Consider the following 72089-nt stretch of genomic DNA (forward strand, 5'->3'; position numbering starts at 1 on the left):
TTACCTGTGATCTCTGACTTTTATTAGTTTTTATTTGAAAACTTCTTACTTTTTTGGGTTTTATTCGTACCTTTTCCCTTTTCCCTTGGAAATAATAAAAGCGCGGTGGCGACTCTTGTTAACTGATCTCTAGCTTGTCAATAGCTTGATGATCATGAATTTCCCGCTACAGGTATGAATCCTTTCTTGGAATCATGCATACTAAAGCGTCTCAGCACTTTGTCTATGTATGTACTCTGACTTAGGCCAAGCAGTTTTTGTGATCTATCTCTATAGATTCTGATTCCTAATATATAGGCTGCTTCACCTAGGTCCTTCATAGAAAAGCATTTCCTCATATGTCATCTACATATAATACCAAGAAAACGATCATGCTCCCACTAACCTTCTTGTAGACACAAGGCTCATCTTCGTTCTTGATGAATCCATATTGTTTTACTGTTTCATCAAAACGAAGATTCTAGCTTCTGGAAGCTTGCTTCAATCGATAGATTGATCTTTATAACTTACATATCTTTTGGGCTTTTTTTGGTATGTCAAATCCTTCAGGTTGTGTCATGTACACATCCTTAAGAAGATTCCCATTAAGGAAAGCAGTTTTGACATCCATCTGCCATATTTCATAATCATGATATGCAACGATAGCAAGTAAAATCCGAACAGATTTAAGCATTGCAACTGGTGAAAAGGTTTCATCATAGCCAATCCCATGAATTTATTTATATCCTTTTGCAACCAGTCTTGCCTTATAAGTATGTACCATACCATCCATGTCAGTCTTCTTTTTGAAGACCCACTTGCATCCTATAGGGTTAACTCCTACAGGAGGCTCTACTAAGGTCCAAACTTGGTTTGTGTACATGGAATCCATTTCAGATTTCATGGCTTCTAGCCACTTCTCAGACTCGGGACCAGTTATGGCATCTTGGTAGGTCATAAGCTCATCTTGATCCATGAGTAATACATCACCTTGATCAATTATTAGATATCCATATCTCTCAGGTAGGTGACATATCCTGCTTGACCTACGTTGGTCTTGTTCTACTTGAGCAGGTTGCTCTTCCACAACTACTTGTGTTTCCTGCTCTAATTCCTCCATAGGTGTATCAATGCTTTGTGATTCTTGAATTTCTTCAAGCTCTACTTTCCTCCCACTGATTCCTTTGGAAATAAAATACCTTTTTAGGAAAACTCCAGTTCGAGCGGCAAACACTTTGCCCTCAGAAGGATTGTAGAAGTAATACCCTTTTGTTTCTTTAGGATACCCCAAAAATAAGCATTTGTCAGATTTGGGCTCAAGCTTAGTTGAAATTTGTCGTTTCACATAAACTTCGCAACCCTAAATCTTCATTTAAGACATATGTGGTTTCTTACCACTCCATATCTCATATGGTGTCTTCTCAACCTTTTTGGATGGAACACGGTTAAGTGTGTAAGCTGCTGTCAATAATGCATGTCCCCAAAAGGAGTTTGGAATATCGGCGTGACTCATCATGGATTGGACCATGTCTAACAGGGCTCGTTTTCTTCTCTCAGATACACCATTCCATTGGGGTGTTCTAGGAGGAGTAAGTTGGGATAGGATCCCACACTCTTTTAGATGGTCATCAAACTCTAGGCTTAAATACTCACCACCTCGATCTGATCGAAGAGTTTTAACATTCTTACCTAGTTGGTTTTGTACTTCATTCTTGAATTCCTTGAACTTTTCAAAGGACTCCGATTTGTGTTTCATTAAATACACATAACCATATCTACTGAAATCATCAGTAAATGTGATGAAGTACTGAAAACCTCCTCTGGCTGGTATGTTCAGTGGTCCACATACATCAGTATGTATGAGGGCCAAAAGATCATTAGCTCTTTCACCTTTTCCTGTGAATGGAGACTTTGTCATCTTTCCAATTAAACAAGATCTGCATGTCTCATATGATTCATAATCAAAAGAGTCCAAGAGTCCATCTTTATGGAGTTTGGAAATGCGTTTCTCATTTATGTGGCCTAATCGACAATGCTAAAGGTAAGTTGGATTTAACTCATTAGGTTTCATCCTTTTAGTATTAATGTTATAAATAGGCATTTCAAGATCAAGGACATATAGTCCATTGTTCATTTGTGCAGTAGCATATAATATATTATTCAAATAAGTTGAGCAACAATTGTTCTTTATTATAAATGAAAAACCAAACTTGTCCAAACAAGAAACGAAAATAATATTCCTGCTAATTGCAGGTATATAATAAAAGTTCTCTAACTGAATTATTAAACCACTAGGTAATCGTCTCTCACATGCATCAACATACATTCACATGCATCAACATACATAATGAAACTGTTATGGCCCCTAGCGCAATTGTTCTCCCAAGCCAATGAGAGGACCTAAGCTAACCTAATAACAATCTAAGCTTCTCCAAGCAAGATCTTCAAGGTTGTCCTCCTTTGATATTTAATTCTTCTCTTTCTTCATAACCTTGCATTACATAAAAGAAACTCGTTTTACATACGAGGGAGTCAGATGAGAAAAGAAGTTACATTAAGAGATTAAAAGAGAGGCACGACACGCATGTCGTATTTTAAAATCCCAAAACAAAATAAAGGAAAACTAAGTCCATAACCGATCACCACAAGATAATAATAATAAACACATTATTATTATTAATTTTAATTCTTTTAATTAATTAAAACCAAATTAAGTTTCGGCGACCGATCACACTACGCAGAGTTAGCCGGGGGTCCGCTGCCCGGTCACAAAACAGAAAAATAAAGAATACAGACTTTGTGAATGTGACGACCGTTACAAAGCATGTCACGCGGCCAAAATCATCACTTTGAAATAGTCAACAGACGTGATCCAACAAGCCCTCAATTTATAACTCTTGGACAACACAACCCTTGTGTCGTCACTAACCCCAATGCACCAATTTTAGACCGTCAAACACACCTCGATTGTTGATTCAGTATGATTGATCAACAGGTCATTGCTTCACCATACTAATATCGGATCAAGAAGCAAACGACCATTGATCACTCAAAGGAAAACAACCATTAAGTGTTTGAATGAACGAAACAGAAACAATATATCATATATACCGTATTTTGCATTAGGATTACTTATATCATATATATAACTTGATCGATCTCAATTGCGTAACCTATGGACGATGGATGTATCGCTGCTTCACCATACTAATATCGGATTTCGAAGCATAATCAACATCAATCATTCAAATCGTACACACATTATCATGAATTTACCGCTACAAAAATTAAGTGGCGACTCTGCTGGGGACTAGTCTCCAGTGGGTTTAGCCTACTTTTTGTGTGTATATATATGTATATATGTGATGTTTGTATATATGTATGTGTGATATAATCTGCTTGTTGTGCTTGGTGATCTCTGAGTGGTGAGATAAGTTCTAACCCGAACTTGAGTGCAATTAAGATAGGAGGATGGTATAGTCATGTTCGACTTGTGTGGAGTAGTCCTTAACAAGTTGGCATGAGATCCATCTGTTCAGTGGAGACTCCTTTGAACTTGGAAATGTCACACAAGTATTTGTGGTTAGGCAATACTATTTCTAATTGGGCCTGAGAAGCTGAGGACCTTAGAACATTTAACCCACCATGGCCTATTTAGGACGTAGTGCGAAATCTGTTCAAGTGTAGACTTGACAATAGTTGTTACGCGATACTACACTCAGACGAGTTTCTCTTCAGAATATTATGGGTCGATGAGTCAGTCATCTTAACCTCTAATATCCGATAGATGGAATTAAGACTCTGGGAACTTTTTAGAACATGATATACAGGTTTTTATCCTTAGTTCACTCCTTTGGGATGGTTCTTACCAAGACTCCATGCTCGTGACTTGCAACAAACCCTTGATTCTTGGGTGATCCAACTAAGTCTTGTCAATATCAATGGAACTTGGGTGTTGATAAGGTGTAAACCATAATCCACCAAAATGGATGATTGATCTTGACAATGACTTGATTCATCCCTTGACCTTTGTTTGCCTTGCGTATGATCCCTTATTTGTGATTCATGCATTCATGCATTCATGCGCCTCATAACATTCATCATACGAAATTTTTAAGGAACTAAGGTATCATTTGCAAATATTTCCAGACCATGGATTGTGGACGAAGGAACACTAAGAAGTACAATTTCAGATGTCCCGACTTGAAAGAGTTAAGGAAGCTAGCATCTTTTGTATTAGATCCCTTGGACTTCAAACAACGTCATGGGAAGCTTCTGTCCGTCTTGTCTGCTGATGTGGTTGAAGGAGTCTTGAGTGTATTGGTGCAGTTCTATGATCCTCTCTACCATTGTTTCACTTTCCTAGATTTTCAGCTTGTGCCTACCTTGGAGGAGTATTCTCATCTTTTGGGGATACCTATTTCTAGTAGAGTGCCTTTTAGTGGATTGGAGGAAATTCCCCGGTCTAGTATTATTGTTGAAGCTCTTCATTTGAAGAAGTCTGAGATAGAGGCTCATTGGGTGAAGAAAGGAGGGTTATTTGGATTGCCATCTGTTTTCCTCATCAAGGAAGCTACTACTTTTGCTCAAGCTGGTAGTGTGGATGATTTTGAAGCTATCTTTGTGTTGCTCATCTATGTATTATCTTTGTTCCCTAACATTGACGGTTTTGTTGATGTTAACGCCATTATACTTTTCTTGATTGGGAATCTTGTGCCTACTTTGTTGGGTGATATGTATTTCTCTTTGCATCTAAGGAATTCTAAAAGTGGTGGAACGATTGTCTGTTGCATTCCTCTTCTGTACAAGTGGTTAATTCGCACTTGCCTCAGACGCCTGCTTTTGTGGAGAACAAACAATGTCTAAGGTGGTCTCAGAGACTTATGTCTCTCACTAATGATGATATAGTTTGGTATGACCCATCTTTGAGCAGTTTGGAGATTATTGATAGTTGTGGTGAATTCTCTAATGTGCCTCTCATTGGTACACAAGGAGGAATTAACTACAACCCTGCTTTGGCTTATCGTCAACTTGGGTTCCCCTTGAGAGACGAACCTAATAACATGTTGTTAGAAGGTCTTTTCTATCAAGAGGGTAAAGATCCCCAACATTTGAAGCAGAAGATTGTGCATGCTTGGCATAATGTGCATAGGAAAGGAAGATCCGAGCTTGGTCCGCGCAATTGTGTAGCTTTGGAAGCTTACACTGTTTGGGTGAAGAAGAGAGCTATGGACTTGAAGATGCCTTATCCCTGTGAAAAACCTATGTCTATGGTTGTGGTTGAGCGATTAACTCTCCCTAACCAAGATGTAGAGGAGTTGGAAGACGCGCTCGCCAAGATGAAGCAAGAGAAGGATATGTGGGAAGAGCGTTTCCATGCTTTGAGCAAGAAGCATGAAGAGTTGCAATTGGAGTCTAAGGACAAAGATGCACTGATTGAGCTACTTGAAGATCGAGTGACGAAGAGATAGAGAGAGCCAGAGGTTTCATCTTCTAGCATGCATCAGCCTTCCGTTGCTTGGAAGAAGATTATTGACCAGCTTGTCCTCGAGAAGACCCAAATGAAGGCTTCTTTTGAGACCGAGATTCGTCGCATTCGAAGGAATACGCGCCGTCAGCCAGATCTTCCGACATTGTTGTTAGGGATCCTTAGGATGACTAGTCTCCTTTTCTTTTATATTTTTTTCATTTGGTTTATGAAATTATACTCAGTGTAATCCTTCCAATTTATATAAATAAAAAGAGATTTTAGGTCATATCAAATGATATAGTAAGTTCCTCGAAAAAATAAAAATAATCAAGCATTACATTTCATGCATCATTTGCATAAGCAAGTTTTTGCCAGGTGTCTGATTGGTGTTTCTTCTGTGCTTTAGCCAAGCTGACTCACCGGTACAATACCAGAGCCAATCATCTGAAAATTATGGAACATCTAGAGCAAGAGAACAGAGAGCTGAAGGATGAAATCTCCCGACTGACTGCCGTGATGGAGTCAGTTCTTGCTGCTCAAAGCCAAGCTTCTCCAACGCCTGCAACTCCTCCCGCGAGGACTATTACTTTAGAAGTGGTTATTGTAAGACCCCAATTTTGAACCTAAGATCCCTCATGCAATTCCATCATAAGCATTAGCATTGGGATCATACCTTGGCATCCTCCTTACCCCTTTTCATTGAGTTTGTTTTGGGAGAGATCACCAAGCATCATGTGATTATATTACACTTGTATTTTATCATTTCACTAACCAAAATACCAAAAATATGTCTTTGTATGCATCTAATTCTTTTGCAGGTAGGGGCATGATCTCCTTGATTCATTGATCACATCTAGGGTTTGAGACCCTCATGAACAAAGAGCACAATCAAGAATTGATTCAAGATTGGTTATAAGCATCATATATGAGTCCCGATTGTTTCTACATGTTATATTGGTCAAGTTTGCTTCAAGAGTTTGAGGGTGATTTGCCTTGGAAACCCTAGTTTGACTGGGTATCTTGAGTAACTTCTCCAACAAGCTATCTCACCAATTGATCAAATTTCTCAAGGGACACTTCAAATATCATCATCTTATGCATATATTATCTACCATGAGCCAAGAAAGTCAAGATAATTGGAATTTAGCAAGTTGGTTGATGGTGGTTGACTAGATGAATTCATCTGATCAAAACTAGGTCTCCCTAGACCCTATCTCCTACAATTTTCACCATATGAAAATTATTCCAAGATAAAACTTACTCTAAATGACATAATAAACAACTTTCATGTTGAGACCTAGATCTATTTTTGCTTGGAAAATCATTTTCTATGTTGGAACATTATAGGTAATTTGGCTAAACCCTAACTTGAAAGTCAACTTCCCAAGGCCATAACTTGCTCAATTTTTATGATATGAAATATTTCCAAGTTGAACAATCAAATTAAATGTGTCTAATTCGACTTTTATGTTTGGAGTGAGAGCTAATTCAACTTTTTTGAACATGTGATATGAGGCTACATTATAGGTCACTTTTGACCTATATCATTGATCAAGTGATTTTGCGAAACTTCAAAAATGCATAAATCTATCATTTCAAATCCAAATGACATTAAATTGGTGACCATTTTAAAGGTATTTGAGATAGATACAACTTTGATGAAGTCAATTTTCTCATTTGAAGCTCCCATAAAAAGTTAAACAAGGTGGAATGTTGAGACATATGGCTTGACACTTAGAAAAATTTTGATATGTCAAAATTTTCCAAACTTCCACCTCAAATATCTCCAAGTTCCAAGCTCCAAATGAAAAAGTGTTCAACATAAAACTTGTTCCTCTTGATCTTACCTTTCCAAAGAGCTAGTATCATGTGTCATGGATCAAACTTCAAACAACAATGGACACTTGCCTTGCAATCCAATCCATCTCCAATGCATCTGAAATTCATTTTAGACTTTCAAACAATCATTTCATGGGCTTATGTGTGCCCATGCACCATGCTTTCATTATTTTCCAATTTTGGAAAGTAAAAGGGAATATGCAAATATCATCCAATTCCCCTATAAATACAGTTGCTTATGCTCAGAATTAACACACACCTTGCGCCAACTTTGAATCCCCACAGAAAACCCTTCATATTTAGAGGATAAACCTGAAAAATTCGGTTGAATTTGAGCTTGAATCTCCACTGTTTTGGAATTCAATTCTCCGGGAGTCCATTGATTCTAAGCCTTTCCATTCTTCTTCTACAATCAATTGAAGTGAAGCAAAGCATGATTCAGATCAAGATCTAGCAAGCTCAGACCTCCATTGAAGGTAATTTGCAGAATTTTTCAACTCTTTGATTCTCCTTGTTCCTTACTCAATTCTCTTGATTATTGTGTTGGCTAAAGTCCTACCAATATAGGCAAGGTGTTTGAGGTCAAATCGAAGCAACTCAGATCATGAACCTCATTTTTCAATTCCACATATCTCTCAATGTAGATGGAATTGGAAGGAATGGAGGTGATATTCATGCTCAGTGATGTTTTCTCTTTAAAATCATGTCCCTGTTTGAAATTTTGGTGATGGTTCATGATGACCAGTCCGGCGAAGGTCGCCGGAGAAGACAACCAAAGCTCTGGCTCCGGTGATGAGGTGTCTTAGGTCTAAGCCATGGGATCCAACCTTCATGCTATATGTCGCATTACGCGAAAAACCGGCGGAAAAAGAGCAACAGAGCCGCCACCGTGCGTTATTTATCCCAAAAGAGGGAAAGGAAACGCTCAGAGTAAACCTGGGAAAGAACATGGTCTCGCGACCAAAGATGATGGGTTCGGGAGTCGGTTATGCGAAGGGAAGGTATTAGCACCCCTACGCATCCGTAGTACTCTACGGGATCCACGCACAATAGGAAGGATAAATTGGTTGCTAAACACTGCTCAGACACATACACACAGACAGACAGCAAATGCTAAGGAGTCACAGACTCGAGCCTAGCAAAGGTCAGACAACACACACAAAAGAAAGAAAAAGGGGCGCCCGGAGAGATCAGCTCATCTCCTGCCTACGTACCTCATCTGGTATGAGGATCAGGGCGACGTAGTTCCCTTACAGAGGGATAAAGGACTAGCCTAACCAGATAACAGAGGGAGACACAACTCTAGGGAGACTACGACTCGAGCCTAGATGTTGTCATGCAAAATCAACCCTAAGTTAAGGTTTCTAGCTAAATGGCACAAGGGCCAACCTATCCTAAGCATGGCTCACACAGGAAGCAAGCCACACACACACTTAACTTGCACAGGAAGCAAGCCAAGCAAAACCTACTTGCACAGGAAGCAAGTCTAAACTAATCCTAACTTGCACAGGAAGCAAGTCCAACAATCCTAACTTGCACAGGAAGCAAGTCAAACAATCCTAACTTGCACAGGAAGCAAGTCAAACAATCCTACCTTGCACAGGAAGCAAGTCAAACAATCCTACAAGCACAGATAGCACACACTATACACAAGCAAGTGGCTCAAACAAGGGTTAGGTTTTAGTCGAGGGGTCATATCAACCTCAACAAACAACCTCTGGAATGGGGTGAGTGTTGCTCTTAACCTTGCCATTGAGGGGCTAAGGTGAAGCAGATGAAAGGAGATGAGGGGTGTGCCTCATTGCTTCTATCCCTGACCTGGGAGAGCATTTGACGAGAATGTGTGGGTTCAGAAAGTGGGAACCCTTCTACACATTTAAAACTGACTCAACTGTACAATTGTACAAGATCTTGGGTTTGTATCTGCAATGCATCAACACAGTAGTGTGAGCAAAGCAGATGACACACTGAATAGTGGGGGATAGATTGTATATCCCTACCTTCCACCAATTGCCTCTTCACTCAGGAGGACTTTGACTCTATGCAAGGACAAAATTAAACATCCACAAACATTGCCTCTTAAGGAGGGCTTCAGACAGTTGCCTGGCCAAGTAACAGGCCAGGTCTTCCAGACTACATGAAGTAAAAGAGACATACCTTAATGCAAATTGCTTATACAAGCAAAGCAAAGCAAAAGTTCACAAGGAACTAAAAGCAACTAAAGCACCTGAAACAGTCAAGCAGATGTTAGTATGCAACTTCAAACAAGACAAACAGAAGCAGACACCAACAGTCAATTAGAGGCACATGGATGTGCAAGGCACAAGGCTTAAGACATGTGAGCCAAGCTACCTACAAGACAAACAAGTTAGACAATGATTTTTAAGCAAGCTCAATCAAAAGAATTGGTCTCAATGGCCATTTGATGGTCAACCTGAAAACACAAGTTCATAGGTGAGTAACAGGACCTCTAGGACAAGCCTAGGGTCAAAAATGAATGAGAAAGTCAAAACAGCAAGGGGTAAGTATCCAAAATCATGTTCAAACAATTAGGAAACAAAACCAATTGGGCTCACATCCATATCAATCACCATCATCATTTCATGAACCATTTAGGTCAAAGTATGGCAAACAGAAGCTCATAGAAGTCAACAGCAAGACTTGCATCAAAAGCAAACTAAAACATTTCCAAAAATTACCAAATAAATCATGGTCACTCCTAACACATAGCATGGTAAGCATGTAAAATTTCATCCCATTTGGACAAGTGGAAGGCAGTCAATGAAAATCAGAAAGTCAAAGCAATTTTGAACATGCTCAAAGAAGTCAACCAAACATGCATCAACTTATAAAAATCATAAATCAGAGATGGTGTATGATAAATGAATGGGACTAAGACCATGGTAAAGATGAGGATGTCTAGTTATCTCATGTAAAATTTCAGGTCCATCTAATAAAGTATGAGAATTTCACAAATGAAATGGGAACATGTGTCACACAAGGTCAACATTTGACTAGGCAGGGGAGAAAATCTCAAACAATTAGGAAATGCCACAAATAATTCCAAGAAAATTCACATGTAAACTAGACATACAAGAGTAGGGTCATGCAAAATATTGGATCAATTGGAGGTCAAGAAGCATGGTAATGAAAATCATGAAGTTGGACATCAATGGTGTGACACAAATTGTCACACCCTAATTCAAAAAATCATAACTCTCAAACCACAAATGATAAATTCACAAACTCTACACAAAAATCACCATGAATGTGTCTAGTTTGAGCACAAAAAATTTGGGAGCCATTGGATACATTCTCATCATTTCACAATTGATTTGGCAAAGTGTACAAAAATTGGTCACATGTCACAAGCCCTAGCACCATTTAAAAACCACTCATCCAAAAATTCTGGAAAAATAATGATAAAAAAGTAGAGATCATGATGAACACAACACAAAAATCCCATTCAAATTGGATCAAAATTGGGCAAGTTATGAATTTTGGAAGATTGGATATAAAATGTGAAATTAAAATGGAATAAATGAAGCAAGAATGGCATTTTGGTAATTCTTTGGCCCACTAATCAAAACACGGCCGTTTTGGCCCAGGATTTGAAATGTTTTAATTGGTTGTTGAGGAAAGGGGCCCTGCATGCACGAAAATGGGGCAGAAAAAAATCTGGAAATGCATTTTGAAAACTAGGGTTTCAACACTTTCATCCCCAATTTGAGTTTCACGATTTTTCTCCAGAAATTAAAATTGGATGCACACAAATGTTCATCTAATCATGGCAAACAAGAATCCATCAACCATTTTCATTAAAACACAAGCACATTCATGAATCGAGCATAAACATAAATCCACATCAAACTTGTTTTCATCACAACTTCATGAATACACATCCATTTTCAAAAATAAAGATATCATGATGCTCAGCATAAAAGGACCTATCCAAAGCATGTGGTAATTTGAAGAATAGTGGAAGTTGAATTCTTACCAATTTGGAAGAGCAGTTGTGTTTCTGATGTTGTTTGGTTGTGTTGAAGTGAAACAGCTGCCCTAGAGCCCTCCTGATGATGAATGGTGAAGGTCTTTTGACTTGTGGATGCTTCAAACTTGGATTGCCATGGATGAATGCTCTGCAAAATCAGTGTTGCAAGATGCTGATACAGATGGTTTAGGGTGATGGAAGTATGCTCATGATGTTGTCTTGATGATGAATTAACAAAAGCCAGGCTTGGTTATTTGGAGTTTTGTTGACTGTTTTGGAAAATGGCCAAGAGTGTGATTTTTGAGCATGAGAGCACCAAGGCTTTTTGCTGTGAAATGTTGGCTGCCATTAGTGGTTCAGCATGATGAAAAGATGGTGAAAAGCAATGGCCAGGGTTTTGTTCTTTGGAAGTTCTTTGGACAGAAGATTTGAAAATGCAAGAAGAGGCTTTTTGAAGCTTTTTAGAAAATGGCCAAGGAAGCGAGTATCAATGCATAAAGTTCCATTGGTTTGTGATGGCTGCTCTACTGTTTCACTTTTTGACAGAAAAATGAAGGGAAGTTTTTCTGTTTGAGGTTGCTTCTATTTTTGATAGAATTTTGCCATTTTGCCAAATGAGAGAGAATCAGGATTTTAGCATGAGTGAGTTGGTTTTTTGGCTGCAAGTAGTGACTGCTACTGCTTCAAAATGATGAGTGGAAGGTGAAAATAGTCATGGCTAGGCTCAGGTTCATTGAGGGTTCTAGACAGTTTTGGAACATGGCCAAAATGAGTTTTTCATGAGTGAAGTTGGTTGTGCAAGGTGTTTGATGGCTGCTAAGTGACAGAAAAAATGGTGAGGAGATATTGTGTTAAGCAAGGCAGGGTTGGTTTCCTTTGTGAGTTTTTTGGACAGAAAGTTAAAAATGCAAAGCAAGGTATCAATGGATGAGTGAAGCTCTTGGTTTTTGGCTGCAATATGTGTTACTCATCACAGAAACATGATGGAGAATATGGTATTGAGCCAAGCCTTCTCTTTGGAGTTTGACAGGTTTCCTAGAAAAGTGGCCAAAGTGCAGTTTTTAGAACAAGGTTTTTATGCTGTGTTGTGGCTGCCAAACTGGTTTCATTTTGATGAATGGATGGTCAAAATGCAATGGCTAGGCTCTTTTCTTTTGAAGTTTTTGACAGCTTGTGAAAATGCCAAGCAGAGTGAATCAATTTTTTAGGATCAGTGATTTTCTGTGTTATGAGGCTGCTGTTGGTTCCTCATGACAGAAAATGAGGTTAAGATATTCTCAAGCTAGGCCATGCTATTGGACATTGCTTTGTGGTAAGGTTTGGTTTTGGTTCCTTTGTGCTTTGGACAGAAAATTTGGAATGCAAAACAGCAAGGTGAGGTTTGAGAGAGTGTATCAAGTTAGTTGGTCTGCTATTGATTCCTCATGACAGAAAATGGGGTTGAAAGTTCTGTTTGATGTTGTTCGTGGTTGGAGAACAAGGGCCAGGCTTGGTCTTTTGTGTTTGACAGGGTTTGCAAATGCCAAGAATGAGAATGAAAATGAATGAAGTTCCTTCTTTTTGGTTTGTGCCTGTTATTGCTGACTTCTCATGACAACAAATCATGGAAAATTCTGCTGTTTGAAATTGCTTTTTTTGTGGTTTTGAGTTTTTGACAGCTTTTTGAAATGCAAGTAAGAGGGATTCAGCATGAAAATTTCTGTTATGCCAGGTGTTTTTTGATGGCTACTAGCTGCAATTGAATCTCAAAATGTCAGCAAAAAATCATGCCTAAGGTCTGCTCCTTTTGGTACAAGGCATGGCATGGAAGTATGGAGGATTGCATTTGTCCTTTTTCCCAATTTCAAGCAAATTAGTATGGCCTCTTTTCTGTTGGTTATGGGCTGCAAATTATGTTCATAATGACAGAAAATGACCTTTAAAAACTCTGTGTTCATAGTACAAAGCAAGGCATGGTGGATAGCATGGAGTAGCATGGTGAAAGTGTACTCTTGGCCACATTCCAATCAAGCTAGCATGGATACATGTGTACTGCATAATTTGACTTGGCAAACACATTTTAAATGATATTTCTGAGCTACTTCAATTGGCCAAATGGTAGAAAAATGTTTATATCAAAAAGTCAAACATTGGTCAAACTTGCATTTAAATGAGATAGGTCAAAAAATGCCATTTTTATTGGTGAAGTTTTGGCTCATGAAATTTATATTTTTGGAAAGAGGGGATCAAATGTGACTTGTAGGAAAAAACCCCACCAAAATTGGCCAAACGGTTTGAGAGATATGGCCTTCTGAAGTTCAAGATTTTCTGAAATCGATTCGATCATAACTTGCCAACCACACATGGGAATTGAGAGTTCTTGGACTTTTTGGAAATGGGAGAACAAGATCTTCAACTTTCATGTTGGGCAAAAATTCATTTGAAGCTTGTATCATGATGTAAGTTTGAGGATCAAGACTTTCCATTTTTGGTAAGTTTCAGTTACAGGTCCAGTTTCCATTTTTGGAAATTTTTGATCTGGCTTCAAATTCTTCCATGATGGTGTTTGACATGATGTATGAGGACTATTTGGCCATGAATGAGCTCTCACAAACCAATTCCAATCATCAAATCACTGATTAAATGGACAGTTGACCAACAGTTGACTTTTAGGGTTTCTGCCTGACTGAGCCTCTTCTGATGAATTCCAAACCCTAATTCCTTGAGAACTTGACTTCAAATGATGTCCCAAGTTGTATGAACTCTTGATTATTGATTATGGTGTCCAAATTCCACAAGAATGGCCATCATCCACTGCTCTGACTGACTGTTGACTTTCTAGGGTTTTTGACTGTCTGTGCATAGACTGATGACCTTTGAGCCTTCAATCCTTGACCAAAATACTTCAAATGGATCCCCAAGTCATGTGAACTTGTTGGACCAACCCCAGGGCCTTGGCTCCTTGAGAATTGTGCTTGCTTGCTTGACTGACTGATCTCCTGATCAGTTTGACCTAATTCCTTGATTGGCTTGCACTTGAGGCAAAAGAGGCAATGCAATGCTATGCAATGGACCATGATATGCTATGACCTAATATGAAAATGTATGTACAATGATGGGTGCAAATTTGAGGTGCTACAGCTGCCCCTATTCAATCAGCTGGGAACCCGAATGGATGAGAGCAACGGCTGTCAGACTTTCAGGGTAAACAGGGATTGAATACCAAGAACCGTAGAATTTGCACAATACAGGGATCCACCAATGGAAACGTCCACTGGGATTTGATATTTATTGCTGGGTATATATTTTTTTGGTTTTGTTTTCAAAGGGTACGGCCACATCCAGACATCACAACGATGGTGAATGGGAACAACAATCACAACTAGGTGCCAACGGACAACTAGGAAAAACTCAACGTTTATCGGGACCAACGGAGAGGTAAACAGACGTTAATGAACGACTGGAAGGGATACAACCATACGTCAACGGACGAAATGGGAAAAACTCAACGTTTACCAAGACCAACGGAGAGGTAACCAAACATTAATGAATGAATGGAAGGGATACAACCATACGTCAACGGACGAAATGGGAAAAACTCAACGTTTACCAAGACCAACGGAGAGGTAACCAAACATTAATGAATGAATGGAAGGGATACAACCATACGTCAACGGACGAAATGGGAAAAACTCAACGTTTGCCAAGACCAACGGAGAGGTAACCAAACATTAATGAATGAATGGAAGGGATACAACCATACGTCAACGGACGAAATGGGAAAAACTCAACGTTCACCAAGACCAACGGAGAGGTAAATCCGCGTGGGGACAGGTACAACTAGACGTCATAGGACGAATAGGAAAAACTCGACGTTTATCGACACCAACGGAGAGGAGGAAACTCTACTGGGGAGAGTGAACACAACCAAATCATCAACGGACAACTAGGAAAAACTCGACGTTTATCGACACCAACGGAGAGGGGGAATACTTCTTCGATCTGAAAATCGAAAATTGGCCTGAACGCCACCTCGGTCTGAATACCGGAAAATTGGCCTGAGTGCCATGAGTACATCGACCTGATCGTCGGAAACTCCTTCGGTCTGAATACCGGAAAATTGGCCTGAGTGCCATGAGTACATCGACCTGATCGTCGGAAACTCCTTCGGTCTGAATACCGGAAAATTGGCCTGAGTGCCATGAGTACATCGACCTGATCGTCGGAAACTCCTTCGGTCTGAATACCGGAAAATTGGCCTGAGTGCCATGAGTACATCGACCTGATCGTCGGAAACTCCTTCGGTCTGAATACCGGAAAATTGGCCTGAGTGCCATGAGTACATCGACCTGATCGTCGGAAACTCCTTCGGTCTGAATACCGGAAAAACATAAGTACATATTATCTATAGCCGTCAAAACGCAGATAATACACTCGCATGGAAGATTATCCATAACCGGGTTGTAGGTTGTTAGATGGATAAACGACCGAACAGAAAGGCATCGGGGTACCAGGCTAGGTATGCAAAGATGACCAATCACAAGAGGATAAAGTTGCTTACTCGGAGCAAGTATCCAAAAAGAAGGGGAAGACCCAATGGGGACAATACTGCTTGATCAAGACAAGTATCCAGAGGGGAAAAGAATATCAATACCGCAAACCGGATACTGATAACTGCAAAGAGGGGATTACATCTACCGGTTTGTAGGCAAAAAACCACAGAAAGGTAACCAGTCATCGATAGGATGAGCACAAACGGTTAACTTCAATCAAGGGGGTGAAAGTGGGATTTTACAACTACCAGCTTGTAGGTAGAAAACCACAAGGATAGGACTTACAACTACCGGTTTGTAGGTAGAGGCCAATGGAAAAGTAACCAGTCATCATCGGGATGGGCACAAAGGGTTAACTCCACCAAGGGGATGAAAGTGGGATTTTACAACTACCGGCCTGTAGGTAGAAAACCACAAGGATAGGACTTACAACTACCGGTTTGTAGGTAGAGGCCACAAATTCCGCTGAGGATGAAATGAATGAGTGCCGGTTAGTGAGCCACTATTCATTCATGCCCCAGGGAAGCACAAGAGACAGTCAACAAGAAACCAATTTAGGATCGATCCAAAAAGGCAGACTGAATCAAGACTCATCCTAATGAGGAAAGAACTCAATAGGGAAAACCCGTCCTATTAGGGAGGGAACGGAAGCAACCGTCATCCACGAGGATGTATCTCAGTGGGGAAATGGCAGGAAAAGATTGACACTTTCTGCTTAAGGGGTAGACTCTACATGGAGAGATCAGACACACCCATACCTGCTTAAGGAAAAAGACCCAAGCTGGCAAGACACTAACAATTGGGGAGTAACACTGCTGGGGATACCCACTCGACTGAGGAATCACTTGTTGGGAAAACACCAACCTCTCAACCATGCTGATGAACCCAATTCTAAAGCCGATCCAATGGCGCGATGCTAAACTCTTTCCAACAACCCAACCTCGGCTGGTCGCCACGGCCTAGGGCTAATGGATATGCTTGCAATGTTGATGCATGAGTTTTTTCTTGCTTTACACAATGCCCCATGATTATGGAAATGCTATGCACTAATGATGCAATATGCTATGCTTATCTAAATGATGAATGCATAAACACACGTCTCCTTCAGAGACAACACCGGGGAATTCCAGGAACTGTGCTGGGGAATGGTAAAGCGATTTCACTGGGAGGAAGACTCAACCAATCTTCAGATAGGATAAACCCTGCTTTGGAGAATGTCTGTTACTCTGCTAGGGATAACCCACGCGATCCATGGGTAGAATCAACTCAGCTGGGGATGCAGATATCAGTCTACTACAGAAACCCGTCCAATCCACTGGTAGGATGAACTCTGCTGGAGAAATAAATGCTACTCCACTAGGGACGACCCAACCAATCCATATGTAGGAGAATCACTGCTGGAGATGTATTTTTTTGAGACCCGCTCCACTCGGGGAACTTGCTGAGGAAAAACCACACCATTCTGCTGAGGAGAACGATCCTAGTGGAGAGAACAACAACCGTAGCAGTGAGAGTAACAACTCTGTTGAGGATGATAACACGTCATATCATACCGGAGATGAATTCCCCAAACCTGCTTGGGATAAGCACTCACGGCCCCACTGGAGATGATAGCATCACAAAACCAATTGTTGGGGAACACACCAACGGTCTACAGAAAAACTCCACTGGGGTGCTCCCGAGGGAAATAAATGCTAGGCGCTCAGCGGGGATTCTCAACTGGGGAAATCTGCAAGCATAGGCCTGCTGGGGAAAAACAAATCCTTAGATCTGTTGGGGAAAGAAGGTACTGTCCACAGGTATCTCTGCAGGGGAAATAACTCTGATAGCTTCGATACTGGCTTGGGCTGGGAACGTGATAACCTTCAGGCTTGCTGAGGAGACAACGATCTCGAATCTACCAGGGAGATCACACTTTCAATCCTCTGGGGAGATACAGCTTGTTGGACAGGGATATCGGTCGACTCGTCGAACACTAGTATCCATCATCCACCCATAGTGTTGACTTTCCACTTTTAAGAACTCCCAGACTCTTTTGGACTTTTCTGCTCCATCATCTTGTATTCCCAACTCGTCCGTACTTCACGGAGGTTGAACTCTTGGGATTCATACATACTTTCCAATCATCAGACTTTGAAGAGTCTTCTTGATTAACTTTCCAGGATTGTCGTTGTAATCCTTCACCGTCTTTTCACGGTTCATCTATCCCTTGCCCCTGGTTGGACTCTGAGGGGATCTTTTGTCAAAAAGGTTCATATTACAACTGGCAAGTGAATGAAGATGTCTAACAGCACCTGCACAAGAGATCGTCAGATAAAAACGTGCCCCAGGTATGCCCCAGGTGTTCTGATATTTCAACACTTAGGTCACTCAGACTTCCAAGTAAGATTTCCAGATTTCAATCTCACAAGCATGCATCAGAAGGGACCTCTATGTTTCAAAATGCAAATATTCTTATCAAAATGAATAGATGTTTTCGTAATCAAAACAGTAATGACACAAAAACAAAATTTATTTGATCGAACACACGCTTTATTTGACTGGAATAAAAGATGGCTCACAATTGAGCAACACACAGGAAGCAAACCCTGGAAAGAGGTGATTGCACATAAAAGAAAAATTTATCCTAATGGCAACGTGAAACTGCGATCTCATCGGGTTCCAACTCAGTTACACCTCATATGTCCTTAGGACTTTCCGCACCTTCTGTCTTCTGAACAAGACGCTTCCGATTGGTCTCTGTCGGGGATTATCCAAGTCATCATGAGCACAAATGATCATGCTAGACGCAGTTGTTCGTTTCATTCCCTCTTTTGCCTGGACCGCCCTTTCGGGTTTCAGTCCACCGGGATACCCTTTTTTGCCCAAGTCGCCCTTGCGGGTTTTCAACTTGCCGGGTGTACATTTCTTTTCTTTTATTATCCCTAACTTTTGCCCGAACCTTTCTCTTTTTCTTGGTTCGCCGGGATGCCCATTTTTTGCCTGGACTCTTTATTCTTTCTTTCTTTTTTTTCTTTTTTTTGTCCAGCGGGTTTCTTTCACGAAGTATTTTCTAACTGCGTCCGCATTCACAGGGAATGGAAAATCGTCGTCATCCGTGGTCGTCAACTACAAGGTTCTGTCAGGGGGAACTTTCTTGACCACGAATGGACATTCATAACTGTTTGTCCATTCGCCCCACAATCGTCTTGAGGAGGAAGGATCTCCTTCAACCAACTCTTCCACGTGGTACACGCGAGGTCACACTTCTTGGTTAACAACATGCTTCGTTCACTGGGTACAATTGCCCCATGCCAAGTAACTGTCAGCCCTTTCCCTCAGTTGGGCTCAACGTGTCATTCCGAGTCCTTATCCATTCAGTCTTCTCTGATTTCTCATATTTCTGTGAGGAAAACACTGCCCCAGGTAGATACACATCCCTAGGTTCAACATCCAGGATACAGATTTTATGTTCAGCCACCATTGTTGGTGCAACCAACTGTGATCCGGGAAGCACTAACTTATTCACCTCATTTCCTTCCCCCTCAGACATCGGAGTCCGTTCGGATTCGGGGTCAGACCCCTCCTCCGGGATCAGTCACTCTCAAACTTTCGATTTGAGTACCTCGAGATGTCCTCATCAGGGACCTCAAACTCCCTTGGTTGATAACCTTTCCATGGGTTGCTACTAGCTTCTCAAACACATATCTGATCAGATCCAATTTGGACATCCACAAAGTGGTATGAATCAGCATACACTGTCTCAGTCGGCGAGCAGCCTATGCCAAAGTACATCAAGTTTTTCGAACAGCGAGTGTATTGTTTCACAGTCGATAAACTTTTTGCTTAGGTAAATTGCATACTCTTTTCGACAAGACTAGTCACGCTGACTCAATACGCGCCTCGTAGACCCCTCGAGGGTTATCAAGTACCGGATTAACAGTTGTTTCTTTCACTGAGGTATCAGAATCGGAGGTTCCTGCAACTTATCTCTTTTTATTATTTTTTTTATTTTTTTTATTTTTTTATTTTTATTTTTTTTATATGTTTTTATATTTTTTTTTTTAGCAGGATCGACCTCGATTCCTATGATTCGCTTACAACAAGCCTCGGTAGCTTGATGGACAACACTCCATAAGTGCACTGATTCAGACTCAAAAGTATGAGTTATCTCAACCGGTCAAACAACTTGCCCCAAGTCTACCGGATGCCCCTGTTCTGCTTGGGACTTTGCCATCATGTCATCAACATGGCATTTGCTTTCACGATGAATCATATCATGAAACAAAGTCACCGTAAACTTCTGATACGTGGCACCGGCCTCATGTGACGGAACGACATCAACTTAGAACAAGAAGGTGCCCCTTGTGTGATGGACCTGGTTTACTTCATATCATCTGGAAACAATTCAATCTGGTCTTGGCCAAGAAGCCATCCATGAAGAGAAACACTGAGACCTGAGCCATATAATCAGCCAATACCTCATTGTGAAGTACCGGGAATTCATCCTTCGGATTAGCTCTGTTCGCATTTGATAGTCTATTCACACCTTCTCTCTTTCTCATCCTTTGTCGGTCTCAGCTTTTGCTTTCTAACCTCGGCGGAGCTTGGAGTAACAATCTTGAATCGCTCCTCGTGCGGTTGAATCACCTTCTCCTCTTGTTTCAATGTCCTGGCTAATTCCAACAAATCACAATCTTCTTCGCCTTTTTCCTCTGGCATGATAGGTCGAATTGTCGAAGTCATACAGAGATGTAACCAAATCGTTATCGGTGAGATCAGGAGAGTAATCACTTTGGAACGAGACAAAATCAAAAGGAAAGAGAATGAAAAAACGTTGCCATTTTTATTTGTTTTTTTTTTCTTTTTTAAATTGCAAAATTAAATGAAAAACAGGGAACACCGCTTTTAACTACAAAAACATCCATTTATTACTGATGCAAAATGTTGCAAAATGAAACACATGAGGTGGCCCTTACAATGGACCAGTACGCTTCGGGCAAAACGTATGGCTTTCATGCAAACAAGATTAAAACACAGAAATACTACACTCCTGGATGAGTGGCAATGATGCTTTTGGAGGCCTTCCAGTTGCCTGGTACGCACGACTTTATCCACGCCTCAAGCTCGCGGTTGCTGTCAACATCTTCACCCACTGAACGGGCATGACCAGGATCCAACATCCCTGCACTGACGAAGGTGTATGGTGGGCGACATCCTCTATTTGGTCTAGACGACTCTTGACCCGACTGATAACCGACCCCAAACATGTCTGCTTTTACCACGGTGTCAATGATCCTTCCCCAGCCTTGGGCTTCTTTGTTCTTCACCACCTCCAGAGCTTGTTTATAAGAAGAAATGGACAACTTCTTCTCTTTCTCAGCAACAAGGGCCTTCTCTACCTGGACGGTTTCAACTGCCAGACGGGGTGCTCCACACCTTACATCGTCCATTTCTACTTCCTTCATCTTCTGGGTCGTGTCTTTCATCAATGCACTTCCCTCTATGGTGACGATCGCACAAGAATTATCACTAACAGGGAAAACTCCATCCTGCTCCAGAGGTTTTGGGACCATAGCCATTGGAACCTTTAGCTGATCCTCCTCAGTCATCTCCAATCCTTTCTTGGCCTTCTTCACCATCTTGACTTTTACAGGACCCTTTCTGGGCGCAGGGTTGACATCCCCCTTCATAATCTGGGCCAAGTTAATGGTCTCGGAGTCCACCATGTCCTGGACGACATGCTTAAAAGCTCTACAGCCCTCAATGTTGTGTCCGGGTGCCCCAGAGTGAAACTCGCACTTGGCATTCTCATCATAGTTTGGTGGCCTCTTCTGCTGTTCCGTGGGAATCAATATCCTTGGCCGTACTAAAGCAAGATCCATCAACCTTTGGAACAGAAGGGAATAAGTCACGGGTGGTTCCTCAAACTGACGATCCTCTTTCTTCTTCTTCACCTGGCCTTCAGCTCTCGGTGTCTTCTGTTGAGGTGGCAGTTGTCGCTGTTGAGCATGTGGATTACTGACAGGAGTGGTTACAGTGGCAGCATAAGGATGATAACGATCTTTGCTACGTTCTTTCTTTGCGGACACACCAACTGGCTCAAACTTCTTCTTGAATGGGCCACTGTCGGAGGATTTCCTTGCTACAGTACCGGAAGGTTTGTTCACTTCGGAGGACGGAGCCTTCTCCTGAACTTTCTCCACTATCAGCCATTTCTCGATCCTTTCCAATCTTTCAGACATGGCTTTCTGTCCCAAGGCAAGCCCTTGCACAACACTGAACAACTCCCTCATCATCTCTTTCAGTTCAAGGGTATCGGCGTTGAGAAGATCCATCAGCTTGGATTTGTTGACCCCCAGCAGGTTATCTGAACAGACGAGCTATGCGTACCGGTTGAATACTGAAACCTACAAAACAGCAAATGGGTTAGTATGACTCACACATGCAATGTTTGTCCGTACCAGGAATATTCAGTCCTCCCTTTTTGGTTTCATTGAGACAGATAAAATTTCATCAACAAATTTTTTACCATCCGGATGTCTCTCAACCTGAGTCTTAGTTAAAAAAAAATAATGGACCCTGAGTACGGACAGACATGAGTTGAATGCAGATGAATGCGAGATGATATGATGCAAATGCATGAACGCAGGCCCTTGCGCCACCAAGTCAACTGTAGACCCTCTGCTTTTCTGAATCAGTCAATCTGTGGGATCAAGTCACCATAAATCCAACTTGGGGGGTTCCGAAATAAATGGAACCGGAGATTATATCACTTATCTTTACAGGAACAACCACTGAACGAGTGACAAACGGATCTTCTGAACAAGTACTCTCAACTCAGCCCGGGGATCCGAAATAAACGGAACCCGCTGATAAACCACGGACAGAACTCTGGCGTCCCAGAAATAAATGCCCCATAATTCACAGTCACCATCAGTACCAAGAGTCACCAACACATCACCGACCAATCAGCAACTGTACCTGTAATGAAATAACCCTTCCCCACTCACGGGTGTAGTCTAGGCCAGGGTAAAGCTGAGAGAAACGCAGCATAAATAACCTTTCGCAGAAATACTATCATATACACACCCGAAGTATGTAACGACAGTATCCCACCAGGGTCTGAACTGCTCGTGATATCAATGTTCCGCTAAGTGGCGCCATACCACCCGCTTCCCATGAATCACTCTATTCCTAATCATCCTAGATCTTCATTCATGGTCTGGGTATTGGACCTTTTACCTCAACTGACTCCCCCCCACACAGAAAAAACAGACAGCCAGCCAGTAATGAATAATGAATATGAATGCAAACATCAATGCACGCAATCAATGCAAACAATAAATGTACATATATACAATGAATGCAATAAAATACAACAAGCAGAAAGCAACCAAAACCCTAATCCTAGAGAGCGCTAGGAGAGACTCGCTAAGGGAAGATGGACCAGCAGAGGTCAACTTCTCTACACTCCCCAGCAGAGTCGCCAGCTGTCGCATTACGCGAAAAACCGGCGGAAAAAGAGCAACAGAGCCGCCACCGTGCGTTATTTATCCCAAAAGAGGGAAAGGAAACGCTCAGAGTAAACCTGGGAAAGAACATGGTCTCGCGACCAAAGAGGATGGGTTCGGGAGTCGGTTATGCGAAGGGAAGGTATTAGCACCCCTACGCATCCGTAGTACTCTACGGGATCCACGCACAATAGGAAGGATAAATTGGTTGCTAAACACTGCTCAGACACATACACACAGACAGACAGCAAATGCTAAGGAGTCACAGACTCGAGCCTAGCAAAGGTCAGACAACACACACAAAAGAAAGAAAAAGGGGCGCCCGGAGAGATCAGCTCATCTCCTGCCTACGTACCTCATCTGGTATGAGGATCAGGGCGACGTAGTTCCCCTACAGAGGGATAAAGGACTAGCCTAACCAGATAACAGAGGGAGACACAACTCTAGGGAGACTACGACTCGACCCTAGATGTTGTCATGCAAAATCAACCCTAAGTTAAGGTTTCTAGCTAAATGGCACAAGGGCCAACCTATCCTAAGCATGGCTCACACAGGAAGCAAGCCACACACACACTTAACTTGCACAGGAAGCAAGCCAAGCAAAACCTACTTGCACAGGAAGCAAGTCTAAACTAATCCTAACTTGCACAGGAAGCAAGTCCAACAATCCTAACTTGCACAGGAAGCAAGTCAAACAATCCTAACTTGCACAGGAAGCAAGTCAAACAATCCTACCTTGCACAGGAAGCAAGTCAAACAATCCTACAAGCACAGATAGCACACACTATACACAAGCAAGTGGCTCAAACAAGGGTTAGGTTTTAGTCGAGGGGTCATATCAACCTCAACAAACAAACCTCTGGAATGGGGTGAGTGTTGCTCTTAACCTTGCCATTGAGGGGCTAAGGTGAAGCAGATGAAAGGAGATGAGGGGTGTGCCTCATTGCTTCTATCCCTGACCTGGGAGAGCATTTGACGAGAATGTGTGGGTTCAGAAAGTGGGAACCCTTCTACACATTTAAAACTGACTCAACTGTACAATTGTACAAGATCTTGGGTTTGTATCTGCAATGCATCAACACAGTAGTGTGAGCAAAGCAGATGACACACTGAATAGTGGGGGATAGATTGTATATCCCTACCTTCCACCAATTGCCTCTTCACTCAGGAGGACTTTGACTCTATGCAAGGACAAAATTAAACATCCACAAACATTGCCTCTTAAGGAGGGCTTCAGACAGTTGCCTGGCCAAGTAACAGGCCAGGTCTTCCAGACTACATGAAGTAAAAGAGACATACCTTAATGCAAATTGCTTATACAAGCAAAGCAAAGCAAAAGTTCACAAGGAACTAAAAGCAACTAAAGCACCTGAAACAGTCAAGCAGATGTTAGTATGCAACTTCAAACAAGACAAACAGAAGCAGACACCAACAGTCAATTAGAGGCACATGGATGTGCAAGGCACAAGGCTTAAGACATGTGAGCCAAGCTACCTACAAGACAAACAAGTTAGACAATGATTTTTAAGCAAGCTCAATCAAAAGAATTGGTCTCAATGGCCATTTGATGGTCAACCTGAAAACACAAGTTCATAGGTGAGTAACAGGACCTCTAGGACAAGCCTAGGGTCAAAAATGAATGAGAAAGTCAAAACAGCAAGGGGTAAGTATCCAAAATCATGTTCAAACAATTAGGAAACAAAACCAATTGGGCTCACATCCATATCAATCACCATCATCATTTCATGAACCATTTAGGTCAAAGTATGGCAAACAGAAGCTCATAGAAGTCAACAGCAAGACTTGCATCAAAAGCAAACTAAAACATTTCCAAAAATCACCAAATAAATCATGGTCACTCCTAACACATAGCATGGTAAGCATGTAAAATTTCATCCCATTTGGACAAGTGGAAGGCAGTCAATGAAAATCAGAAAGTCAAAGCAATTTTGAACATGCTCAAAGAAGTCAACCAAACATGCATCAACTTATAAAAATCATAAATCAGAGATGGTGTATGATAAATGAATGGGACTAAGACCATGGTAAAGATGAGGATGTCTAGTTATCTCATGTAAAATTTCAGGTCCATCTAATAAAGTATGAGAATTTCACAAATGAAATGGGAACATGTGTCACACAAGGTCAACATTTGACTAGGCAGGGGAGAAAATCTCAAACAATTAGGAAATGCCACAAATAATTCCAAGAAAATTCACATGTAAACTAGACATACAAGAGTAGGGTCATGCAAAATATTGGATCAATTGGAGGTCAAGAAGCATGGTAATGAAAATCATGAAGTTGGACATCAATGGTGTGACACAAATTGTCACACCCTAATTCAAAAAATCATAACTCTCAAACCACAAATGATAAATTCACAAACTCTACACAAAAATCACCATGAATGTGTCTAGTTTGAGCACAAAAAATTTGGGAGCCATTGGATACATTCTCATCATTTCACAATTGATTTGGCAAAGTGTACAAAAATTGGTCACATGTCACAAGCCCTAGCACCATTTAAAAACCACTCATCCAAAAATTCTGGAAAAATAATGATAAAAAAGTAGAGATCATGATGAACACAACACAAAAAATCCCATTCAAATTGGATCAAAATTGGGCAAGTTATGAATTTTGGAAGATTGGATATAAAATGTGAAATTAAAATGGAATAAATGAAGCAAGAATGGCATTTTGGTAATTCTTTGGCCCACTAATCAAAACACGGCCGTTTTGGCCCAGGATTTGAAATGTTTTAATTGGTTGTTGAGGAAAGGGGCCCTGCATGCACGAAAATGGGGCAGAAAAAAATCTGGAAATGCATTTTGAAAACTAGGGTTTCAACACTTTCATCCCCAATTTGAGTTTCACGATTTTTCTCCATAAATTAAAATTGGATGCACACAAATGTTCATCTAATCATGGCAAACAAGAATCCATCAACCATTTTCATTAAAACACAAGCACATTCATGAATCGAGCATAAACATAAATCCACATCAAACTTGTTTTCATCACAACTTCATGAATACACATCCATTTTCAAAAATAAAGATATCATGATGCTCAGCATAAAAGGACCTATCCAAAGCATGTGGTAATTTGAAGAATAGTGGAAGTTGAATTCTTACCAATTTGGAAGAGCAGTCGTGTTTCTGATGTTGTTTGGTTGTGTTGAAGTGAAACAGCTGCCCTAGAGCCCTCTTGATGATGAATGGTGAAGGTCTTTTGACTTGTGGATGCTTCAAACTTGGATTGCCATGGATGAATGCTCTGCAAAATCAGTGTTGCAAGATGCTGATACAGATGGTTTAGGGTGATGGAAGTATGCTCATGATGTTGTCTTGATGATGAATTAACAAAAGCCAGGCTTGGTTATTTGGAGTTTTGTTGACTGTTTTGGAAAATGGCCAAGAGTGTGATTTTTGAGCATGAGAGCACCAAGGCTTTTTGCTGTGAAATGTTGGCTGCCATTAGTGGTTCAGCATGATGAAAAGATGGTGAAAAGCAATGGCCAGGGTTTTGTTCTTTGGAAGTTCTTTGGACAGAAGATTTGAAAATGCAAGAAGAGGCTTTTTGAAGCTTTTTAGAAAATGGCCAAGGAAACGAGTATCAATGCATAAAGTTCCATTGGTTTGTGATGGCTGCTCTACTGTTTCACTTTTTGACAGAAAAATGAAGGGAAGTTTTTCTGTTTGAGGTTGCTTCTATTTTTGATAGAATTTTGCCATTTTGCCAAATGAGAGAGAATCAGGATTTTAGCATGAGTGAGTTGGTTTTTTGGCTGCAAGTAGTGACTGCTACTGCTTCAAAATGATGAGTGGAAGGTGAAAATAGTCATGGCTAGGCTCAGGTTCATTGAGGGTTCTAGACAGTTTTGGAACATGGCCAAAATGAGTTTTTCATGAGTGAAGTTGGTTGTGCAAGGTGTTTGATGGCTGCTAAGTGACAGAAAAAATGGTGAGGAGATATTGTGTTAAGCAAGGCAGGGTTGGTTTCCTTTGTGAGTTTTTTGGACAGAAAGTTAAAAATGCAAAGCAAGGTATCAATGGATGAGTGAAGCTCTTGGTTTTTGGCTGCAATATGTGTTACTCATCACAGAAACATGATGGAGAATATGGTATTGAGCCAAGCCTTCTCTTTGGAGTTTGACAGGTTTCCTAGAAAAGTGGCCAAAGTGCAGTTTTTAGAACAAGGTTTTTATGCTGTGTTGTGGCTGCCAAACTGGTTTCATTTTGATGAATGGATGGTCAAAATGCAATGGCTAGGCTCTTTTTCTTTTGAAGTTTTTGACAGCTTGTGAAAATGCCAAGCAGAGTGAATCAATTTTTTAGGATCAGTGATTTTCTGTGTTATGAGGCTGCTGTTGGTTCCTCATGACAGAAAATGAGGTTAAGATATTCTCAAGCTAGGCCATGCTATTGGACATTGCTTTGTGGTAAGGTTTGGTTTTGGTTCCTTTGTGCTTTGGACAGAAAATTTGGAATGCAAAACAGCAAGGTGAGGTTTGAGAGAGTGTATCAAGTTGGTTGGTCTGCTATTGATTCCTCATGACAGAAAATGGGGTTGAAAGTTCTGTTTGATGTTGTTCGTGGTTGGAGAACAAGGGCCAGGCTTTGTTTTGTGTTTGACAGGGTTTGCAAATGCCAAGAATGAGAATGAAAATGAATGAAGTTCCTTCTTTTTGGTTTGTGCCTGTTATTGCTGACTTCTCATGACAGCAAATCATGGAAAATTCTGCTGTTTGAAATTGCTTTTTTTGTGGTTTTGAGTTTTTGACAGCTTTTTGAAATGCAAGTAAGAGGGATTCAGCATGAAAATTTCTGTTATGCCAGGTTTTTTTGATGGCTACTAGCTGCAATTGAATCTCAAAATGTCAGCAAAAAATCATGCCTAAGGTCTGCTCCTTTTGGTACAAGGCATGGCATGGAAGTATGGAGGATTGCATTTGTCCTTTTTCCCAATTTCAAGCAAATTAGTATGGCCTCTTTTCTGTTGGTTATGGGCTGCAAATTATGTTCATAATGACAGAAAATGACCTTTAAAAACTCTGTGTTCATAGTACAAAGCAAGACATGGTGGATAGCATGGAGTAGCATGGTGAAAGTGTACTCTTGGCCACATTCCAATCAAGCTAGCATGGATACATGTGTACTGCATAATTTGACTTGGCAAACACATTTTAAATGATATTTCTGAGCTACTTCAATTGGCCAAATGGTAGAAAAATGTTTATATCAAAAAGTCAAACATTGGTCAAACTTGCATTTAAATGAGATAGGTCAAAAAATGCCATTTTGATTGGTGAAGTTTTGGCTCATGAAATTTATATTTTTGGAAAGAGGGGATCAAATGTGACTTGTAGGAAAAAACCCCACCAAAATTGGCCAAACGGTTTGAGAGATATGGCCTTCTGAAGTTCAAGATTTTCTGAAATCGATTCGATCATAACTTGCCAACCACACATGGGAATTGAGAGTTCTTGGACTTTTTGGAAATGGGAGAACAAGATCTTCAACTTTCATGTTGGGCAAAAATTCATTTGAAGCTTGTATCATGATGTAAGTTTGAGGATCAAGACTTTCCATTTTTGGTAAGTTTCAGTTACAGGTCCAGTTTCCATTTTTGGAAATTTTTGATCTGGCTTCAAATTCTTCCATGATGGTGTTTGACATGATGTATGAGGACTATTTGGCCATGAATGAGCTCTCACAAACCAATTCCAATCATCAAATCACTGATTAAATGGACAGTTGACCAACAGTTGACTTTTAGGGTTTCTGCCTGACTGAGCCTCTTCTGATGAATTCCAAACCCTAATTCCTTGAGAACTTGACTTCAAATGATGTCCCAAGTTGTATGAACTCTTGATTATTGATTATGGTGTCCAAATTCCACAAGAATGGCCACCATCCACTGCTCTGACTGACTGTTGACTTTCTAGGGTTTTTGACTGTCTGTGCATAGACTGATGACCTCTGAGCCTTCAATCCTTGACCAAAATACTTCAAATGGATCCCCAAGTCATGTGAACTTGTTGGACCAACCCCAGGGCCTTGGCTCCTTGAGAATTGTGCTTGCTTGCTTGACTGACTGATCTCCTGATCAGTTTGACCTAATTCCTTGATTGGCTTGCACTTGAGGCAAAAGAGGCAATGCAATGCTATGCAATGGACCATGATATGCTATGACCTAATATGAAAATGTATGTACAATGATGGGTGCAAATTTGAGGTGCTACACTATAATCTCAGCCGTTCCTTTTAAATACCACGTTTGCCATGCAGTTGACTCAGGCATTGGTGGAACGCGCGCTGTGGATCATCAGATCTGCCACCTCAATTAATGAGGGAGATCTGATGGTCCATGTAATTTAGCATTTTCTGAATTTCCATTTAATTCCATTATTTTCAATAATTCATAATAAAAAAAATATGGGACTTTTACAAAAAAAATTCAAATATTTTTCTCTTTCATATTCTGAATTAAAATTATTTTTTGGATCATTATTAATATTTTTCATGAATTAATTGATTTTTCATTTGTTTTTAATTGTTTAAAAATATTTTTAAGTGTCCAAAAATTATGAATTTTTTTATCTAAGGTACTTTGACCTTGTTTGACCTATGATAAGTCACATGGCCATTTATTTGGTGTTTTGATGTGATTTTTGGATTTGGACAAAACATATTTGAATTTAGTGCATTATTTTAATATTTTTAATTGAATAAATACCATTTTAATTATGTTAACCATTTGGATTGACTTATTTGAATTTCTCATTTGTTGTTGGGCCTTGGTCAAGGTTGATTTAACTTTGTCAAGTTAATATTATTGGATTTAGGGGATTGATGGAATGTACATTCCATCTCCCAAAATGAATGAATAATATTAATTTGGTAAAAGTCCTACTTTGACCAATTTGTGATCTCATTCATCCCTTTCCCTCTTCATCTAATTCCCCTTCTACATCTATTCATTTTCAATTGGCCAATGACATCTCTAAATCCTAATGCTAGTTGATTCAAAGATTAATGAAATTCGGGTATCAGATATGAGATGTCGAAGGTAATGTCACGACACTAATATCTGATTAACACAAACAGAAGAAAGATATAGAATAATAATGCAAAGGACACAAGCAATTGTTAACCCAATTCGGTGTAACTCACCTACGTCTGGGGGCTACCAAGCCAGGAAGGAAATCCACTAAAATAGAATCAGTTCAAAGACTCTCCGTACACTTCAACAAGTTACAGTCTTTCTCACCTAGTCTCTACCCGTGCAATTTCTACCTAAGCACTCTTAGATATGAGAACCCACTCACTTCCCTACAATCACACCTGTGATTTTAAACAACAATTCCTTGAGAAAAGAAAACACTTTTCAATAACCCACACTTGATTTTACTTCACAGTTTCAATCAAGTAGACACACTCTTGATCTTGCTTAACAACTTTGATCAAGAAGACACACACTTGATCTTGCTTAATAGCTTTGATCAAGTAGACACACACTCTTGCTTACAAGCTTTAGAGTGACAAATTACAACCACAAATCAGACCAATTCAATCATCTAAGGATGACTTGAATGGCTTACAAGTCTCACGACTAAACAAGACACAAACCCTAGCTCTCTCTCAATATTTCGCTCAGTATTGGTTGTGTATTTAATCAGGTTTTCCAAGTCCCTTTTTATAGAAGCTTTCAGTTGGGCTTGGACATCTTGAAAACCCTAAACTATTTTCCAATCAAATCTTCTCTTGACAGGTGGTTAGATCTCCTTGGAAAATAAGTAAATCAGGTTGTAATCAATGATTGAATACGCCTGCAAATCAGATCTTCAATCATACATAGATCGCCATTAATTGCGCAAACACATAACACCAGACATTCACACTGAATGTTCTGTGTACACGATGTCATGACATCGGGTCTGACATCCTGGAACAATCCTACATAATTCCATAATTCCTTTTATAATTTCTAGCAGGTACAAACATATCAGATGCCATGACATTGTGTATGACATCCTGATATAATCCTGCATAATTATGTTTTCCATTTAAACTCCAGCAGGTACACAATATAAGATGCCATGGATGCAACTAGTAAGACACACAAATGCACAAGGGTACTTCTTCTCCCACTAAATATGTGCACCACATACATCACCTTTGATATTAACAGCACCTGTAACAATCAGAATGTCATTCTGACATTTGCTTCAACATCACTTGTGCACCACCACATCAGACATCCCCTTTGATATCTGTAAATAGAACAACATTCTGTTATACAACAAGCACATCTCCTTCAATAATAGTTGTCCACCTATTCAGCTATACCAGGACATACATCTCCTCACAACTCCACTTCTCCAACATCAATTCTCACCGTTTTTAGTCAAAATTTTGACCAAGGTGACCAATTAGACAAAATAAATGTCAATTAGCCTAGTAGAGAATGTCACCACAGATGTCATAACATATAACATGTTAAAACATAATTGTTTAAGAGATACATACCAACATTATACACAGTTGTGATAGCTGAGATAATGAACAAATCCAGGGAACTAATTAAGAGCCCAAAATATTACAAAAAGGAATCAATAAGGACTGCCACACATATTTAACAAAAACCATAAAAACTTCAGCATCCAAACAGCAGGGGAACCAGTCTTCAAAACATCATACACAACAGCCAAACCAACCACATCAGCCAAACATAACAGTCTTCATTAGTGCATACAATCTTCAACATACAACCACCTTGCACAACTCAGAAATATACTTTGTGATATTAACCATAAACTTCTTTGCTTGCTATAGGTTCTCATGAATACAGATCCCCAACTTCCCTCTTAAACATTCAAATTGATTGGCATCCAAAGCTTTAGTGAAAATGTCATCTAATTGCTTTTCAGTAGTAACATGCTCCAGAGCTATGATCTTGTCTTCTACAAGTTCTCTAATGAAGTGATGACGAATGTCAATGTGCTTTGTCCTGCTATGCTGAATAGGATTTTTGGAAATATTTATAGCACTCAGGTTGTCACAGTATAATGTCATGACTTCTTGTGTGACATTGTATTCAGACAACATTTGCTTCATCCAGACCAGTTGAGAACAGCTACTCCCAGCTTCTATGTATTCAGCTTCAGCAGTGGATAGATATACACAGTTCTGTTTCTTGCTAAACCATGAGATCAGATTGTTCCCCAAGAAGAAACATCCTCCTGATGTGCTCTTCCTATCATCAACACTCCCAGCCCAGTCAACATCATAATAACCAGTTAGCATAGATCCAGATCCATGAGTATACAACATCCCATAGTCACTGGTGCCATTGACATATTTCAGTATTCTCTTCACTTGTTTATGTGACTAACTTTTGGTTCAGCTTGATACCTAGCACAAACACCTACAGCAAATGCAATGTCAGGTCTACTTGCTGTGAGATATAGCAGACTACCTATCATGCTTATGTATAGACTCTGATCTACATTGACACCATTTTCATCTTTGGAGATTTTCACATGCGTAGGAGCAGATGTCCTTTTATGGCTTGCATTCTCCATGCCAAACTTCTTCACAATGTTCTTGGCATACTTGCTTTGAGATAGAAAGATAGAGTCTTCCATCTATTTGACTTGTAGCCCAAGAAAGTAGGTCAGTTCTCCAACAAGGCTCATCTTAAACTCAGATTGCATTTGTCTAACAAAATGTTCAACCATCTGATCTGACATACCACCAAATACAATGTCATCTACATATATTTGTGCTACCATGAGCTTCCCTCCTTCATTCTTTATAAATAGGGTTTTGTCAATACCTCCTTTCCTGTATCCATTGTCAGTGAGGAACACTGTGAGTCTCTCATACCAAGCCCTGGGAGCTTGCTTTAACCCATAGAGGGCTTTCTTTAATCTGTACACATGTTGTGGACGATTTGGATCTGTGAATCCTTTAGGCTGTTCAACATATACTTCTTCATTTAAGTAGCCATTCAAGAAGGCACTTTTTACATCCATTTGGAACAATTTGAACTTCAGAATACACGCCACTCCAAGCAATAATCTAATGGACTCAAGGCGAGCAACAGGGGAAAATGTTTCATCAAAGTCCACCCCTTCAACTTGAGTATATCCTTGAGCTACTAATCTTGCTTTGTTCTTAGTAACAACTCCTTGTTCATCAGATTTATTCTTATATACCCACTTTGTGCCTATGACATTTACTCCTTCAGGTCTAGGAACTAGTTCCCATACTTCATTCCTCTTAAACTGACCTAACTCCTCCTCTATGGCATTGATCCAGAACTTATCAGTCAAGGCTTCCTTGACATTCCTAGGTTCAATCTTTGACACAAAGCAGCCATGTGAGATCACTTCCCTTGATCTAGTAGTGACCCCTTTATCTGGATCTCCTATGATAAGATCTTTGGGATGATCCCTCTGAATTCTGATAGAGGGTTCCTTGTTGATTTTGTCATCTACAGGTTCAGCTTGAGGAGATTCACTTTCCTTATTTTTGTCAGAGAAGTCAGCTGGGAAATCATTCAGAGATGTCTCGACATCGTCTATGACATCTGTCTGTTGGTCATCAACCACAACATTAATGGATTCCATCAATACATTAGTTCTGGAATTAAAGACCCTGTACGCTCTGCTGTTTGTTGAATGGCCCAGAAATATTCCCTCATCACTTTTGGGATCCATATTCCTTCTCTGCTCACGATCAGCCAAGATATAGCATTTACTACCAAATACATGGAAGTATTTGACTGTAGGTCTTCTTCCTTTCCATACTTCATAAAGGGTTATGGGAGTCCCTTTCTTTAATGTCACTCTGTTGTGAACATAGCAGGCTGTGTTCATGGCTTCAGCCCAAAAATGGTAGGGAAATTTCTTAGCATGAATCATAACTCTAGCTGATTCTTGAAGAGTTCTATTTTTTCTTTCCACCACACCATTTTGCTGGGGAGTAATGGGAGATGAGAACTCATGATGAATTCCTTCTGAAGAGCAGAATTCAGCAAATTTTTTGTTCACAAATTCCTTCCCATGATCACTTCTAATCTTGATGACAGGGCTTTCCTTTTCTCTTTGTAGTTTTAGACAAAGCTCCTTGAAGACTTCAAACACATCAGATTTTTCTCTTATGAAGTTGATCCAGGTGTATCTGGAGAAATCATCCACCACCACATATGCATACTTCTTCCCACCAAAACTTTCTACTTGCATGGGTCCCATCAAATCCATATGGAGGAGTTCCAAAACTTTGGTAGTGGTGTCATGTCTGAGCTTCTGGTGTGACATCCTTGTCTGTTTACCAATCTGACACTCTCCACAGATTTTTCCTTCATCAATCTTTAAGTTGGGAATTCCTCTAACAGCTTCAACAAATATGATCCTTTTCATACCTTTAAGATGCAGGTGGCCCAATCTTTGATGCCATATCTTCACTTCTTCCTCTTTGGCTAAGGTACACATTGAAGAGTAACCAGTTTCTTGAGAACTCCACAAGTAGCAGTTGTCTTTGGACCTAATTCCTTTCATGATTACTTCATTTTCCTTGTTAGTAATCAGACATTCAGTTCTAGTGAAGTTTACATTCAGACCTTGATCACACAGTTGACTGATGTTTATTAGATTAGCAGTTAATCCCTTAACAAGTAGGACATTGTCAAGGTCAGGAACTCCAGGGCAATCTAACTTACCCATTCCCTTGATTTCACCCTTTTCTCCATCACCAAAGGTAACATAACTCATGGCATGTGGGTGAAGGTCAGTTAGCAGATTTTTGTTTCCAGTCATATGTCTGGAACAACCACTGTCAAAATACCAATCTTCTTTGGCTAAAACTCTGAAGGAAGTGTGAGCTATTAGACTTGTACAATTTGCCTTAGGAACCCATTGCTTTTTGTTGACAGGCCTGTGAGGTTTGGGTCTTGATTAATATTGAGTCTGAGCAGGGCTAGGATAACCATATAGTTTATAGCAGAAGGGCTTCAGGTGGCCAAATTTTCCACAGTAATGGCATCTCCATTTTTGATGCTTCCCTTTCTGCTGTCTTCCCTTCTGATGTTGAGACATATGATGTTACATCTCAGGTTTGCTTTTAACATGGCTGTACTCAGGTTTGGATTTTGGTTTACAAGCAGTGTAACTGTACTCAGCCTTAGATTCATTGAATCCATTGCCAGATTTGTCCCCTGTTATTTGACCAGTCTGGAGAATCTTGTCTAAGATGTCAGATCCATTGTTAAGCATTCTTACATACTTGGTCATCTCATCTAGTTTGGAATTTAAGAGTACTACTTCAGTCTTCAACTTGGAGATGGTTTCTACATATTCTTCCTTTTCATTTTCCAGTTGAGCAATCACTTTCTTCTGAGTTTCAACTTGTCTGCACACCCCTGCACTTTTGTGGCGCAACTCTTTGTAGGTAGTGGCCAGCTCTTCAAAGGTTACTTCATCATCTCCTAACTCTTCATCAGAACCCCATCTTCCTGTCAATCCAGTCACATGATTCGCAGCTTCTTTTGTTTCACTTCCATCAGACCAAGAGGCAGCAAGACTCCTTTTTTGTTTCTTGAGGTAGGTCCCACATTCAGTTTTAATATGACCATACCCATTACACTCATAGCACTGAACTTCTTTGGGCTTTTCTTCAGACCTTGTTCTTCTACCAAAACTGTCGGATTTATTGATGTAAGATGCGATGTTCTTGACATTAGATCTCACATCAATCTTTTTCATAAGTCTGTTGAACTGTCTTCCCAGCATTGCTATCTCTTTTGCCAGATCTTCATCAATATCTTGACCCCCTTCCTCATCTTCCTCTTCAGTGTTTGACATGAAGGCTACGCTCTTAGCTTTCTTTTTAGATCCATCACATATTCCCATCTCAAATGTTTGAAGTGATCCAATTAGATCATCAACTCTCATATTTGAAATGTCTTGAGATTCTTCTATGGCTGTTACTTTCATAGAAAATCTCTTGGGGAGTGATCTGAGTATTTTCCTTACTAACTTTTCATCTGACATCTTCTCTCCCAAAGCTCCAGAGGCATTGGAAATTTCAAGGATACTCATGTGAAATTCATGGATATTTTCATCTTCTTTCATCCTTAAGTTTTCAAACATGGTGGTGAGCAGCTATAGTCTAGACATTTTCACCCTAGAGGTGCCTTCATGAGTGGTTTTAAGAATGTCCCAAGCATCTTTAGCCACTGCACTGTTGTTTACTAATCTGAAGATGTTCTTGTCTACTCCATTGAAGATGGCATTCAATGCTTTAGAATTCCCAAGGGCTAGATCATCCTCCTCCTTGGACCATTGTTCTTCAGGCTTCTTATCAGTAGTGGCTTCTCCTTCCTTAGTAATTACTAGATGTTCCCAGCCTGTTAACATAGTCTTCCAAGCCTTATTATCAAGAGTTTTTAGGAAGGCTACCATTCTAGGTTTCCAGTAGTCATAGTTAGATCCATCCAAAATTGGTGGCCTATGAATAAATCCTCTATCTCTCTCCATTGTACCAGAAAATGTTATCCCTAGATCTCACCCAGAACCAGAGCATGATGCCTGCTCTGGTACCAATTAAAATTCTGGTATCAGATATGAGATGTCGAAGGTAATGTCACGACACTAATATCTGATTAACACAAACAGAATAAAGATATAGAATAGTAATGCAAATGACACAAGCAATTGTTAACCCAGTTCGGTGCAACTCACCTACGTCTAGGGGATACCTAGCCAGGAAGGAAATCCACTAAAATAGAATCAGTTCAAAGACTCTCCGTACACTTTAACAAGTTACAGTCTTTCTCACCTTATCTCTACCCGTGCAATTTCTACCTAAGCACTCTTAGATATGAGAACCCACTCACTTCCCTACAATCACACCTGTGATTTTAAACAACAATTCCTTGAGAAAATAAAACACTTTTCTATAACACACACTTGATTTTACTTCACAGTTTCAATCAAGTAGACACACTCTTGATCTTGCTTAATAACTTTGATCAAGAAGACACACACTTGATCTTGCTTAACAACTTTGATCAAGTAGACACACACTCTTGCTTACAAGCTTTAGAGTGACAAATTAATACCACAACCCAGACCAATTCAACCATCTAAGGATGACTTGAATGGCTTACAAGTCTCACGACTAAACAAGACACAAACCCTAGCTCTCTCTCAATATTTCGCTCAGTATTGGTTGTGTATTCAATCAGGTTTTCCAAGTCCCTTTTTATAGAAGCTTTCAGCTGAGCTTGGACATCTTGAAAACCCTAAACTATTTTCCAATCAAATCTTCTCTTGACAACTGGTTATATCTCCTTGGAAAATAAGTAAATCAGGTTGTAATCAATGATTGAATAAGCCTGCAAATCAGATCTTCAATCATACATAGATTGCCATTAATTGCGCAATCACATAACACCAGACATTCACACTGAATGTTCTGTGTACAGGATGTCATAACATCGGGTCTGACATCCTGGAACAATCCTGCATAATTCCATAATTCCTTTTATAATTTCCAGCAGGTACAAACATATCAGATGCCATGACATTATGTATGACATCCTGATACAATCCTGCATAATTATGTTTTCCATTTAAACTCTAGCAGGTACATAATATCAGATGCCATGACATGGTGTATGACATTCTGAAACAATCCTGCATAATTATGTTTCATAAGCTCCAGCAGGTACATATGATATCTCATGTTAAGACATCACACACAACATCCTGTGAACACTCTTTGTTTTACCAAAATTACTGCCAACACTTAGAACCAACAAACTCCCCCCTTTGGCAAATTTTGGCTAAAACATATGTCTGTCCATTTTGTTCACAAGAAAACTATCAGCAGTTAAACAATAGTTTAAACAACAGCAGAAGCAAACACAATTACTAGCTATAGCTACTAGTAATACACACATGCACAAGGGTACTTCTCCTCCCCCTAAATCTGTGCAACACAAACATAATTACTAGTTATGGATACAACTAGTAAGACACACAAATGCACAAGGGTACTTCTTCTCCCCCTAAATCTGTGCACCACATACATCTCCTTTGATAATAACAGCACCTGTAACCACAACACCTGTAACAATCAGAATGTCATTCTGACATCTGCTTCAACATTGTAACGCCCCGATTTTTATTAAGTGTTATTATTATTATTTTTCTAATGTTTGATTTATAATTATTTCGGTAAAATATTTTATTGTGTGTTAATGTATTATTAGAGTTTAATTATGAGAATTGTGGTATAATAGCTATTGGGCCTAGTGGTGTATATAGTAATTAAGGGAGGTGTAACAATTAAGCCCATTAGTTAGTTTTTATTTAATTAAAACAAAGAATAGAAATAGAATAGAAATAGAATATCAATAAGATTGAAAGAGAAAGAAGAGAAATAGAAAGAAGTAGAGAGAAGGAGGAGAAAAGAGAAGAAAAGAGAGAAAAGTTAGGGTTTGGAGGAGGAAGAGGAAATTGGAGAAGAAGGGCATCATCTTGATCAACCCAAGCTTGCTAGAACACTATAGAGTAACTCAATCATCATCTCTAAGGTAAGGGTGTGAGTTATCATTTCCTATAATTATGAAAATGATGGGTTTTATGTGGGTAATGGTTGTTAGAGGATATCGTTGGGTTTTGATGTTGTTGTTGGATTCCTTGCTTTGAAAATGTTGTTTGTGTTCTCGATGTAGTGTTGATTGTTTGTGATTATTGAACATGTATCAATTCTTTGAAAAATGTTAGGGTTAGGTTTAGAAGAATGATAAATAACATTGTGTGTTGTGTTGTTGTTGATGATTTGGGGTTGATGTATGTTGTGAAAAATATGCTATTGTGTTGATGAATCAAAGTATGAGTAATTTCACAAATCGTGAATTTAGGAAGTTTTGGAAATTAATTGAACGATGTTTAGAATGATGAAATAAAAGTTAAATTGTGGTTAGAATGGCTTTGTAATATTGAGAATATTGTAGTTCGTTGAATTCTGAGAATGAGACTTTTTACGGAATCGTAATCGGAGGTCCGGAAGGTATTTAACAGTCAAAAACACATTTTCTCTGTTTTCTGATAAATTCGCAGCGCGAAAGAGAGTTCGCGGCGCCAACTGAGTTGAAAACTGAATTCTTTTGTAAACTTCAAAAAGTCATAACTTTTGAACCGTAACTCCGTTTTGGTCCCCGTTCGAAGCGTTGTGAAGCTTATGAAATTTTCTACATATTATTGATGTTTATAGGCCATTATAAGGGCTTATTTTAATAAGTGATTATTTTGGAAAAGTGATTAATAATTGATATAGTAGGAAGCCTATTTGATTAATGAGGAATACCACTTAACTATAGTGTGTAGGTGTGCGATGTAAATAAACCAAGCATGAGGTTGAATTACCTAAGAGATTGTATGATGAAACAATTGATTGTGATGAATATTCTCATTTGTTTTATATATAAACATATGTATGAATGTTGGTGAAGATGATGTTGTGTGAATGCTTTTATGCATGTGAATGGCGACGTGGCTTAAATGGCAATAGTGACGTGGGCTTCGGCCATTGTGATGAGTTATGTTGATGTGATGATGATTTTGGTGTATGTGTATCATTTATCATGGAGTCACATACATTTGCATAAGCGACGTGGCCTTTTGGCAATAGCGACGTGGCCTTTTGGCAATAGCGACGTGGGCATAAAGCCTTGGCCTTGATGGCAAAGCGATGAGTCGGTACCGCATAGCATTTGCATAGTTGAGTCAAATATGTTGGTTATGTTTATTTCTGCATTTTGTGATAATTGTTGTTATGTGACGGTTTAGGATGTGCGGTTATATTTTGGGATGATGCGATGAATCGTAATGTTTTATGATGGATTGATGAAATATTAAAGTGATGAGATGCTATGATGTAACATTGATGTTGTGGATGATTATTGACTTTGTTTATGATTAAATATATAAGCATTCAAGTGAAGGATTGTGCGATGTGGTAACAATATTTCTAACTCTCCGAATTTACTTATATATTGCTTATCATTATCTTGATTATATGATTTGAGTATCTCACCCTTTTGTTGTTGGACGTTACCTTTATATTGGTAACGTGCAGGTGCTCCGCGTTGAGAGGAGGATAGTGGTAGCACACTTTTGGCGTCATTGCTCTGATTAGGATTGTAACACTCAGGGGTTAATGAACGTTTTTCATGATTTTGATAGTAACAATGCCCTTTTGTATATCATTGTATATGATAGTTGTGATGGGCATTTATTTGCTTGTTTTCTTTTGAATGTGTAAATGTACGACTCAACTTAATTATCTAAATGATTTCCGTTGCGATGTTTTGTGTATTGCTGCTATATGGACTAGGTGAGTCCATATACAATGTTGTTTATTATTTAACAAGGACTAAGTGGATCCTTACGCAATTGCCGTGTTGTGTAATTTGTTTAAGTGTTGATGAAATGATATATGTGATGCCTCAATTTTGTGTGAAATTTGTTTACTCTGATTTTTAATTGAATTTACGACGGGTAGAATTGGGGTGTTACATTAGTGGTATCAGAGCAGGTCGGTCCATCCGACCACGTTGTTGAGTCTTTTGTTGTTTAACGACCTTGTGTTGTTAATTTGTTGCTAATCCTTGTTTGTGTTGTGAGAAGAAGTGTAAGATGGCCGGAAGAAACGCTGGGAGGAATGATGAGGCTCTTGCTGCAGCTATGCAGGCAATGGCTCAGGCGTTCCAGAACCCACCCAATGCTTACGAGAACGTGGGGTCTCGTAGTCTGGCGACGTTTCAGAGGGAGAACCCGCCTACTTTTCTGGGTAGGTATGATCCTAAAGGAGCCTTGGCTTGGTTGAAGGAGATTGAAAGAATCTTCAGAGTGATGCATTGCACTCTTGTGCAAAAGATCCGTTATGGAACTCATAAGCTGTCAGGTGAAGCCGATGATTGGTGGGTGGACACTCGTCTAAGGTTGGAAATTGCGGGCGAGGAGATTACTTGGGAAGTCTTTCGTAGAGAATTTCTGAGGAAGTATTATCCAGAAGATGTGCGAGGAAAGAAAGAGATTGAATTCCTCGAGTTGAAGCAAGGGAACTTGTCAGTCACGGAGTATGCTGCTAAGTTCACTGAATTGGCTAAGTTCTATCCTCACTATGATGGAGCCAATGCCGAATTCTCTAAGTGCATCAAGATTGAAAATGGATTGCGTCCGGAAATTAAGAAAGCTGTGGGATATCAAAAGATTCGTGTCTTTGCGGATCTGATTGATAGTTGTAGAATCTTTGAAGAGGACAACAATGCACACTATAAGATCTTGTCTGAGAAGAGAGGAATGGGCCAACACAGCCGTGGTAAGCCATATGAAACTCCGGTTGGAAAAGGGAAACAGAAAGTGATTCCGGGTCGAAGAACAAGTGGGGGAGATGCTCCTGCTAATGTTATCTGTTTCAAGTGTGGAAAGCCGGGTCACAAGAGTAATGTGTGTAGGCTTGGTGAAACGAGATGTTTCCGTTGTGGTATGCCGGGACATGCGGCTCGTGATTGTAAGCAGAAGGATGTTGTTTGCTTTAACTGTGGAAAGTCAGGCTGTAATTGCGGACTTGCCGGTGGTGTGCAATTTCCCTGAAGTTTTTCCCGATGAGATTCCTAGTGCACCGCCAGAAAGAGAAGTTGAGTTCTCTATTGACCTTGTACCTGGTACTAGACCCATCTCTATGGCGCCGTATAAGATGTCAGCATCAGAGTTGGCTGAACTGAAGAGTCAGCTAGAGGATTTGCTTGAAAGGAAGTTTGTGAGACCTAGTGTATCACCTTGGGGAGCTCCAGTTTTGCTGGTGAAAAAAAAGAGACGGAAGCATGCGACTTTGTATTGATTATAGACAATTGAATAAGGTGACGATTAAGAATAGGTATCCACTCCCAAGGATCGATGACTTGATGGATCGTTTAGTGGGTGCTCGTATTTTCAGTAAGATTGATCTAAGGTCGGGCTACCATCAAATTAAGGTGAAAGATGAGGACATTCAGAAAACTGCTTTCAGGACTCGTTATAGACACTACGAGTACACGGTGATGCCTTTCGGCGTTACTAATGCGCCGGGAGTATTCATGGAGTACATGAATCGCATTTTCCATCCTTATTTGGATCAATTTGTGGTGGTGTTCATAGACGACATTTTGGTTTATTCTAAGTCGGAGGAAGAGCCATGTGGAACATTTGCGTATTGTTTTGCAAGTGTTGAAAGAGAAGAGATTGTATGCTAAGTTGTCTAAGTGTGAGTTTTGGTTGAGAGAAGTTAGCTTTCTTGGTCATGTTATTTCCGGTGACGGAATTGCGGTTGATCCATCGAAGATTGATGCGGTGTTGCAATGGGAAGCTCCTACGTCAGTTACCGAGATAAGAAGTTTCCTAGGCTTGGCAGGTTACTATAGGAGGTTTATAGAAGGCTTTTCTAAGTTGGCACTTCCTTTGACTAAGTTAACTTGTAAGGGTGCTGCTTTTGTGTGGGATGTCCTATGCGAAGAAAGTTTCCTTGAGTTGAAGAAAAGGTTGACAACGGCTCTGATTTTGATTTTGCCAAATCCCGAGGAACCGTTTGTGGTTTATTGCGATGCTTCGAAGATGGGATTAGGAGATGGCTGGAATTGCTAAAGGATTATGACTTTGGGTTGAACTACCATTCGGGAAAAGCGAATGTGGTGGCCGATGCTCTAAGTAGGAAGACTTTGCATATGTCGACCTTGATGATGAAAGAGTTGGAGTTGATTGAGAAATTCCGAAATATGAGCTTAGTGATCGAGGTGACACCAAGAAGTGTGATTTTGGGTATGTTAAGGATTAACAATTGTAGGTGTTTAATTGGCTGCATTATATGGTGAAACACTAGCTGGTTTCTAATGTCTTGACTAATGTCATGACATGGTGTGTATGTGTGACTGCAATTGTAGGTTAGAATATCTAACTGTACTCTGATGTCTTGACTGATGTCATGACACACTTGAGTGGTTACTGCAGGATTAGCTAATACAAGATTTATGGAATGTAAAACTGGATACTGTGACATTCATCCCTGTCAGCAGATACTGAGGAATAGAACAATTGGTGTTCTGTTAGAGCTCAGTATTCATTTGCAGTCTGGTTATCAAGGAAGAACCAGACCTGGCATAAGGCCTACTGTATGAATGTCAAACTGGATGTTATGACATTCATCATGGACAGTATATACTGAAAAATAGACAGAGTGGTGTTCTGCTACACTTCAGTATGTCTCTTAGTTTGTTCTTCAAGAGGATAACAGAACTAACTTAAGGCCAAATGTGTAAATGTCAAATTGGATACTTTGACATTTATTAATGTAAGTTGTTACTGTAGTATGGTCATTTTGGTCATGTACAGGTCAGCAAAATTGTACAGTCTGTTTTCTGGAAAAACAGACTCAGCATATGATCCTTGATGTCTAGCTGAATGTCGTGACATTCATTCCTGACAGCATATGCTATATTGTAGGTTGTTCAGTTTTCTGTTTCAGCTTTTACTTAGGCTATTCTTCAGGAAGTCAACAACTTAGAGAAAAACCAGGAAATCAACAACCAAGCTACATTTAATGAACCTAACAAATAGCCTATTTGTTAGTAACCTAGATATTGAATTTATGGGAACTCGCGTGACCTTAAATTCAGGAGAATACAAGTGCAAAAGCCCAGGTACTGCAATATAAAAGGAAGTCGTTCCTTCATTCAGTTTTTGGGGGATTTTTGAGGCGTGAAGATTAAGTGTGTCCATCATACTTCACTGTTGTATTTTTGAGTCTTGTATTAGACATATCTTGTAAGCCAAGCCATTATCACGTTGATGATTGTTTTGGTATAGGGTGTTCATTGAGTTGTAAGTGTTGTGTCGCTCAAAGCTTTTAAGCGTGAGTGCTGTGTATCTTGATTAAAGCTGTTAAGCACAATCAAGAGTTGTTTGAAGTGTGACTTCAACGTTGTCTTTAATATTGATTAAAGGTAGTAATCACTAAGGTGATTGAGGGGGAGTGAGTAGGAACTCTGATGTTAGAGTAAGATTGAAATTGCATTGGGTAGGGATTAAGTGACAAGTTGTAAAAGGGTGAGTTTAGCTTTGAATTAATACTACTGATAGTGGATTTCCTCCCTGGCTTGGTAGCCCCCAGATGTAGGTCATGTTGGACTGAACTGGGTAAACAATTACTTGTGTTATTTACTGCACTTACTGTTAAGTTCTGCATAATTCTTGTCTATGCAGAATTGGATGTCATAACAACCCGTGTGACATCTAAAGTCTGATACTTAGAATTTCAATTGGCATCAGAGCAGGCACCCTGCCTGTGAATTTCTGGGTGAGATCTAGGGAAGTTACTTTCTAGTACCATGGACAAGGATATAGGACACTCAAATAGACCACCCATGTTGGATGGCTCTAATTATGATGACTGGAAGCCTCGTATGATAGCCTTCTTAAGGTCTCTGGATAGCAAAGTCTGGAGAGCTGTCAACAAAGGATGGGAACATCCAACGAAGACAGGTGAAGATGGAGTCAGTGTGCAGATTCCTGAAGAAGAGTGGGACAAGGAGCAAGAGGCATTAGCTCTTGGAAATTCCAAGGCCTTGAATGCTTTGTTCAATGGAATCAGTAAGAACATCTTCAGGCTGGTGCACCATTGTGAACTAGCTAAGGAAGTTTGGGATACCCTCAAGGTAACTCATGAAGGTACTTCCAAGGTGAAGATGTCCAAACTTCAGATGCTGACCATCAAGTTTGAAAATCTGAGGATGAAAGAGGATGAGACTATTCATGACTTTCACATGAATATTCTTGAAATTGCAAACACCTCTGGTGGACTAGGTGAGAAAATGGCTGAAGAGAAACTTGTAAGAAAGATTCTCAGGTCCTTGCCTAAGAGATTTGCTATGAAGGTCACAACCATAGAGGAGGCGCATGACATCTGCAATATGAAGGTGGATGAGGTCATTGGTTCTCTCCAAACCTTTGAAATGGGCATGTGTGAGAATGCTGAAAAGAAGAACAAAAGCATAGCTTTTGTATCCAATGCTGAAGAGGAGTCAGAAGCAGGATATACTGAAGGTGATGAAAGTATATCAGAAGCTTTAGCCATGCTTGGGAGACAGTTCAACAAGTTCGTGAAGAAGATTGATCAAAGAGGGAGACCTAATGTCAAGAACATCCCGTCTGACATCAGGAAAAGATCAACTTCTGAAGAAAAGTTCAACCAAGGCAAGGGAATCCAGTGTCATGGTTGTGAAGGGTATGGACACGTCAGAGCTGAATGTCCTACTTATCTCAAGATGCAAAAGAAGGGGCTAACTATCACATGGTCTGAAGGAGATTCTTAAAGTGAATCTGAAGGAGAATCTGCCAAACATGTCACTGCACTAACCAGTGTTTGTGCCTCTGATGATGACTCAAGTGCAGATGAACTGACCTTTGATGAACTTGCTGCAGCCTATAAGAAGCTGTGTACCACCAGTACAGAAGTCCGTGCACAAGGAGAAAGTCATAAGAAACTCATCAAGGAACTCGAAGATGAGAGACAAAAGCATCTGACATCCATAGAGGGTCTAAATGGTGAGATAGCCTTGCTGACCTCCAAGCTGAATCAGATGACTAAATCCATCAGAATGATGAACAAGGGAACTGACACCTTGGAAGAAATTCTAAAGGTGGGACAGAAGTCTGGAACCAAATCTGGCCTAGGATTTGGGAAAAGATCCTCAGCTGAACACAAACGCCCAAAGGCTAAAGTTCAGAAGTTCAAGCGGAAGTCAAAGCCAATGTCTCAACATCGGGGAACTAGGATGAATAATCATCAGAAGAGGAAATACCAGGAGTGGAGGTGTCACCACTGTGGTAGGCTTGGACATATCAAAGCCTTCTGCTACTGGATTCATGGTTTTCCTAACCAAGCCTCGCATGTCAGGCCTAAGTATAAGACATACAAGCGCTATGTCCCCAGCCAGAAGCAACAATGGTATGCTAGGTTAGCACACACAGCTCTAAGGGCTTCTACCAGAGAAGACTGGTACTTTGACAGTGGATGCTCAAGACATATGACTGGTATGGAAAATCTACTGGTGGATATTCAACCTCACACTACCAGCTATGTGACCTTTGGTGATGGTGCCAAAGGAAAAATAAAAGGTGTGGGCAAGCTGGACTGCTCTGGAGTTCCAAAACTGAATAATGTACTGTTAGTAAGAGGACTAACTGCAAATCTCATCAGCATAAGCCAGCTGTGTGATCAAGGATTCTATGTTCAGTTTACTAAGGAGCTGTGCATTGTGACAAATGGTGACAATCAGGAAGTTATGAGAGGAACCAGGTCCAAAGATAACTGTTATCTGTGGGAACCTAAAGTCTCTAACTTTTCCACAATATGCTCCTCAGCCAAGGAAGAACAGGAGGTGAAGCTGTGGCATAGACGACTTGGACATCTCCACTTACGGGGAATGAAGAAGATTATATCCAAGGAAGCAGTCAGAGGAATCCCAAAGCTGCTTATTGATGAAGGAAGAGTCTGTGGAGAATGCCAGATGGGCAAGCAAACCAAGATGTCACATCCGAAGCTGGGATATCCTACAACCTCCAGAGTTCTAGAACTGTTGCATATGGACTTAATGGGACCTATACAGGTTGAAAGTCTTGGTGGGAAGAGATATGCCTACGTGGTGGTTGATGACCATTCCAGATACACGTGGATAAGCTTCATCAGAGAGAAGTCAGATACATTTGATGTCTTCAAAGACCTGTGCATCAGACTTCAAAGGGAAAAGGACAGTTGTGTGGTCCGGATTAGGAGTGATCATGGTACGGAGTTCAAGAATTCCAAGTTTGATGAGTTTTGCTCGTCTGAAGGAATAAGTCATGAGTTCTCCTCCCCCATAACTCCCCAGCAGAATGGGATAGTTGAAAGAAAAAATAGAACTATTCAAGAATCTGCCAAAGCAATGATTCATGTAAAGAAGCTCTCCATGCACTTTTGGGCTGAAGCAATGAATACCGCGTGCTATGTTCACAACAGAGTCACCTTGAGAAAAGGAACCTCCTCCACTCTATATGAAATATGGAAAGGCAGAAAACCCAGAGTGAAGTACTTTCATATCTTTGGAAGTAAATGCTACATTCTCACAGATCGTGAACAGAGAAGGAAGTTGGATCCCAAAAGTGATGAGGGTATATTTCTAGGATACTCTACTAATAGCAGAGCCTATAGAGTGCTCAACTACAGGACCAATGTCCTGATGGAATCCATAAATGTTATTGTGGATGATAAAGAGGAAGGGATCGATGTCATAAAGGATGTTGAAACATTCCTTGACAGTTCAACTGACATTCCAGTCAAGTCTGAAGAAGTACAGGAACCTCCTCCTGAATGTGAAGTAGATGCAACCACCAAAATGCCATCTATCAGAATTCAGAAAGACCACCCTAAGGATCTTATCATAGGGGATCCTAATAGTGGTGTGACTACCAGGTCACGGGGAATAAGCTCAAATTCCTGTTTTGTATCCAAGGTTGAACCAAAGAATGTGAAAGAAGCCCTGACTGACGAGTACTGGATCAATGCCATGCAAGAGGAACTTGAGCAGTTCAAAAGGAATGAAGTATGGGAGCTAGTTCCAAGACCTGAAGGGACCAACATCATTGGTACCAAGTGGATCTACAAAAACAAATCTGATGAGAAAGGAGTAATTACTAGGAATAAAGCAAGACTAGTAGCTCAAGGATACACTCAAGTTGAAGGGGTTGATTTTGATGAGACATTTGCTCCTGTGGCTAGGCTTGAGTCCATCAGATTGTTGTTAGGGGTAGCATGCATTCTGAAGTTTAAACTATTCCAAATGGATGTGAAGAGTGCATTCTTGAATGGCTACTTGAATGAAGAAGTCTATGTGGAACAACCTAAAGGGTTCTGTGATCCTAACCAACCTAAGCATGTATACAAGTTGAGGAAAGCCTTGTATGGGTTGAAACAAGCACCTAGAGCATGGTATGAAAGGTTAACCGAATTTCTGACCTCAAATGGATACAGAAAAGGTGGAATAGATAAAACCTTGTTTGTGAAGGATGAAGACGGCAAAATCATGATTGCTCAAATCTATGTGGATGATATAGTCTTTGGTGGTATGTCAGAACAAATGGTCTCATATTTTGTTCAACAGATGCAATCTGAGTTTGAAATGAGTCTGGTTGGGAAACTAACCTACTTTCTTAGAATGCAAGTCAACCAAATGGAGGACTCTATGTTCCTCTCCCAAAGCAAGTATGCCAAAAACATCGTTAAGAAGTTTGGTATGGATAATGCTAGGCACAAAAGGACTCCTGCTCCTACTCATCTGAAGTTAACCAAAGATGATGGAGGGCCTAGTGTTGATCAATGCTTGTATAGAAGCATGATAGGCAGTCTACTATATCTAACTGCAAGTAGACCTGACATCTCTTATGCAGTTGGAGTGTGTGCGAGATACCAAGCAGAGCCTAAGATGAGCCACTTGAATCAAGTCAAAAGGATTCTCAAGTACATCAATGGGACTTGTGACTATGGAATGCTGTACTCACATGGGTCTGAGCCTGTCCTATCTGGGTACTGTGATGCTGACTGGGCTGGGAGTGCTGATGACAGAAAAAGCACATCAGGAGGATGTTTCTTCTTGGGAGACAATCTCATATCTTGGTTCAGCAAGAAGCAGAATTGTGTATCTCTGTCCACTGCAGAGGCTGAATACATAGCTGCTGGAAGCAGCTGTTCCCAACTGGTTTGGATGAAACAGATGCTCACTGAGTACAATGTCACTCAAAATGTCATGACATTGTTCTGTGATAACCTCAGTGCCATCAATATCTCCAAGAATCCCATCCAACACAGCAGGACCAAACATATAGACATTAGACACCACTTCATCAGAGATCTGGTGGAAGACAAGGTGATTACTTTGGAACATGTAGCCACTGAACTTCAACTGGCTGACATATTTACAAAGGCTCTGGATGCTACTCAGTTTGAAAACTTAAGGGGCAAACTGGGAATATGTCTCTCTGAGACCTTATAGCAATCACTGATGTTTGGAATGTATTTAGTGGAACTATGTTCTGATTGGTCAACAGATCATAGCTTTACCACTTGCAACAAGTGTGGCAACAAGGGGGTAAGGAGACACCCTAACGTGAGAAGGTCTATGCACCTGCAGGAATTCAAGGACGCTGTTCATGCAGGAGTGGTTCTGGATGTCAGAAACAAAGTCATGGCATCTGATATGGTTGTACCTACAGTAAAGCAAAAGTGGGTGATTACTTGATCAAAGCTGTGAAGCAAGATCAAGTGGGTACTAACTTGGTTGAAACTGTGAAGTAAAACCAAGTCTGTAAGTCTGTCATTTTTTTTCTGGTTATGTTGTTGGCTTTGGCAACATTTGTGACAAAAAGGGGGAGTAACAGGTGATGATACCCCAGACAACAGATGGTGATGATACCCCAGACAACAGATTGGTCTGTGAAAACAGACGTTCATGACAGATTCAAAGATTCCTCCCCTGCAGCTGATGTGTGTTGAAGTTTTGTATTTAACTTCTGCTCCTCTGTATGTGTGCTGCTTTGTGAAGTTTTTTATTTAACTTCCATGTATGTGAGTGTGCTGCCACTCTGAGTGTATTAGCTAGGTTTATTTCCTGCTAGATGTGTGATTCCGCTGCTATGAACTCTGTTATGGGGATCAAAGTGTTTTAGCCAAAAATTTGCCAAAGGGGGAGTTTGTAGGTGTTTAATTGGCTGCATTATATGGTAAAACACTAGCTGGTTTCTAATGTCTTGACTGATGTCATGACATGGTGTGTATGTGTGACTGCAATTGTAGGTTAGAATATCTAACTGTACTCTGATGTCTTGACTGATGTCATGACACACTTGAGTGGTTACTGCAGGATTAACTAATACAGGATTTATTGAATGTCAAACTGGATAATGTGACATTCATCCCTGTCAGCAGATACTGAGGAATAGAACAGTTGGTGTTCTGTTAGAGCTCAGTATTCATTTGCAGTCTGGTTATCAAGGAAGAACCAGACCTGGCATAAGGCCTACTGTATGAATGTCAAACTGGATGTTATGACATTCATCATGGACAGTATATACTGAAAAATAGACCGAGTGGTGTTCTGCTACACTTCAGTATGTCTCTTAGTTTGTTCTTCAAGAGGATAACATAACTAACTTAAGGCCAAATGTGTAAATGTCAAATTGGATACTTTGACATTTATTAATGTAAGCTGTTACTGTAGTACGGTCATTTTGGTCATGTACAGGCCAGCAAAATTGTACAGTCTGTTTTCTGGAAAAACAGACTCAGCATATGATCCTTGATGTCTATCTGAATGTCGTGACATTCATTCCTGACAGCATATGCTATATTGTAGGTTGTTCAGTTTTCTGTTTCAACTTTTTCTTAGGCTATTCTTCAGGAAGTCAACAACTTAGAGAAAAACCAGGAAATCAACAACCAAGCTACATTTAATGAACCTAACAAATAGCCTATTTGTTAGTAACCTAGATATTGAATTTATGGGAACTCGCGTGACCTTAAATTCAGGAGAATACAAGTGCAAAAGCCCAGGTACTGCAATATAAAAGGAAGTCGTTCCTTCATTCAGTTTTTGGGGGATTTTTGAGGCGTGAAGATTAAGTGTGTCCATCATACTTCACTGCTGTATTTTTGAGTCTTGTATTAGACATATCTTGTAAGCCAAGCCATTATCACGTTGATGATTGTTTTGGTATAGGGTGTTCATTGAGTTGTAAGTGTTGTGTCGCTCAAAGCTTTTAAGCGTGAGTGCTGTGTATCTTGATTAAAGCTGTTAAGCACAATCAAGAGTTGTTTGAAGTGTGACTTCAACGTTGTCTTTAATATTGATTAAAGGTAGTAATCACTGAGGTGATTGAGGGGGAGTGAGTAGGAACTCTGATCTTAGAGTAAGATTGAAATTGCATTGGGTAGGGATTAAGTGACAAGTTGTAAACGGGTGAGTTTAGCTTTGAATTAATACTACTGATAGTGGATTTCCTCCCTGGCTTGGTAGCCCCCAGATGTAGGTCATGTTGGACTGAACTGGGTAAACAATTACTTGTGTTATTTACTGCACTTACTGTTAAGTTCTGCATAATTCTTGTCTATGCAGAATTGGATGTCATAACAACCCATGTGACATCTAAAGTCTGATACTTAGAATTTTAACAATGATTTTCTTGATAGCATTAGAGAGGCTCAGAAGTTGGATATGAAACTTGTTGATGTGATCATTGGACTCGGACAATCTGAGAATGAGGATTTCAAATTGGATGCACAAGGTGTGTTGAGGTTTCGTGATAGGATTGGTGTTCCCGATGATGTGGGTTTAAAAAGGATGATCTTGGAAGAAAGCCATAGGAGTAATTTGAGTATTCATCCTGGAGCGACTAAGATGTACCAAGATTTGAAAAGATTATTTTGGTGGTCGGGAATGAAGCGTGAAGTAGCTCAGTTCGTGTATGCGTGCTTGACTTGCCAGAAATCAAAGGTGGAGCATCAGAAACCTGCGGGGTTGATGCAACCGTTAGAAATTCCTGAGTGGAAGTGGGATAGCATTTCCATGGACTTTGTGACGGGTTTACCGAATACATATAGAGGATGTGATTCTATTTGGGTGATTGTTGATAGGCTTACGAAGTCGGCGCACTTTATGTGAAATTTGTTTACTCTGATTTTTAATTGAATTTACGACGGGTAGAATTGGGGAGTTACAAACATCACCTGTGCACTACCACATCAGACATCCCCTTTGACATCTGTAAACAGAACATCATTCTGTTATACAACAAGCACATCTCCTTCAATAATAGTTGTCCATTTGTTCAGCTATACCAGCACATACATCTCCTCACAGCTCCACTTCTCCAACATCACTTCTCCCCCTTTTTAGTCAAAATTTTGACCAAGGTGACCAATTAGACAAAATAAATGTCAATTAGCCTAGCAGAGAATGTCACCACATATGTCATAACATATAACATGTTAAAACATAATTGTTTAAGAGATACATACCAACATTATACACAGCTGTGATAGCTGAGATAATGAAAAAATCCATGGAACTCATTAAGAGCCCAAAATATTACAAAAAGGCATCAATAAGGACTGCCACACATATTTAAAAAAAACCATAAAAACTTCAGCATCCAAACAGCAGGGGAACCAGTCTTCAAAACATCATACACAACAGCCAAACCAACCACATCAGCCAAACATAACAGTCTTCATTAGTGCATACAATCTTCAACATACAACCACCTTGCACAACTAAGAAATATACTCTGTGATATTAACCACAAACTTCTTTGCTTGCTATAGGTTCTCATGAATACAAATCCCCAACTTCCCTCTTAAACATTCAAATTGATTGGCATCCAAAGCTTTAGTGAAAATGTCATCTAATTGCTTTTCAGTAGTAACATGCTCCAGAGCTATGATCTTCTCTTCTACAAGTTCTCTAATGAAGTGATGACGAATGTCAATGTGCTTTGTCCTGCTATGTTGAATAGGAATTTTAGAAATATTTATAGCACTCAGGTTTCCATAGTATAATTTCATGACTTCTTGTGTGACATTGTATTCAGACAACATTTGCTTCATCCAGACCAGTTGAGTACAGCTACTCCCAGCTGCTATATATTCAGCTTCAGCAGTGGATAGAGATACACAGTTCTGTTTCTTGCTAAACCATGAGATCAAATTGTTCCCCAAGAAGAAACATCCCCCTGATGTGCTCTTCCTATCATCAGCACTCCCAGCCCAGTCAGCATCATAGTAACCAGTCAGCATAGATCTACATCCATGAGTATACAACATCCCATAGTCACTGGTGCCATTGACATATTTCAGTATTCTCTTCACTTGGTTTATGTGACTGACTTTTGGTTCAACTTGATACCTAGCACAAACACCTACAGCAAACACAATGTCAGGTCTACTTGCTGTGAGATATAGAAGACTACCTATCATGCTTCTATATAGACTCTGATCTACACTGACACCATTTTCATCTTTGGAGATTTTCACATGTGTAGGAGCAAGTGTCCTTTTATGGCTACCATTCTCCATGCCAAACTTCTTCACAATGTTCTTGGCATACTTGCTTTGAGATAGAAAGATAGAGTCTTCCATCTGTTTGACTTGTAGCCCAAGAAAGTAGGTCAGTTCTCCAACAAGGCTCATCTCAAACTCAGATTGCATTTTTCTAACAAAATGTTCAACCATCTGATCTGACTTCCCACCAAATACAATGTCATCTACATATATTTGTGCTACCATGAGTTTCCCTCCTTCATTCTTCACAAATAGGGTTTTGTCAATACCTCCTTTCGTGTATCCATTGTCAGTGAGGAACACTATGAGTCTCTCATACCAAGCCCTGGGAGCTTGCTTTAACCCATAGAGGGCTTTCTTTAATCTGTACACATGTTGTGGAAGATTTGGATATGTGAATCCTTTAGGCTGTTCAACATATACTTCTTCATTTAAGTAGCCATTCAAGAAGGCATTTTTTACATCCATTTGGAACAGTTTGAACTTCAGAATACACGCCACTCCAAGCAATAATCTAATGAACTCAATGCGAGCAACAAGGGCAAATGTTTCATCAAAGTCCACCCCTTCAACTTGAGTATATCGTTGAGCTACTAATCTTGATTTGTTCTTAGTAACAACCCCTTGTTCATCAGATTTATTCTTATATACCCACTTTGTACCTATGACATTTACTCCTTCAGGTCTAGGAACTAGTTCCCATACTTCATTCCTCTTAAACTGACCTAACTGCTCCTGGATGGCATTGATCCAGAACTCATCAGTCAAGGCTTCCTTGACATTCCTAGGTTCAATCTTTGACACAAAGCAACCATGTGAGATCACTTCCCTTTACCTAGTAGTGACCCCTTTATCTAGTAGTGACCCCTTTATCTGGATCTCTTATGATAAGATCTTTGGGATGATCCTTCTGAATTCTGATAGTGGGTTCCTTGTTGATTTTGTCATCTACAGGTTCAGCTTGAGGAGATTCACTTTCCTTATTTTTGTCTGAGAAGTCAGCTGGGAAATCATTTGGAGATATCTCGACATCGTCTGTGACATCTGTCTGTTGGTCATCAACAACAACATTAATGGATTCCATCAATAAATTAGTTCTGAAATTAAAGACCCTGTACGCTCTGTTGTTTGTTGAATAGCCCAGAAATATCCCCTCATCACTTTTGGGATCCATCTTCCTTCTCTGCTCACGATCAACCAAGATATATCATTTACTACCAAATACATGGAAGTAATTAACGGTAGGTCTTCTTTCTTTCCATACTTCATAAAGGGTTGTGGGAGTCCCTTTCTTTAATGTCACTCTGTTGTGAACATAGCAGGCTGTGTTCATGGCTTCAGCCCAAAAATGGTAGGGCAATTTCTTAGCATGAATCATAGCTCTGGCTGATTCTTGAAGAGTTCTACTTTTTCATTCCACCACACCATTTTTCTGGGGAGTAATGGGAGATAAGAACTCATGATGAATTCCTTCTAAAGAGCAGAATTCAGCAAATTTGTTGTTCTCAAATTCCTTCCCATGATCACTTCTAATCTTGATGACAAGGCTTTCCTTTTATCTTTGTAGTTTTAGACAAAGCTCCTTGAAGACTTCAAACACATTATATTTTTCTCTTATGAAGTTGATCCAGGTGTATCTGGAGAAATCATCCACCACCACATATGCATACTTCTTCCCACCAAGACTTTCTACTTGCATGGGTCCCATCAAATCCATATGGAGGAGTTCCAAAACATTTGGTAGTGGTGTCATGTCTGAGCTTCTGGTGTGACATCCTTGTCTGTTTACCAATCTGAGACTCTCCACAGATTTTTCCTTCATCAATCTTTAAGTTGGGAATTCCTCTAACAGCTTCAACAGATATGATCCTTTTCATACCTTTAAGATGCAGGTGGCCCAATCTTTAATGCCATATCTTCACTTCTTCCTCTTTGGCTAAGGTAAACATTGAAGAGTAACCAGTTTCTTGAGAACTCCACATGTAGCAGTTGTCTTTGGACCTAACTCCTTTCATGATTACTTCATTTTCCTTGTTAGTAATCAAACATTCAGTTCTAGTGAAGTTTACATTCAGACCTTGATCACACAGTTGACTGATGCTTATTAGATTAGCAGTTAATCCCTTAACAAGTAGGACATTGTCAAGGTCAGGAACTCCAGGGCAATCCAGCTTACCCATTCCCTTGATTTCACCCTTTGCTCCATCACCAAAGGTAACATAACTCATGGAATGTGGGCGAAGGTCAGTTAGCAGATTTTTGTTTCCAGTCATATGTCTAGAACAACCACTGTCAAAATACCAATCTTCTTTGGCTGAAACTCTGAAGGAAGTGTGAGCTATTAGACTTGTAACATTTGTCTTAGGAACCCATTGCTTTTTGTTGACAGGCCTGTGAGGTTTGGGTCTTGATTGATATTGAGTCTGAGCAGAGCTAGGATAACCATATAGCTTATAACAGAAGGGCTTCAGGTGGGCAAATTTTCCACAGTAATGGCATCTCCATTTTTGATGCTTCCCTTTCTGCTGTCTTCCCTTCTGATGTTGAGACATATGATGTGACATCTCAGGTTTCCTTTTAACATGGCTGTACTCGGGTTTGGATTTTGGTTTACAAGCAGTGTAACTGCACTCATCCTTAGTTTCATTGAATCCAATGCCAGATTTGTCCCCTGTTATTTGACCAGTCTGGAGAATCTTGTCTAAGATGTCAGATCCATTTTTAAGCACTCTTAAATACTTGGTCATCTCATCTAGTTTGGAATTTAAGAGTACTGCTTCAGTCTTCAACTTGGAGATGGTTTCCACATATTCTTCCTTTTCATTTTCAAGTTGAGCAATCACTTTCTTCTGAGTTTCAACTTGTCTGCACACCCCTGCACTTTTGTGGCACAATTCTTTGTAGGTAGTGGCCATCTCTTCAAAGGTTACTTCATCAACTCCTAACTCTTCATAAAAACCCCATCTTCCTGTCAATGCAGTCACATGATTTGCAGCTTCTTTTGTTTCACCTCCATCAGACCAAGAGGCAGCAAGACTCCTCTTTTGTTTCTTGAGGTAGGTCCCACATTCAGTTTTAATATGACCATACCCATTACACTCATATCACTGAACTTATTTGGGCTTTTCTTCAGACCTTGTTCTTCTACCAAAACTGTTGGATTTACTGATGTCAGATGCGATGTTCTTCACATCAGATCTCACATCAATCTTTTTCATAAGTATGTCGAACTGTCTTCCCAGCATTGCTACCCCTTTTGCTAGATCTTCATCAATATCTTGACCCCCTTCCTCATCTTCCTCTTCAGTGTTTGACATGAAGGCTATGCTATTGGCTTTCTTTTCAGATCCATCACATATTCCCATCTCAAATGTTTGAAGTGATCCAATTAGCTCATCAACTCTCATATTTGAAATGTCTTAAGATTTTTCTATGGCTGTTACTTTCATAGCAAATCTCTTGGGGAGTGATCTGAGTATTTTCCTTACTAACTTTTATCTGACATCTTCTCTCCCAAAGCTCCAGACGCATTGGCAATTTCAAGGATACTCATGTGAAATTCATGGATATTTTCATCTTCTTTCATCCTTAAGTTTTCAAACTTGGTGGTGAGCAGCTGTAGTCTAGACATTTTCACTCTAGAGGTGCCTTCATGAGTGGTTTTAAGAATGTCCCAAGCATCTTTAGCCACTTCACAGTTGTTTACTAATCTGAAGATGTTCTTGTCTACTCCATTGAAGATGGCATTCAATGCTTTAGAATTCCCAAGGGCTAGATCATCCTCCTCCTTGGACCATTTTTCTTCAGGTTTCTTATCAGCAGTGGCTTCTCCTTCCTTAGTAATTACTGGATGTTCCCAGCCTGTTGACACAGTCTTCCAAGCCTTATTATCAAGATTTTTTAGGAAGGCTACCATTCTAGGTTTCCAGTAGTCATAGTTAGATCCATCCAAAATTGGTGGCCTGTGAATAGATCCTCTATCTCTATCCGTTGTACCAGAAAGTGTTGTCCCTAGATCTCACCCAGAACCAGAGCAGGATGCCTGCTCTGATACCAATTAAAATTCTGGTATCAGATATGAGATATCAAAGGTAATGTCACGACACTAATATCTGATTAACACAAATAGAAGAAAGTTATAGAATAGTAATGCAAAGGACACAAGCAATTGTTAACCCAGTTCAGTGCAACTCACCTACGTCTGGGGGCTACCAAGCCAGGAAGGAAATCCACTAAAATAGAATCAGTTCAAAGACTCTCCGTACACTTCAACAAGTTACAATCTTTCTCACCTAATCTCTACCCGTGCAATTTCTACCTAAGCACTCTTAGATATGAGAACCCACTCACTTCCCTACAATCACACCTGTGATTTTAAACAACAATTCCTTGAGAGAAGAAAAGACTTTTCAATAACACACACTTGATTTTACTTCACAGTTTCAATCAAGTAGACACACTCTTAATCTTGCTTAACAACTTTGATCAAGAAGACACACACTTGATCTTGCTTAACAACTTTGATCAAGTAGACACACACTCTTGCTTACAAGCTTTAGAGTGACAAATTACAACCACAAATCAGACCAATTCAATCATCTAAGGATGACTTGAATGGCTTACAAGTCTCACGACTAAACAAGACACAAACCCTAGCTCTCTCTTAATATTTCGCTCAGTATTGGTTGTGTATTCCATCAGGTTTTCCAAGTCCCTTTTTATAGAAGCTTTCAGCTGCGCTTGGACATCTTGAAAACCCTAAACTATTTTCCAATCAAATCTTCTCTTGACAGCTGGTTAGATCTCCTTGGAAAATAAGTAAATCAGGTTGTAATAAATGATTGAATGCACCTGCAAATCAGATCTTCAATCATACATAGATTGCCCTTAATTGCGCAATCACATAACACCAGACATTCACACTGAATGTTCTGTGTATAGGATGTCATGACATCGGGTCTGACATCCTGGAACAATCCTGCATAATTCCATAATTCCTTTTATAATTTCCAGCAGGTACAAACATATCAGATGCCATGACATTATGTATGACATCCTGATACAATCCTGCATAATTATGTTTTCCATTTAAACTCTAGCAGGTACACAATATCAGATTCCATGACATGGTGTATGACATTCTGAAACAATCCTGCATAATCATGTTTCATAAGCTTCAGCAGGTATATATGATATCTCATGTTAAGACATCACACACAACATCCCGTGAACACTCTTTGTTTTACCAAAATTACTGCCAACACTTAGAACCAACAAACTCCCCCTTTGGCAAATTTTGGCTAAAACATATGTCTGTCCACTTTGTTCACAAGAAAACTATCAGCAGTTAAACAACAATTTAAACAACAAGAGAAGCAAACACAATTACTAGCTATAGCTACTAGTAATACACACATGCACAAGGGTACTTCTCCTCCTGCTAAATCTGTGCAACATAAACAAAATTACTAGTTATGGATGCAACTAGTAAGACAAACAATTGCACAAGGGTACTTCTTCTCCCCCTAAATCTGTGCACCACATACATCTCCTTTGATAATAACAGCACCTGTAACCACAACACCTGTAACAATCAGAATGTCATTCTGACATCTGCTTCAACATCACCTGTGCAACACTACATCAGACATCCCCTTTGACATCTGTAAACAAAACAACATTCTGTTATCCAACAAGCACATCTCCTTCAATAATAGTTGTCCATCTATTCAGCTATACCAGCACATACATCTCGTCACAGCTCCACTTCTCCAACATCACTTCTCCCCCTTTTTAGTTAAAATTTTGACCAAGGTGACCAATTAGACAAAATAAATGTCAAGTAGCCTAGATGAGAATGTCACCACAGATGTCATAACATATAACATGTTAAAACATAATTGTTTAGGAGATCATACCAACATTGTACACAGTTGTGATACCTGAGATAATGAACAAATCCATGGAACTCATTAAGAGCCCAAAATATTACAAAAAGGCATCAATAAGGACTGCCACACATATTTAAAAAAAACCATAAAAACTTCAGCATCCAAACAGCAGGGGAACCAGTCTTCAAAACATCATACCCAACAGCCAAACCAACCACATCAGCCAAACACAACAGTCTTCATTACTACATACAATCTTCAACATACAACCACCTTACACAACTTAGAAATATCCTCAGGGGTATTAACCACAAAATCCTTTGCTTTCTATAGGCTCTCATGAATACAGATCCCTAACTTCCCTCTTAGACATTCAAATTGATTGGCATCCAAAGCTTTAGTGAAAATGTCAACTAATTGCTTTTCAGTAGTAACATGCTCCAAAGCTATGATCTTCTCTTCTACAAGTTCTCTAATGAAGTGATGACGAATGTCAATGTGCTTTGTCCTGCTATGCTGAATAGGAATTTTAGAAATATTTATAGCACTCAGGTTGCCATAGTATAATTTCATGACTTCTTATGTGACATTGTATTCAGACAACATTTGCTTCATCCAGACCAGTTGAGTACAGCTACTCTCAGCTGCTATATATTCAGCTTCAGCAGTGGATAGAGATACACATTTTTGTTTCTTGCTAAACCATGAGATCATATTGTTCCCCAAGAAGAAACATCCTCCTGATGTGCTCTTCCTATCATCAGCACTCCCAGGCCAGTCAGCATCACAGTAACCAGTCAGCATAGATCCAGATCCATGAGTATACAACATCCCATAGTCACTGGTGCCATTGACATATTTCAGTATTCTCTTCACTTGGTTTATGTGACTGACTTTTGGTTCAGCTTGATTACTAGCACAAACACCTACAATAAATGCAATGTCAGGTCTACTTGCTGTGACATATAGCAGACTACCTATCATGGCTCTGTATAGACTCTGATCTACACTGACACCATTTTCATCTTTGGAGATTTTCACATGTGTAGGAGCAAGTGTCCTTTTATGGCTTGCATTATCCATGCCAAACTTCTTCACAATGTTCTTGGCATACTTGCTTTGAGATAGAAATATAGAGTCTTCCATTTGTTTGACTTGTAGCCCAAGAAAGTAGGTCAGTTCTCCAACAAGGCTCATCTCAAACTCAGATTGCATTTGTCTAACAAAATGTTCAACCATCTGATCTTACATCCCACCAAATACAATGTCATCTACATATATTTGTGCAACCATGAGCTTCCATCCTTCATTCTTCATAAATAGGGTTTTGTCAATACCTCCTTTCCTGTATCCATTGTCAGTGAGGAACACTGTGAGTCTCTCATACCAAGCCCTGGGAGCTTGCTTTAACCCATAGAGGGCTTTCTTTAATCTGTACACATGTTGTGGAAGATTTGGATATGTGAATCCTTTAGGCTGTTCAACATATACTTCTTCATTTAAGTAGCCATTCAAGAAGGAACTTTTTACATCCATTTGGAACAGTTTGAACTTCAGAATACACGCCACTCCAAGCAATAATCTAATAAACTCAAGGCGAGCAACAAGGGCAAATGTTTCATCAAAGTCCACCCCTTCAACTTGAGTATATCATTGAGCTACTAATCTTGCTTTGTTCTTAGTAACAACCCCTTGTTTATCAGATTTATTCTTATATACCCACTTTGTACCTATGACATTTACTCCTTCAGGTCTAGGAACTAGTTCCCATACTTCATTCCTCTTAAACTGACCTAACTCCTCCTGCATGGCATTGATCCAGAACTCATCAGTCAAGGCTTCCTTGACATTCCTAGGTTCAATATTTGACATAAAGCAGCCATGTGAGATCAGTTCCCTTGATTTAGTAGTGACCCCTTTATCTGGATCTCTTATGATAAGATCTTTGGGATGATCCTTCTGAATTATGATAGCGGGTTCCTTGTTGAGTTTGTCATCTACAGGTTCAGCTTGAGGAGATTCACTTTCCTTATTTTTGTCTGAGAAGTCAGCTGGGAAATCATTTGGAGATGTCTCGACATCGTCTGTGACATCTGTCTGTTGGTCATCAACCACAACATTAATGGATTCCATCTATACATTAGTTCTGGAATTAAAGACCCTGTACGCTCTGCTGTTTGTTGAATAGCCCAGAAATATTCCCTCATCACTTTTGGGATCCATCTTCCTTCTCTGCTCACGATAAACCAAGATATATCATTTACTACCAAATACATGGAAGTATTTAACTGTAGGTCTTCTTCCTTTCCATACTTCATAAAGGGTTGTGGGAGTCCCTTTCTTTAATGTCACTCTGTTGTGAACATAACAAGCTGTGTTCATGGCTTCAGCCCAAAAATGGTTGGGCAATTTCTTAGCATGAATCATAGCTCTGGCTGATTCTTGAAGAGTTCTACTTTTTCTTTCCACCACGCCATTTTGCTGGGGAGTAATGGGAGATGAGAACTCATGATGAATTCCTTCTGAAGAGAAGAATTCAGCAAATTTGTTGTTCTCAAATTCCTTCCCATGATCACTTCTAATCTTGATGACAAGGCTTTCCTTTTCTCTTTGTAGTTTTAGACAAAGCTCCTTGAAGACTTCAAACACATTAGATTTTTCTCTTATGAAGTTGATCCAGGTGTATCTGGAGAAATCATCCACCACCACATATGCATACTTCTTCCCACCAAGACTTTCTACTTGCATGGGTCCCATCAAATCCATATGGAGGAGTTCCAAAACTTTGGTAGTGGTGTCATGTCTGAGCTTCTGGTGTGACATCCTTGTCTGTTTACCAATCTGAGACTCTCCACAGATTTTTCCTTCATCAATCTTTAAGTTGGGAATTCCTCTAACAGCTTCAACAGATATGATCCTTTTCATACCTTTAAGATGAAGGTGGCCCAATCTTTGATGCCATATCTTCACTTCTTCCTCTTTGGCTAAGGTACACATAGAAGAGTAACCAGTTTCTTGAGAACTCCACATATAGCAGTTGTCTTTGGACCTAACTTCTTTCATGATTACTTCATTTTCCTTGTTAGTAATCAGACATTCAGTTCTAGTGAAGTTTACATTCAGACCTTGATCACACAGTTGACTGATGCTTATTAGATTAGCAGTTAATCCCTTAACAAGCAGGCATTCTTGACATTAGATCTCACATCAATCTTTTTCATAAGTCTGTTGAACTTTCTTCCCAGCATTGCTACCTCTTTTGCCAGATCTTCATCAATATCTTGACCCCCTTCCTCATCTTCCTCTTCAGTGTTTGACATGAAGGCTATGCTATTGGATTTCTTTTCAGATCCATCACATATTCCCATCTCAAATGTTTGAAGTGATCCAATTAGCTCATCAACTCTCATATTTGAAATGTCTTGAGATTTTTCTATGGCTGTTACTTTCATAGCAAATCTCTTGGGGAGTGATCTGAGTATTTTCCTTACTAACTTTTATCTGACATCTTCTCTCCCAAAGCTCCAGACGCATTGGCAATTTCAAGGATACTCATGTGAAATTCATGGATATTTTCATCTTCTTTCATCCTTAAGTTTTCAAACTTGGTGGTGAGCAGCTGTAGTCTAGACATTTTCACTCTAGAGGTGCCTTCATGAGTGGTTTTAAGAATGTTCCAAGCATCTTTAGCCACTTCACAGTTGTTTACTAATCTGAAGATGTTCTTGTCTACTCCATTGAAGATGGCATTCAATGCTTTAGAATTCCCAAGGGATAGATCATCCTCCTTCTTGGTCCATTGTTCTTCAGGCTTCTTATCAGCAGTGGCTTCTCCTTCCTTAGTAATTACTGGATGTTCCCAGCCTGTTAACACAGTCTTCCAAGCCTTATTATCAAGAGTTTTTAGGAAGGCTACCATTCTAGGTTTCCAGTAGTCATAGTTAGATCCATCCAAAATTGATGGCCTGTGAATAGATCCTCTATCTCTCTCCATTATACCAGAAAGTGTTGTCCCTAGATCTCACCCAGAACCAGAGCAGGATGCCTGCTCTGATACCAATTAAAATTCTGGTATCAGATATGAGATGTCGAAGGTAATGTCACGACACTAATATCTGATTAACACAAACAAAAGAAAGATATAGAATAGTAATGCAAAGGACACAAGCAATTGTTAACCCAGTTCGGTGCAACTCACCTATGTCTGGGGGCTACCAAGCCAGGAAGGAAATCCACTAAAATAGAATCAGTTCAAAGACTCTCCGTACACTTCAACAATTTACAGTTTTTCTCACCTAATCTCTACCCGTGCAATTTCTACCTAAGCACTCTTAGATATGAGAACCCACTCACTTCCCTACAATCACACCTATGATTTTAAACAACAATTCCTTGAGAGAAGAAAACACTTTTCAATAACACATACTTGATTTTACTTCACAGTTTCAATCAAGTAGACACACTCTTGATCTTGCTTAAAACCTTTGATCAAGAAGACACACACTTGATCTTGCTTAACAACTTTGATCAAGTAGATACACACTCTTGCTTACAAGCTTTAGAGTGACAAATTACAACCACAAATCAGACCAATTCAATCATCTAAGGATGACTTGAATGACTTACAAGTTTCACGACTAAACAAGACACAAACCCTAGCTCTCTCTCAATATTTCGCTCAGTATTGGTTGTGTATTCAATCAGGTTTTCCAAGTCCCTTTTTATAGAAGCTTTCAGCTGGGCTTGGACATCTTGAAAACCCTAAACTATTTTCCAATCAAATATTCTCTTGACAGCTGGTTAGATCTTTTTGGAAAATAAGTAAATCAGGTTGTAATCAATGATTGAACGCGCCTGCAAATCAGATCTTCAATCATACATAGATTGCCATTAATTGCGCAATCACATAACACCAGACATTCACATTGAATGTTCTGTGTACAAGATGTCATGACATCGGGTTTGACATCCTGGAACAATCCTGCATAATTCCATAATTCCTTTTATAATTTCCAGCAGGTACAAACATATCAGATGCCATGACATTATGTATGACATCCTGATACAATCCTGCATAATTATGTTTTCCATTTAAACTCTAGCAGGTACACAATATCAGATTCCATGACATGGTGTATGACATTCTGAAAAAATCCTGCATAATTATGTTTCTTAAGCTTCAGCAGGTACATAGGATATCTCATGTTAAGACATCACACACAACATCCTGTGAACACTCTTTGTTTTACCAAAATTGCTGCGAACACTTAAAACCAACAATTAACATGAGTATGGATGAGATTAGGCCACACCTTTTGCATATTTTTGTGTGTGGTATGTTTAATGAGCATAGTTCTTAATACTATGTCTCCAATATGCCTTAACACCAAAAGTTTATTGCCCGGCCTCAAATAGTTGTGACTTCTACATAAGTCCAATTACGATTGCCTAATATAGCGCTAAATTTGTGACATAAAAGGCATAAGCATTCTAGTTAGTGAGATTGTAAGTCTCCCCTCTTCCATGGTATTGTGTGGAAACTTGGCCTTCTTTTCTTCCTTTGGAAGATGTTTTGGTTCAAGGATCCATGCTTGTGGAAAGTGGGTTGAGTGTTCTCCAAAGAATGTCTTGAAATCAAAAAGCAAAACAAATCTAACTATTAACCTACTAACCATTAACTTTTACTTTCAAGCTTTTACTTTTAATGCAATTTACTTTTATTGTTTTATTATCATTTGTCATTGTACATATCATTCTAATTGTTTATGTTTATGCAATTTTCACTTTGTCCACTTGGACCATATTTTGTGATATACTTTGTTGATTTGTTTGTTTGATTGGTCTTTGACCACTAATGCACCTAATAATAACAAAAACCCTAAAAGACTTTTGAGTGGACTGTTGTTTGATCTCCCCAATTGGACTTAGAATTTAGGCAACATTCCTTTGCTAATGGACTTGGCCAATTCCAATTTGTTGAAGAACCAAGAACTTGCAAGTTTGAATTCATCTGATACATCATTCAAGACCTCTCCAGTCTCATTTGCAAAATTGATCATTGTTAAGTTGTTATGTTGAACCTGTGACTTGTGGAATTCATCTGTTACATGGGCTATTTTGAAGAAGATCATTGAAGTGGATAACCTTGGATGAGGCCATCTTTATTTGATGCTTTTGCTCTTCAAGATTGATACAACTGTGCATTTGTGTGTTGCTTGATTCTAAAAAATCCAAGGGAATTCCGGGTTTCTATTGACATACTTGTCTTTTGGATTGCTCCCATTTGGTCAGATCTTTTCAACTTTAAACTTTTAAATTTGTGTGCATAGGGTAGTCTCTTCATCTTCTCCCCATTTCTTTAATTTTAAAATCTCTCCCTCCAATTTTAAAACCTTCTTTGTGTGAACTACTTTTGTTCTAAACTTTGACCATTTTGCAAAAAGATAGAAACTTTAGCCTTATGCCATTGCATTTTCAAACTTATTTTCTTAAATCAAATTTGTGAATAAACTTAACTATACTTGACTTAAACTTTCAAAAAGCCAAAAAGAACTAACTCATTCAAACCAATTTTTAGGCCTTTGTGCCTTTCAAACCTAATTTTTGTTAAAACCAACATACTCATTTTGAAATTTCTAGCACGAACTACGAGGTTTTGATCCCTCATTTTATGTTGGTACATAGGCACAAGACCGAAGGTCTTGTCAAACACAAAAATATAATTAACCAATTCTTTTATCATCCCCCCATTCTATTTGTTTGTAAACATCACTTTGTACAAAATACATATGCACACAAAAAGGGCTCCCTAGGAGTACCTAGGACACTTTGGGTGCTAACACCTTCCCTCTGTGTAACCAACTGTAACACCTCAAAATTTGACATATTGCATTTCATATTTTAGGGCATTAGGCATTGCATTTTGCATTTCATGAGAATTGAGAAAGTCATCCTCCAAAGTCTTTTCAGAAGATGAGAAGTTACATGATCCAAGCCTGAGGGTTTCTATGAATGGATTGTCAACCATCTGAGGGTTTGTGCTTCAGTCAGGGTTTCTTGATTTCTCAAAGGTCTTGAGCATTATCTTGTTTTCAAGGATATATTACCATCATTATTGGTTCTATCATCATCAAGAGTTTCAAGAGGCATCCTCAAGTTCCTTTGGATTAGGGTTTTGACCTCTGGTCAACCCTAATCAATGACTTTCTTCCAGCCAGGGTTTCTCAAGGAGATGAGGTATTTATTGAGATGAGGATCACATGGTCATATTGAGGAGCTTACATGAGCTAGGGTTTCATTTTTGAGCAATTTCCTCAAGTGGTAGAGGCTCAAGCTGATCAGGGCATTTCAAGGTCATCTGAGGACCAAACAAGTCAACTGTGCAGTCAACTGAGGGCTATGAGGTGGGGAAATGAGTTGAGACACCTCAATCATGTTCAAAAGAGGTCCATTTGTCATTTCAAACCTCTATCTTGAAGATTTTGAAGTCATGGCAAAAGTTTCCAAAAATGGAAAGTGACCTGTAATTTCAAGTTTCCAAAAGTGGCAAGTTTCTAGTCCACATTTAACTTGACTTATCGACATCAAAGAAGCTTCAAATGGATTTTTGGTGAACATGAAACTTTAAGATATTTCTCTCCTCTTTTCAAAAAGTCCTATTTCATGATCATCTGATGATTGGTTGAGGAATTATGGCCAAATGATCACAAAGCATGCATGGAAGTTAAAAATTCCATAACTTTTGATTCAAAACTCCAAATTGGTCCACTCTTTTTGCAAAATGCTCCTTGTGACCAATACTTTCCAAATGAATCATTGCCTTGCATGGAAGAAGCTCATAGGCTCACTTGTTCATACATGTGTATTTTGGAGGGAAATCTCACAATTCAAATTTGGTTGATGCTACAAACAAAATACCACTTCCATCATGTTTATTGGTTGGTTTTAAGTGAATTTGAAGCATAACATGGTACTGTTCACGTGTGGATTGGCCATGCTAGGCTCATTTGTAAATTTTGCACTTCATTCCAATTCTCACTAATCTTAATTAACCAAGCCTAATTATGATTAGCAGCATGATTAACACATCATATAAATAGAAAATCCTAACTGTTTTTGCTCATAAGAACAATTTCAGATCTCAAATTTCACATTCCCTCCAATTTTTCTCTCTCTTCAAAATCCAAATTTCTTCACATAATTCCTCATTTTCTTTGCATATTCTTGTTGATCATGGAATTCTGAGCAAGGATCATCAACTGTTTTGAAGAATTGAGCAATAATTCATGCAGTGTAAAAGCTTCATCAAGTAGATCGGATTCTGAAATTGAGCTGGATTTGAGTGCTTTCAATTGCTAATTCTTGCATCAAGCTTCAAGGCACGCATAGAGGAGTGGATCTAGAGCTCTATAGCATCTAAGGACACGAGTTTGGATCACTGCAATTTCAGATAGGTGAAATTCGATCATCTTATTTTGCCAATTTCTTGCCATGATTAGGTAGATCTCGCATTGCTGAGCACACTGATATGTTTAGATTTGAGAATGGTTGAGAAATGAATGCGTACGATGAACTTTCTGTTTTGATGACAATTATGTTTTCCTTCGATCCAGAAATTTTAGGAAGAATTAATTGATTTGAGCATGATATTTGAACTCCTGGTTGAGAGATCTTTCGAACCATGTATAACACGTCCATTTCTGGAAAAAATTTGATGCATGTCCGCCGGAGCTAGCCGGGGAAGACGACCAGAACTACTGTTCCGGCGTTTGGTTATGATTGCCTAGGGTTTGCCTTATCAGCGCTGACTGTGCGCTTACTTGTCTTGTTCATTGGCCTGGATCCGTTTGACTGGCTTGCGTGTGCTGCTGACTGCTTATGTGGCTTGCCACCTCATTAATGGAACGCTGCGTTCCATTAGGTTCTTGGTCCGTTCATGCATGAGTTCGATCCTTTGCCTTGTGTGTTTTCTGGTTTCATTTGATTTTCTCATTTGCGCGCCTGTTCGATTCTCTACTCGTGCATTCTCTTTATTTCATATTTGCATTTTCCATCCATTATTTCATATATTTCCTTTTATTTCATTCAACTTTAAAAAATCATAAGAAATTCAAAAATGCTTCAAATTGATCCCAATTTTTTTTTCACTTTCTTGTTTCAATGTCTAGTATTTTTTGATATTATTTTCATGAATTGTTTGTTTCTGGATTTTTATTTGGTATTTTTTGATTGAACCTTGTGCCAAATTGACATGTTACATTCAATGCCTTGTGAAATGCTATGTGTTGATCCAATTAATCTGAAATTTTGCATGCTTGATCCTCACATGTGATCTGATTTTTGAGCTTTGGTTTGGAATTTTTATCATATGCCATCACTATTTTGGACACATGAACATGTAGTGTGACAATTTGTATCACATTGTGACTATTGCATTTGTGCATTTTTGATCATGTACCATTTGAGCTCTTTTGGATCTGATTTTTTACATGATGATCATTCATAACATGATAGACTCGCATAAAAAATTTCAATGTCATAGCTTGTGTTTCTGTTTTGATTTGGATTTTCTAATTTGGATGTCCAACTTTGTGCACATTGTTTGCCCTTGCATGACATGAATTGTTTGAAAAGCATTTGCTTTATGAATTGGCATTGGTACTTTTGAGGACTTTTTCTTGATTGATTGAATATGCTTTATGCAAAATATTGAATTCTGTTTTGGTCATTTGACTTGCTTTTGAACCTAGTCTTTGTACTAGTGGTTTGTACACATACTAATTGTGCTTTGTGTTTCAGGTTTGAGCATTTGGCACTAATGGTTGGTTTGGTTTCACTTTGTGAGATGCCAATACCTTTGATTACTAACTCTTGTTGTCTTGTAGGTCAATTGATGTGATGAACTCACTTGAGTGCTTGCACTTATGACTTGCATTGTGTAGATATTGGATAGTTTCACTGTGTGTTTTCTGATTGGTTGTCTGAGATACTAACTATTAAGCTTTTGTACAGGTACATTAGTTGCTTGCTAGCTAGATTTTGCTTAAGCTTTGGAGTGTGGTTGATACACCACTGAGGTAGTTTAGCCCTCTTACTCCATGTAGTCTGGAAGTCCTGTCACTTTTTTGGCAGGCATTTGGCTGAAGTCCTCCTTATGAGGCTTTGATTGTGTTTGTTTATATTTGTGCCAAGGACCTCCAAGTGAGGCATGTTACTTGTTAAGTCCTCCTAAGTGAAGAGGAAATTGACAGATAGAAGGGATTAGCAATCAATCCCCTGTTATTCAGTGATTCGTTCATTATGCTCGCACTACGTGCTGATGCCCTTGAACAATGTACCCAAGATCTTTGTATAGGGTCAGTTAAGTGGAATAGGGTCCCTCTTTCTAGATCCCCACGCTTTCTTTGATTTGAGCTCACCCAGGCCAGGGTTAAGAGAATGAGGTCTAATCCTCATTACCATATTTGATCAGCTTCACCCTAACTCTCAATGTTAGTGGTTAAGAGCTTCAGCATACCCATACAGTTTTGGCTTGTTTGTCGAGGTTGATATGACCCCTCTTGACTAAAGCCCAACCGTTTGTCTGAGCCTCTTGTATGTATATAGTGTGTGATGCTTGATCATTTGTGATTGATGTTTATTTGCTGTTTGAACTGACTTGCTTCCTGTGTGAGTTAGATGCATGATTAGAGACCTCAACTTAGGGATTGTGGTTTGCATGACAACTATTAGGCTCGAGTCTTAGTCTCCCTCTTAGTTTGTTTGCTTCCCTGGTCTCTGGTTAGGAGAGAGTTTCTCCCCTATTAAGGGGAACTACGTCGCCCTGATTCTCATACCAGATGAGATACGTAGGCAGGAGATCGAGCGAGATCTCTCCGGGCACCCTTTTCTTTTTTGAGTCTGTGTGTGAAACCTTTTTGTTTCTTTTGACGTCTCAGTGTCTCTTTGTGTTTGTGTGACAACTATTAGGCTCGAGTTCCAGACTCTCTATTAGTTTGTCAATCTGATAACCTTTTTCTTTGGTGTACGCTGGTTAGCGTTTGTTGTTGTTAGGAGTCGGATATAAGTCCATATATTGGCATTCTGTTTCCTTGTTTGTGTTGTTTGTTTGGAGTCGGATGTAAGTCCATGTATTGGCATTCTGTTTCCTTTTTGTTGTCAGGAGTCGGGTGTAAGTCCATGGATTGGCATTCCGTTTCCTGTTGAGTGTTTCTTTTGACGTCTCAGCGTCTCTTTTCGGTGTTTTGTTTCGGCGTGCTTAGCCGAGCTACGAGTGCTCTGATTCTTCCTCTGGATAGAGAAGATACGTAGGAATAGGATGCGATGTCCTAGCGAGCATGTTCCCCATTCCCCCGAACTACGTTGACTCTGATGTTTGTTTCTGACAAACTACGTAGGACCAGGATGCGACATCCTGCCGAGTCCACTTCCTCCATCTTCTTTCACCTGTTTACTATTCCAGTGTGTGCATTTCTTTGAGCAGTTTATTAGCAACCTTATTCTATTCTTTTTCTATTCTTTTGAGCGTGGATCCCGTTGAGTACGACGGACGTGAGGGGTGTTAATACCTTCCCCTTGCGTAACCGACTCCCGTACCTTGCAATCTCTGGTCGTAAGACCTTTCCTTTCCCTTTCTTAGGTTAGTCCTGTGCTTCCTTTCCGTCATAGGATGAATAGCGTCGGTGGCGGCTCTGTAAACTTGTATTTTTTCCGCCGGTTGTTTTTTGCGTTGCGACAGCTGGCGACTCTGCTGGGGATAAAGTTGACCTCTTGCTGGTCCATCTTCCCTAAGCGAGTCAATCCTAGCGCTCCTTATAGTAGTTTTGGTTGCTTTTACTGCTTTATTTATTGCATTTATGATTATTATACTGTGATTGATTATATTTGCATATATGTTTGCATGCATCATATTATCACTGTGCTGGATTCTGGACAGGTGTGGTTCCTTTGATTTGGGGTGGGTGTTCTGAGTGGGGCTAAAACCCAGGCCCGAATATACACCTAGGATTAGTGTGGTCTCATGTCTCCTCACATGTTGGATTAACATGATGTTGCGACGTGACATACCACAGCCGGACGAGGTTCTTCTGAGAGAAGCTCTTCCTTGTGGAGTTTCCACTATGGTTGGGTTTATCTCTTTTGAGCTGTTGACTTTGGTGACCGTTCTTTCCCGGGTCTTTGGTTTAGATGATCTTATGAGAGCTGCAACGGCACACCCAAAAGGGCAAACCCGTTGAGTATCTTGTCCGATTGTCGAGACCATTATCTGCCTTAGGATGACCTTATTAGAATTCACCTGTGAGGGGAGGGTTTGATTCCTACAGATGCAGATTCTGATGGTGACTTTGGTTCAGTCGGATTTATGGATATTTATTTCTGATACGTCGGAGTTCTGTTCGTGGTATTTATCAGCAGGTTCCGTTTATTTCGGATCCCTGGGTTGAATTTGAGGGTGCTTGTCCAGAGGATCTTGTTGTTATCCGTTCGGTGGATTTTCTGTGATGATGGTGATATATCCTTCGGTCCCGTTTATTTCGGAACCCCCGAGTTGGATTTATGGTTACTTAGTCCCTCAGATGGTTGTGATCAGTTCAGAGGCCGGACTCCAGTATCGTTGATGTTCAGATGACTTGGAGGATGGCACTATGCATTGCATTCATGCATCTGCATCATTCCCATTTTGCATTTATCC

The sequence above is a fragment of the Lathyrus oleraceus genome, chromosome 6 (genome assembly GCF_024323335.1).
Source record: "Lathyrus oleraceus cultivar Zhongwan6 chromosome 6, CAAS_Psat_ZW6_1.0, whole genome shotgun sequence".
In the NCBI taxonomy this organism is placed as follows: Eukaryota; Viridiplantae; Streptophyta; class Magnoliopsida; order Fabales; family Fabaceae; genus Lathyrus; species Lathyrus oleraceus.